We start from the raw sequence: 72,089 nt of genomic DNA, 5'->3' as shown, positions 1-72,089 counted from the left end.
GTTCCACAGGGAGCTGGTGATACTTACTATATTTTTAACTATATTTATACAAAATATATATAATTATATAAGTAGTAATATTATTATAAAAGGGGGGTTTTACCGTTTAATGACCGGTTTGTCGATTCTATATTTTAAGCGTAAAGATAAATGACGATAATTAAAGTGCGAATAATAATGACAATAAATAAAATGACAGTAAATAAAATTGCGAGTAATAAAATGACAGTAAATAAAGATACGATGAGAAATATAATAAAAGAATTATGCTTATTTAAACTTCCGTAATCATGATGTTTGACGTTTTGATTTTAATTAATTGTTACTCGGGTTAATTGTCCTTTGTCATGGTTTATTTGATACCTATCTGGTTTTTATCCATAATAGTCCATCGGTCATAAATATAAAGTGCGAGTGTCCTCGTCAAATTACCCTTATACCCGAAGTCAAATATTCCAACTAATTAAGGATTTAAACTGTGACGCAGTTATCACTTCTGTCAACAATTACACCAGTTATCACTGTATGTAATCTACCCCTGTTTTGATTAGATATGAATATTAATTTACCCACTTGATCAGTTTGAATAATCAATTACCCAACCCGAATAATTAATTAAATGATTATAATAGATTCCATATGAACGTCACTAAATAGGACAACCATAATCATTATTAATTATTAGGATAATTAATTTGAAGATAGGTTCGACAGACTCCAATGAGTTGTCACTCAATTAGACAATACCCCCCATCTATTAATAGTCAATAGTCCAATTTCCACAAGTGTCGGTCTTTTGCCCAAACCTTAATTATGGTACAAAGCCCAATTACCCAATTTTAGTAATTAGCCCAACATCATGATTACTTCGTTTTAAATAAGCATAATAATAACTTAGCTACGAGACATTAATATAAAAAGGTTGAACATAACTTACAATGATTAAAAATAGCGTAGCGTTACACGGACAGAATTTCGACTTACACACTCAAACGATCTCTATCATAAATCTTATTATTATCATAATTTAAAATTAAAATTAAGATTATTGTTATATCTTATTAAGTTAACATTATGATAGAGATATAGAATATAGATATTGATAATTGATATTGATAAATAAGAAAAAGATAGAAAAAGGTGTGTTTTTACATTACGATTACAAAGCCTTTTATAGGCGAATTTAGAAATTGAATTTTCACTTATGACCCCTGAACTATGCTCAATTAACAACTTTTTATTATTTAATATTATTCTTATTATGAATTATTTAAATATTATATTTTATTCTTGTGCATAGTTGACTCGTAATTTTTACACCGTTGCGTCGAGCGTTGAGAGTTGACTCTGGTCCCGGTTCCGGATTTTCGAACGTCCTTGCGTACAATTTTATATTTTGTACTTTACGTTTTGTAACTTGTACTCTTGTCATTTTTAGACGTTCCTCATCAATAATTTGAACCTTTTTGATTGTATCTTGTACTTTTGAGCTTTTTGGACCTTTGTGTCTTCAATTCGTCGTTTTCGCCTTTTGTCTTCGCACTTATTTAAAATAAATGAATATTACTTGAAAATGGAACAATTGCAACTAAAATCTTGTCTTTCTTGGGGGATTTTGCTATGAAATATATGTTCCTTTTTAGCCTTATCAATATCCCCACACTTGAGCGTTGCTTGTCCTCAAGCAATACAGTCTTGAAATAATATAATACATCACACGAATCACTTCTTTATTCTTCACACTTTGTACATCAGTGATTTTGATAGAGCGGTATAAACAATGATAGTAACGATATGGTTAAAGGTGGGTGTGTCATCCACAGTTGCCTTGGGTTTAGGACAACGACACTTGCAATCAAATAGCCGATTTACTTTCGGTTTCCAAAGCAAAGTGCACATTTGAAAGGCGATTTACAGTCCCACATGACTATAAAAATTTAGATCCTTTAAGGAAATTGGATCTTTATGAAAACATTTGATCTTTTGAAAATTCAAGCTAGATTTTACCCTAGACAAGTTTTCTGATTTGATCCATCATCGGTGTTGCAAAATATATTTGTGGATCAATATTTTGGCTAAAACTTTTAGGTTCGTGTAATCCACTGCTATCCCGGTATCGGAAAGTACACATCCAGTTTACTTGTTCCGTATATTATCTTTCGGTAAACTACCGTCCGGTTGTAAAGGAAAGCGATGAACAAGAAACTGTTAAGGCAATGTCCCGTGACATGCAGATGATTATGGTCTTTTAACGTGTCGGATGCTAGAACTATCCTTGGTAGGAGCGATAGTAAAGATCATCCTATGATTTTTCGGTCTGGCACAAGGTCCTGTCTCCGACCATGCTATGCAACCACCGTTCTTACGGTTGACACCCGATTTGGTTCAGGTGACCTAATGAATTCCAGGTGAATTCCTAGGATTTTACGTTCAATGGTAATGAACGCATTGAAAATGGGTTTTCAGAAAACAAATCGGTTTGTATTTTTGATCAAAATATTTTCTCGTTCAAGCTCGAGTTTAGATATCATTGAATTCCATGAGTTTGAATTCTCAATCTTTAAGGTCAATCTCAAGGATTGAGTAATATCAGTCTTAAAAGCTGATTTTTAATCTTTAAGGAGATTATCCTTTCTGGGGATCTGATTCATTAGTCTTATCAAGCTAATTTGCACGGTGCCTCCCCATTGTACGAGATAAATCCTTCTCATGGTTAGGATAAATCTGACCACTTGGCGACCCTGTTTGATGCTGAGGTCCGTGGATTTCCTGCTGATTTTAGAGATGACTTTTCTAGATTTTTCGTCAACCTACAGCTGGTCTGGACGACAACTTCTTGACCTAAATCAAGAAGCGCGTGTCTTTTTCAGAAGACTTTACTTCCTTTTAATGATGGAATTGATTCATCGTGTAGATCCATCTTTCTTTCAAATATATTACAGTAAACCGGGTAAAACTGATTAGTATCATCCAAAACAAAAGTACCTGCAATAATCTTGTACAAAGATATGTGATAGATAATTTTTAATTGAATAACTTGGTACATTCTCCCCACACTTAGTTTCTTTCTTTGCCTTTTTATTCTCCTTTATTCCATTTTAAATGAATTCAAGCATTTTAGGTTGTTTCTCAATTTATGTCCTTTCCGAGGTAACGATAATTTCGGCATTAACACCTAGTTTTATCGTTCATAAATATGTATAAACATGATTTTGAATTCATTTAGTTAAAAAATTTTAAAATTTTCATAATATTTAGCAATTAAACTAAGTGTAAACCCGAGAGAATTTATAACCCTTCCCCACACTTGAGATCATGCAATGCCCTCATTTGCATGAAATCAGACTATAATTATTAATTCATGAGGGTGATTAGTGTAGAAAAGTGATTAAAAATACCCAGTTTGTAATTACAAAGCTCGTCGAATGATAGATGGCGCGCCTCATCGTTCATTCCTTCATTTATTATATCACATTTGTTGTTTTGCATCTTGTCGTCAAAATCAGTACCTTTTGCTGAACTTAATGTTAGTCTTTGAAAGTGCGTTGTTTTACCCTGTTGTTTACATGATAAAATACGAACATATATACATATTTTTAAAGTTGGGTATATTACTCCACGTTCAAAAATTTATAAAATCAAATATATTTTTTTTTTTGGCATACTTTAAATCAATAAAATTAAAAATAATGATGAAAAAATTTTTCGCCCCGCCCTCGGGTAAAGTAATTTCGGCTCAACGGCCTAGTCTTCAACTCACGACGAATTTTAGAAATCATTTTTTTTCAACTTAATGAAATAAAGTAAATTTTTGTTTTTAAATTCACACAAAACTTAAAAAGAAAACATATTAATTTCATATAAAACCTAAAAAACAAAAAAAATTCAGAATGGGGGGAGAAAACTAGTTCTTTAGTGTCTGCTAGCGGAAAAGACCAATCGGATTCCATTCTCGGAACTACACGAGAACAGAACAACTAACTCTAGATAACATTTTCTTAGAACATTTGAATCTCCCCACATTTAGGTAGCTGTGGTGTCGAAATTGTGATTAACTTCATCGTCAATTTCTTTTGGTCCATAATCAACTTGCCTATCTGTGACTTTTTCTTTAAGCCAGTGCCCGGCTTCTTCCGTAATATCCCAAAATTCAACTAGTTTCGCCTTTTCTTTAGGCGACAGATTGGATACTAACCGGTTACATAACTTAAAGTTCCCCTTACTTCTAGCATCGATAGCCCGTTTAAAAAGTTTCTTCATTGAACTGTTAATAACGGGGTCATTTAATTTCGTATCAACAACGGGGTTCTTTATTATCAAGTCATCATTAGGTTTTACTTCATTTTCTCCACACTTAGGCGTTTTATTATGGCTAAGCACTACCGTTGGAGTTGGTAAAACAACATGGTTATTACCAATCGTTTTTACTGGTTCAACGGTTTTAGTTGGTGGAGATTTAGACTTTCGAATCATAAAGGTGATTGATTTGTTACCACTTTTAAGTGTCATTCTTCCATTTCCTACATCAAATAACGCCCCGGTGGATGCAAAGAATGGTCGACCTAAAATTAGAGGAATGTTTGGGTCCTCTTCTATGTCAATGACAATGAATTCGACTAGAAAGGTTAAATTGCCTACTTGAATGGGTAGGTTGTCAGCAATTCCAACTGGGTGCTTAATGGTTTGATCAAAGAGTCGAACACTCATATCCGTTGGACTTAACTTACCTACACCTAATCTCTTATATAAGGAAAGAGGCATAACACTTACACTTGCACCTAAATCTGCTAGTGCATCATACATGACACAATCACTAAGTAGACAAGGAACAATAAATTCACCCGGATCACCTACTCTTGGTGGAGGTTTTGGTGGAACTGTCTTCACCGGGTTTACTTCTACGATTTTTGTTTCTTGCACTTTCTTATACTTCTTCTTCTTCTTCTTTCCAATGGTATCACCAACTTTATTACCTATTACTTGCTCATACTCAACTCCTTTTCTTGGAAACGGGATGGGTGGTTTATATGGTGCCACCACTGGCTTTACATACTCTGGTGGTGGTGGTGTAACTTCATCATTATTACTCTCATCTAAAACCTTCCCATCTTCTGGTGCTGGTTTTTCAGAATTCGTTGAAACCATATTAACATTCTCATTCCGAGGATTTACTTCAGTATTACTCGGTAGCTTTCCTTGTTCCCTCTCACTCATCATGCTAGCAAGAGTACCTACGTGTTTTTCTAGATTCAAAATGGAAGCTTGTTGAGTTCTTAATGACTGATCAAATCTCTCGTTCGTTTGGGTTTGAGTTTCAATAAATTGTGTTTGAGATTCAACTAGCTTGAATACCACGTCTTCCATATTTGACTTTTTCTCTTCGGTTTGTTGTTGTGGTTTATATAAGCCAGGTCTTTGTTGATTGAAAGTGTTGTTTTGATTTGGTTGGTTATTCGGACCTTGTTGGTTATACCAGTTATTTTCGGGTCCTTTTGGATTGTAAAGAATGTTTTGATTTCGATTGAAGTTTAGCTTTGGCGGTTGATAATTATTTTGATAATTATTTCCAGGCCTTTGGTTCATATAGGAAACATTCTCTCGTTGTTCCAATGTTGGTTCAATGTGACAATCTTTCAATAAGTGTGGTCCACCGCATAGCTCACAACTGATTCGTATTGCGTGAATATCTTTATTCATCTTTTCCATTCGTCTTTCGAAAGCATCTATTTTTGCTGAAACGGAATCAAAGTCATGGCTAGAATCGGCTCTAGCCACTTTAGATGAACGAAAAATATCTTTTTCTTGGTGCCACTCATGCGAGTGGGAGGCTGTGTTATCAATAATTTTGTAAGCTTCAGTTGTGGTTTTCTTCATAATGGAACCACCAGCTGTTATGTCGATGTCTTTTCGTGTAGCAACGTTGACACCTTGGTAGAATATTTGTACTATTTGGTAAGTGTCTAAACCGTGTTGAGGACATCCTCTCAACATCCTTCCGAATCTTGTCCACGCCTCATATAATGTTTCATTTGGCTTTTGCGCGAACGTAACAATTTCTCCTTGAAGTCTCACGGCTTTAGATGCCGGAAAGAATTGTTTAAGAAATTTTTCAACTAAAACATCCCATGTGTCAATCGCCCCTTCAGGTAACGATTCTAACCAATCTTTGGCTTCTCCCTTTAAAGTCCAGGGAAACAACATGAGATAGATCTGCTCATCTTCCACTTCTCGGATTTTGAATAGTGTACAAATTCTTTTAAACGTACGAAGGTGTTCGTTAGGATCTTCATTCGGTGCACCACTGAATTGGCATTGGTTAGTTACCATGTGTAGAATTTGTCCTTTGATTTCATAATCTGGCGCATTAACTTCTGGCTTAATAATGGCGTGACCTTGGCCCGTGCGTTTAGCCCTCATTCGATCTTCCATACTTAGAGGTTCTAGATTTTCCATGATTGGATTTGTTGTATCCGAATCACTAGAGGATTCTGATTTAACGGTTTGGGGTTCAGGATCTTGGAATTGTCCTTGAATATCTTCCGGGTTCTTAGTTGTGAAATCGGGTTCAAAAGATGGATTATCGAAAATTTGAATTGGAGTACTTGGTCGACTAGATGACGATTCTAAAGAAAAATCAACGGCGGCGATATTTGTTAAACGATGTCTTGATCGAGTTACAGGTGGTGAACGTATGACCGGCGGTGAACGTCTTGCTCGGTGCATTCACTGAATATCCTATTAGTTTTTAAAAAGGAAAGAAAAATTATATAAGTTATCCAATCAATAGACTTTTCTGATTTTGCCCACGTTTCGAATAGCCAAAAGATGCAGCAGAGGGGCAGGATTCGTTTGGTCTCAATATAATTGAGTACTGTTTGGCTCCAATAACCCGGTCTACGTACAAATCCAACTATTACTACGAACCAGAAAATTTTGATGTCTATCAATTTAACCACTTAAAATAAATTTTCGTAATTTTAAGAAATTTAGAGAAGAAGTAGAAAAAAATATAAGTCCTAAAAACTAGAATGACGAGAAATAAGAGAGAAAAAGAGTGCGCGTCGAAAAGTGTCGAAAAATGAAAAAGACGAAGAGTGGTTTGTAAACACGCGGTTAATCCAACCTTATAACGATCACTATCTTAAAATTAAAGCTACAAATGGAGATCACTAATTGGAATTGTAATTGATACATAGGTAAACGCGTCGAAAAATAAAAATAAGAAGATAGCGCGAAAAATGGCGTCGCAAAATTTTAAAGCACCTAAAACTTAGTCTAAGGAATAAGCACTTAAGGGATTTTACGGCAAAGCCTAAAAATCTAAAAATGAAAATAACTATGGCAAAACTAAACTTAATACTAAAAGTTGCGACTATAATCTAAAAATCTAAAGGTAATAAAACTTAAAAAAAAATATTATTATTTATTATTTTTTTTAAAATTTTTTTTTTTTTAAAAAAAAACGATTTTTTTTTTTTTTACAATTTTTTTTTTTTTTAAAAACGAATTTATTTTTTTTTTTTTAAAAACGTTTTTTTTTACAATTTTTTTTTTTTTATAAAAAACGAATTTTTTTTTTTCTTTAAAAAAAACGTTTTTTTTTTACACAAATTTTTTTTTAACTCATTTACTATTCATGAATAGTAAATGAAAAGAAATTAATTAATTTACTATTCACATGAAAGCGACATTATAGAAATTATTAATTATAAGTTACATAATATACCCCTGAAGTATTTAATAAATACGACTTTTTTAAAATTTACGTATCAAATTTTGATTCTAAAATATTATTATATTATTATATTCTATTTCAATATTATTATATTATTATATTCTATTTCAATATTATTATATTATTATATTTTATTTTAATATTATTATAATTAAAAATATAGCGTTTTAGCGCTCCCCGGCAGCGGCGCCAAAAACTTGATGTGTGCAGCGGGGTGTACGAAATAGTATTATTTTTAATACAAAATACTACAAAATATGACACAAGTTTTATTAATTTACGGATGGGATATACCTAAACCTTGCTACAACACTATAGGCAGTGTACCTAATCGTAGAGTAGTGTAGCTTTTAGTAAGTCCGGTTCGTTCCACAGGGAGCTGGTGATACTTACTATATTTTTAACTATATTTATACAAAATATATATAATTATATAACTAGTAATATTATTATAAAAGGGGGGTTTTACCGTTTAATGACCGGTTTGTCGATTCTATATTTTAAGCGTAAAGATAAATGACGATAATTAAAGTGCGAATAATAATGACAATAAATAAAATGACAGTAAATAAAATTGCGAGTAATAAAATGACAGTAAATAAAGATACGATGAGAAATATAATAAAAGAATTATGCTTATTTAAACTTCCGTAATCATGATGTTTGACGTTTTGATTTTAATTAATTGTTACTCGGGTTAATTGTCCTTTGTCATGGTTTATTTGATACCTATCTGGTTTTTATCCATAATAGTCCATCGGTCATAAATATAAAGTGCGAGTGTCCTCGTCAAATTACCCTTATACCCGAAGTCAAATATTCCAACTAATTAAGGATTTAAACTGTGACGCAGTTATCACTTCTGTCAACAATTACACCAGTTATCACTGTATGTAATCTACCCCTGTTTTGATTAGATATGAATATTAATTTACCCACTTGATCAGTTTGAATAATCAATTACCCAACCCGAATAATTAATTAAATGATTATAATAGATTCCATATGAACGTCACTAAAAAGGACAACCATAATCATTATTAATTATTAGGATAATTAATTTGAAGATAGGTTCGACAGACTCCAATGAGTTGTCACTCAATTAGACAATGCCCCCCATCTATTAATAGTCAATAGTCCAATTTCCACAAGTGTCGGTCTTTTGCCCAAACCTTAATTATGGTACAAAGCCCAATTACCCAATTTTAGTAATTAGGCCAACATCATGATTACTTCGTTTTAAATAAGCATAATAATAACTTAGCTACGAGACATTAATATAAAAAGGTTGAACATAACTTACAATGATTAAAAATAGCGTAGCGTTACACGGACAGAATTTCGACTTACACACTCAAACGATCTCTATCATAAATCTTATTATTATCATAATTTAAAATTAAAATTAAGATTATTGTTATATCTTATTAAGTTAACATTATGATAGAGATATAGAATATAGATATTGATAATTGATATTGATAAATAAGAAAAAGATAGAAAAAGGTGTGTTTTTACATTACGATTACAAAGCCTTTTATAGGCGAATTTAGAAATTGAATTTTCACTTATGACCCCTGAACTATGCTCAATTAACAACTTTTTATTATTTAATATTATTCTTATTATGAATTATTTAAATATTATATTTTATTCTTGTGCATAGTTGACTCCTAATTTTTACACCGTTGCGTCGAGCGTTGAGAGTTGACTCTGGTCCCGGTTCCGGATTTTCGAACGTCCTTGCGTACAATTTTATATTTTGTACTTTGCGTTTTGTAACTTGTACTCTTGTCATTTTTAGACGTTCCTCATCAATAATTTGAACCTTTTTGATTGTATCTTGTACTTTTGAGCTTTTTGGACCTTTGTGTCTTCAATTCGTCGTTTTCGCCTTTTGTCTTCGCACTTATTTAAAATAAACGAATATTACTTGAAAATGGAACAATTGCAACTAAAATCTTGTCTTTCTTGGGGGATTTTGCTATGAAATATATGTTCCTTTTTAGCCTTATCATATATATATATATATATATATATATATATAAAGTTTTAAAATAAAAGTTGTTTCAAAATTTGATTAAAAAGATAATAGTTTTGATAAATATTTTTTTACCATTTCAATCTAAGTCTTTGTACTCTGTACATATAAATTGGAACAGAAAATAAATAATTTTTGAACCATATTTATCAGGTTTCAAACAGGTAATGAGTGAAATAATTAAATATGTTTAACCTAAAAAATTTGAGATTTTTAGGGACACTTTTATACGTCAACTGTTTAGCAATGGACTCGATATAGCCATTCGGGATAAACTGTCGGTAGAGTAATTACAAGAATTAAGGCTGCTTCACTATGTATGAATTAAATATCTAATTTCTGTTTCGTCCGTGATATATGAGTTGTATATATATAATATTATATATCTACCTTCTCTTTCCCATATATAATATAGAGATAAACATATATGTATATTAGAATGAAAACATTCTCAGCTTCTTTTGCTTCCTATCAAACCAAAACTATCACCACCATCACAACCATAAACTACCACCCTAATTCACCTAAGTTTCTAGTTATGTTTGAAGTAAAACCCATTTGTTTAGCTGCTATTACCATCAAACAAAACACTTATGATTCTTCTTCCTACTACTCGACACCATAAAACTCATTTAATCCTCGATGCTACTGCTGCCATAATTATGTTTTCTTCTTGTTTCAACCAAAACCAAAACACCAAACCAATCGAACCATGTTATCGTTGTTACTTGATCGTGTCTGTTTAATATTCAAACTGAACATCCCTTAATCAATACTACAACTAATCGACAACCACCACCTTTAAAGATCATATAAAACCACCACCAATCATCACCTCACCGCTGCTACTTTCCTGTTTTCTTGCTACTACCATCCCCTTGTCATGGTAATCTGTTCGGTTTCAATCGAAAAACAACAAACCATCACCTTTAGCCATAAAGACCTCTCGTGAATGGCTACTACTCGAAGACCACTGACCAGACCCATCGTGTACCTACTATTATATTTCTTTCCTTTCTCTGTTCGATCTATCAGCTTGAAACAATAACAGCTGCTGCTGCTTAATCATGTTTATATTACAACTTCGAAACTCATTTAAAAGAAGATAAATAGTACTGCGTTATTTTATCTTTTCCTGCTACTCCTTTTCTTACTAATCACATGATTATACATGAATGATAACGAGGGGCCGGGCTGTATTAATTATATTAGCATACAGCTAAACTTCGATCATGTATGTGGGTCATAGAACCTAGCTTATGGCCGACCATTTGAAACTATTAAAGGGACGTGGCTATATTTATATTGTGGTGAGGTCATACGGAGACTAGCACACACACGTATTTTTTTGGATAATTAAAGAGTAGTTAAGATTGGTGAAAGACTTGGGCTCATGAAAAGGTTAATGGATCGTACTTTCTATTTTTGCTAATGGGCCGTGACCCAGCTTCCCCTTTGGGCTATCACGATGGCTAATATGGACGATGATAATTGATGATGAGATGATAAACGGTAATGAAGGTGAGATGATATAAATGAAGATGGTTACGGTTTGATATATATTGATGATAACGAACGATGTTGATGTAGATGATGAGGACGATCACAGATGATAATAGAAAATGATGATGAAGAGATGATGATGTTAGATGATAGATAATGATGTTATATGATGATGGTAGAAATCGTATATGATCATAATTATGATTATTATTATTGATAGCAATGATGAGATAACATGATGATATATGGTGATGATGGTATGATAATTGAAATGATGATGATCATGCATGAGTTTTGATTTATAATGAAGAAGATGAAGAATAACATAAACGTATTAAAAATAAATGGGTTACTTATATTTCACAAAAACTGTGATGGTTGAATAGTTAGGAGGGTGTTAGGTTTAACCGAGAGGTCTTGGGTTCGAGCCCGGGCTAGGGCACTTTCTTTTTAAAAGCTCATTTAACCATTTGAAAGGTAGTCTTATTTATTGTTATTATTATTATTATTATTATTATTATTATTATTATTATTATTATTATTATTATTATTATTATTATTATTATTATTATTATTATTATTATTATTATTATCATCATTATTACTAACATTAAAATAATTATTTTCAACATTATTCGTCTAAAGTATACATAAAATAAATATAACTAAACTATCAATGAAACATATAACTTACTAAGGTAACAATTAATAATAATAATAAATAAATTGTTCAATTACAATTTTGTGTATTAATATATATATTTGATATAGGTTCGTGAATCCAAGACCAACCCTATATTTGTTTGATGTCGTCATTTGTATTTTTACTACAAAATACAGTGTGGTGAGTTTCATTTGCTCCCTTTTTAATTGCTTTTGCAATATATATTTTTGGGCTGAGAATACATGCGCTACTTTTATAAATGTTTACGAAATAGACACAAGTACTTAAAATACATTCTACGTTGAGTTGTACCACTGTCATATTTCCCTGTAGCTTGGTAACTACTATTTACATGGGTATTGTAAACGCGAATCCTGTTGATAGATCTATCGGGCCTGATAACCCCAACCGGACTGGACGACCAGTATTCAACGGTTGCACAGTACTTCGTTTTGTAGGCTACACTTGGTACAGTGTAGTGAGATTTCATAATAAAGGGAATATGCGACGTTGATTAATAGTTAAGTATGGTTACCAAGTGCTCAACCACTTAGAATGCTTTACATACACTTGCGAGTGTATTATGTTTATGATTATGAAATCTTGTGGTCTATTAATATATTGAAATGATTGTTATGATAAACCTATCAACTCACCAACCTTTTGGTTGACACTTTTAAGCATGTTTATTCTCAGGTACGAATTGAGTCTTCTGCTGTGCATTTGCTCAATTGAAAGATATTATTTGGAGTCATTCATGGCATATTTAGGTCAGTACCTCGCAATGGGACCAGATGTTGATGCCTTCGTTTAGTAAGATTTAGGACGGGGTTTGACAGTTGTTGTTGGTGGTGGTAATGGTACTATTGGTGTTGATGATAGTGGTACTGTTGATGTCGGTGATGCTACTGGTGCTTGTGGTATTGAGGTTTGCGATGTGGATGTTGTTGGTGGTACTGGTGTTGTTGATGGTGCTTGTAATCTTTGCACCATATTTTTCAAAGCCACTACTCAAGCGCGAAGCTCGTTGACTTCTTCTATTACACCGGGGTGATTGTCGGTTCGGACGAGCGGATGAATAAGATCTAGAATTTGAGATAGTATATAATCATGATGAGATACTCTGGAAATGAGAGAGAAAATGGTGTCTCGAACAGGTTCGCCGGTAAGTGCTTCAGGTTCATTGCCAATAGGGCAATGTGGGGGATGAAAGGGGTCACCTTCTTCTTGTCTCCAATGATTAAGTAGATTACGAACCCATCTCCAATTCATCCAGAATAGATGATGACTAATTGGTTGATCCATTCCAGTTACACTGCTTTCGGAGCTCGAGTGAAAATCCATATCGGAATCCGAGGGACTTGAACTAGTGGCGAAATCCATTTCGTACGATTGAATAATTGATTTTTCGATATGAAATGATTCCCGGCTATCGGATGGTATTCTAATTACATAGAATATCTATATATATATAGAACAAAAGATCTCGTAGATTACGGAGGTATTTATGGAATATGTCAGGCAAAGTTTACAATAACAGATACGCTAAGATATGAGTTAGCAGATACGCTAAGATATGAATTTTGTCCATACACTATTCATGCAATCAATGCAGTAAGATGTGTCCTAGACTAAGAATGATAAGCATGTAATTTCTAACAAGAAATGATAAGAAAAAAAATAAATACAGTCATAGTCCAGACTCACTAATGCATCCTAACAATTACCAGTTAAACACACTAATGCAAATTCTGGTTCCCTATGACCCCAAGCTCTGATACCAACTGTGATGACCCGTCCAAATCCACTTGGACAAATACATCATTCATCGATTTCATAGTGAGGTACTGACCTCTACAAGATACGTTTTGTAAACATTGCATTCTTTTGAAAAGGCACACAATAAATGAATATCAAATTCCAAGGTTTTCGACATCTAATGATTTCTACATATAGAAAATCACCGTAAATAATAGTTTACCATAATACATCCGTTGACAATGCAGTCAAAATAAGATACATGGTGATGATTTTGTGAATGCAAAGTTTTCTCGAATAAAGCATGTATGACTCCATGTACATAGCTTGTATAACGTATAAGCAGACAGCGAAAGACTTCTAGGAACCTGAGAATAAACATGTTTAAAAGTGTCAACACAAAGGTTGCTGAGTTCATAGTTTTAGTGTTGCGCATATTCTGTATATAAAGGTGGATCACAAGATTTCAGTTGTTTCATCCGAAACGTTTATCAAAATATTCTACAAGATTGAGCACCCTGGTAACTAAACTTTAACGTATATATAATAAGTACCCCTGTTTTAACATACATACAACCAACATGTACAATACACGCAAACCAATGTGTACTAAACTCAAATAGCATACGTCTGTTTTATAGTTCAGGCTAGGGTTTCTATACCTGGAACAGACGGGGATGTCAAGCCCTATGGATCCATATATAACTACTCGCACCCACCAGTTCTTATAACCGACAGTCACTAGTTACCAAAGTTAAGGGATTTTTGGTTCAAACTCGGTGTAGAATTTAGTATGTACTTGTATCCATTGCGTTTAAAATAAAGTGCATGTATTCTCAGCCCAAAAATATAGATTGCAAAAGCAATTAAAAAGGGAGCAAATGAAACTCATCTTAGCAGCACATAAGGTCATTCATCGAAATGTGACCGAAACTCAGAATGCAAAATAACCGTAGATCTCAACCTAGAGAACATATGTTGGTCAATACATGTCTAACAAGCTAGGTCTGGTCATAGTGTATCACAATCCTAATGCTCGAGACCGACATGCAAAAGTTAACAAAAGTCATCTTAAAAGTCAACCTGACCCAATATAATCTTTAAATCTATACATGTTTATTAACATAGTATAAGTCTTGATAATTGAACGAATTTATAGTTTATCAAACTCAAAATATTATTTATTTCAGGAGCTATATTATATTTGAATTATCATGGCAATCGAAAATATTTTATTATTTCACATAGTTTTCCAATACTTGTAAAATCAGATTATAGTGTTTATAAAGCTTTAAACATAATAAGACAGTCAACTTTGACAATTTTTCAACAAGACGAGACGTGCCTTATATAGAAATTCATTTACTCGATTAGTAATATTTGAAAATCCAATTTATCAATCTTATAAACAAGTTGTTTAAATATCAATTGCAGATTTAAAAACAATTTCAATTAATGTTAATCATAATTCAGTTGACCATAACTTTTAATCCGTTCCTCGAAAACACACGATTTCTAAATGAAAAGTTATTAATTTTTTGACAGCTTTCCAACGACATGCATATCATATACCTTATATCAATAACATATGTATCAAATTCGTGATTCATCATAAACTATCTAATGACAAAATTAAAGCATACAAGCGTGCATAAACATATATACTCGAGCACTAGACATGGATACACTATTAATATATAAAAGATAAGATATAAATGCTTATGTATCAATATTGTGATTCAATATTGCAGAGAAGTACGTAGATGTAACGGAGATGATACACTAGTTTGACTCACGAGCAATACCCTCTAACCATACCCATAACTTCCATAGCTATAACCCATAATTTCCTTAGCTCTATCCCGCTCGCAAAACCCGTTTTAAATAACTCGCTCATGACCTCGTCGTAGTATTTTATGTATAATACTAATACTACTAATAATAATATTAAGATTAATAATAATATTAATCTTAATAATAATAATAATAATAATAATAATAATAATAATAATAATAATAATAATAATAATAATAATAATAATAATAATAGTAATAATAATAATAATAATAATAGTAATAATAATAATAATAATAATAATAATAATAATAATAATAATAATAATAAATAATAATAATAATAATATAAATGATGGTAATAATACGAAGTGAAAGAATGAGTGAAACAAATCAGAAAACGAGTTCCATTTATAGACCTCTTGCCACCAGCCATCCCATGCGATCGCATGGGTCTGAGGAACAATGGTCATGCGATCGCATGGCCTGAAGATCCATCTCACAAACCTTTGTTTGCTAGATCGTCGACATATTATTTAATTATATATATAATATATATAATTTATATTAATTATATATATTATATTATATTCTCGTGTATATGTGACTTGTAATTTTAGTTCCGATGACTTGTACGTTGTCGCTTGACGTAAGCTCCGATTTCGGTTTCTAGAACGTTATCTAGTACGCTTAGAAAACTAGTACTTTACGTTTCGCGACGTGTATCTTTACCAATAATTAGACTTAAATCATCAATACACTATATCACTCGAAGTATAACTTGAACGTTCGAGTGTTTTGATCATTTGCTTCTTTAATACATTGTCTCGTTATTTATTAAAATATATTTAATAATATATTAAGTTTTTATAACAAATCATTTTAAATCTAAGTTTATATTATCAAACATATATATTAACATTCAGGAATGTATAATCGGTACGTTTGAAAATAGATCAATCGAATATTATGAATTTCAATTTTCCACTAACTTTTGTCCAATTTTCGTTATTTGACACTTTATTCCTACTTGTAGAACACTTTACTATTTATTCCGAATATTGTTAAAAGAAACGATTTCTCAAATCAACATGGACCTCACAACAGAGACCTATAACAATATCATAATGTATCTGATAATTCAATCATTTGATATAATCTTTTAATTCCTTCGATAAATATGTTAAACATATATTGAAACAAATACATTCATGTAAAGTGTTATACATCTAATACTTTGTTAACGTTTTCAATTACTATAACTATATATTGTATATACATATCTATATGCACATAAATGTTCGTGAATCGTCGAGCACAGTAAAAAGGGTAATTGATTACATGAATATAATTTCAAAACTTTTTGAGACTCAATATTACAGACTTTGCTTATCGTGTCGGAAACATATAAAGATTAAGTTTAAATTTGGTCAGAAATTTCCGGGTCGTCACAACATACTTGCAATAGTAATAGACAGAGAATGAGTTTATGTGCACTTATATTGTTGCAAGTCATATAAAATAGACAGCTGCAATCGTAAATATATACCTCTGTCACTGTATGAATCGTTCATTCACAACAACATAAACTATCAGAAGCAATAACCGAGATAAAGAGTTATTGATTACTTCAAGAAGAAACAATTATTGACCCACAAAATCATCAGTAGCAATCATCGATGCAAAGAGGTACGAACACCCCCAAATCGAAGTTTCAATCGAAGAATGTAGCGACCTGACAAAATTGTCATTGCCGGCGCCGTTAAGTGAGGTCCCGTTTCGTGGTCATAGTCCCTAAATGAGACGCGTTTGACCAAAATTATGTCGCATTCATTTGAAACGTACAAGACTTACAAAATTTATTTTACCAAACGATTCGACAGCAAGTTTAAGTTTACAAAAGTTATAAAGTATAAATGAATTAACTTGTGACATAATATAAGTTAAAAATCACAGTTGCTATAAATAGCGTAAGTATGTATGCTTTAAGTTTGAATCCAAAAGTGCTATCGCTAGCGTATACATGTATGCTTGACTCCAAGCAAGTAATCAAAGTGTGCCAAAGCATGTATCAAGTAGCCAAATATGAACTTGAGAAACATATAGAAAACTGTCAACAAAAAACGTTGGTGAAATCATAGGTGTATTTGTAAACGTTGTTTTTGAACCACAAGAGATATAGTTGATTTTCCAAATCGTTTGCATTCCAAAAGAACGTTCGCGAGTACCCAATTATCAAGGCTTAACTTTCCATCCATAGAACCCCATCACAATAGTGTTAGAACATACACTGTTTCTCGAAAATATATTTCATCCGTGTAACGGTAGCGAACCGTCTGAATGAGGGTTTGTCAAACCCATATGGCCATACAACATAAGTTCTCGCTTACACCCGGCAAGTGTAACTAATGATAATCGAATTGAGGATTTTTGTTCAAACTCGTTGTGGAATGTTTGTTTCTTCGTACTTGTGTTCAAAGCATAAAAGTAAGTAGTACAAGATATAACAAAGTATATGTTTCTCAGCCCACGATTTAAAAGAATAAAAGTTGTTGAAAAGGTGGGACTATGATCTCACCTCGAGTGCATGAGTATAAAGGTACTTCACAAAGTAAACGTGTGCATGAAAGTTGCTTAGCCTCAACCTAAACAAGTAAGTTGTATCAATTATCGGTTACGACACAAGGTCGGGCAAAAGGTGTTCAATTAGTCCTATGGCTCGTTACGACTCGATTATATAGCATGTGAATCACGTTGTCAAGTTTCATGCAAGAATCAAGTATAAAATAAGATTAGGACGATTTGCATAAGTGTTTTGTTAAGTCTGACTAAAAGTCAAACTTGGTCAAAGTCAACGAAAAAGTCAACAGGACCGGGTCTGGTATCCGACAATTTTTTTGAGGTTTTTAATCATATATAAGCATGTTGGCCAAGTTTCATGTTGATCGGGGGTGCGTAGTATAGTTAGAATTAAACGAAAATGGCCATTTTTGGACAGCCGGGGCCCGGAGCGGCGCTCCAGGACCTTGAGCGGTGCTCAGATGGTCTGTTCAGCAAGTCTGGCAGTTTTGAACACTTAAACGAATCCAACTTCAAACAACCATAATTATGAACCGTAAACATTCAAAACACGTATCTTATATCGTTGGAAAGGTAATTTGATGAGGAATAAAACTAAACATATTTCATCAATTAAATCCATCATTAACAATAATGAAAACCTCAATAAATGATCATTATTTAAAGTTTCAAGCTCAAAAATGCAAACGGTGATTCGGGAATCCAATTTACGCATACGATACGCCGTTTCGAAGGTAATTAAACATACATTGCAACTAAACACTTACTAACAACATGTCATAGCATTCAATGCATCAAAAATCCATTTTAAAGGTAATCAAACCCTAACCAAGAATCATGAATTCATCAATTTTGTTAATGAAGTTTTCTAAATCAACCTACATACCAAAACGAAGCTAATGATGCTAGTAACAAATTTAATACATGAACTTTAACATTTAAACAACATTTAATCATCCAAAATTCAAGATTAAGCACACCCATTTTTCATATTCAAGCTAGTTACTCAAAACAACAAATCGAGCAAACCCAACACATATTCATGTTAGACTTGAGCCATAGACACTAATTAACACCATTTCAAGTCAAAAACACTAAGAACATGAAATCTAGAGTTTTAGAAATGTTACCCAAACGAGATGAAATTGGTACCAAAATGTAGAGGATGAAGAGAGGATCACGATTATGAAATTTGTTTTGTTGCAAGCTTCCTAGATCGAATTTAGATGATGATTTAGTGATATTGGAGTTTGAGATCAAAAAGTGGAAGTAGAGAAAATGGGGAGGTGGAAGATGGAGTGAATGAGTGGATGAGATGGTGGGTTGACTAGTTGACCTAGTCAACTAGTTTGCCACTAGCCAACTTTGGTCCCTCAAGTTTCAAAACGGGTGCGTGAATTAACCGAACGAATATTTTAAAAACGCAAGAGTAGACAAGAGATGTTAAATCAAATAACGGAAATATTAAGAACGTTAGTTAATGAAAGATACGAAATTAGATAACGAAAGATATTATCTAAAAAAAAAGACGGTGTTAAAAATAAATTTAATGGAAAATGCGGGATGTTACATTACCCACACCTTAAAAGAAATTTTGTCCCGAAATTTAGTTGGAAGTAGTAGTTGTTGTTTCTTCTTCGAAACCTTTGCGTTGCAAATTCTACGAATAAGTGAAGGTACTCCCTTGGGCATTTCAACGAACTTTGACAGTCGGGGTTTTACGTTGTTTCAGAGTTTGGTTTCACGATTCATAGTTTCAACCGGTTCTCCTAGGAAGTGAAGTTTATCATCGATAGTAAGCTCGTCGAAGAGGATAACAAGTTCTTGTTTCGCAAGACACTTCTTCAAGTTTGATACACGGAATGTAGGATGAATGGAGCTCAATTGAGTCGGAAGATCGAAACGGTAAGCAACGGGTACAATACGCCCCAAAATTTTAAAAGGATCAAAATATCGCGGATTTAGCTTTCTACGTTTCCCGAAACGGATTACACCTTTCTAAGGTGCGACTTCTAACGTTATGCGGCCACCCGCTTGGAATTTGAGAGGTTTACGTCTAACATCGGCATAGCTCCTTTGGTGACTACGGGCCGTCTTGAGCCTTTCTTGGATTTGAATGATCTTAACGGCTACCTCATGAATGAGTTCGAGTTCGGTAGTTTGCATGTCACCTACTTCGGTTCAACAATTTAGAAAACGTCAATTACGGCTATATGAGTTCTCGAAAGGTGTGGCGTTAATACTCGAATGAAAATTATTGTAGTACTAGAATTCGGCAAAAGGCAAATACTTTTCTCAAGTAAATTTGAAGTTGATAACACAAATTCGTATTACGGTTTCCAAGGTTTGAATCGTATGTTTACTCGGCCCGTCGGGTTGTGGTTGATGTGCGGTACTCATGTCTAAACGTGGTCCCGAGGCTTTTTGTAAGGCACTCCAAAAATCTAGAAGTGAAACGAGAATCTTGATTCGAGACGAGGTACATTTCTTTAAGATATATTTGAATAAGTTTTTGTTTCTCAAGAATTTCGCGCCGCGAAAGATTTATCGGTTTCCGGAAACGTTCGTTAGGACTATTCCCCCTCGTGACGAATACTAGTATAACGTGAAGAGTCTCTCTCTCCATTGAGAATTTAGATAAAAGATTTCCTTAAACGGAAGTACGAGTGTAATGCGAGAGAAGTTTCCGCCTCGATGTGAGAATACCAAATATTTTGTAGTTCGTCGGTAAAACTGTGCGAAGACGAGATAGCATACACGTGTAACATATGTTTGAAGTTGAAAGAATTTGTCATTCATTCGGAAGCATAAATATGGTTCGACAATAATCGAAGATGTATCTCTGGTATGGTTGTTATCAGTATTCTCGGAGTTTTCAGATGCCCAACAAGAAAAATGAAGTCATGTACATGGCACATGGTGGTGATTAGGTTGATCGAGTCCAATCACCATCACGTGTCATTAGAACTTTGGTATGACTTACCGTAATATAACCACGTTGATCGAGTGTCGTTATATTACGCTAACTCATACCTCCATTCCCACATCACTCCATAGATTCATGTTCGTGTAATCGTGAAGATTTAAAATGAAAAAGTATAGTGACATCACTAACGTGACTCGTATCTAATCAAAAGAATTAGTGCAACTCTGAATAAGCGTTTTCCGAGGGAAATGTATAAATGATGGTTCACATCATTGCGGTTCAAGTCAAACAATAATGTCTTTAGGTACGAAAGGAGTAATGAATCATGATAACGAGTAGTATGCAACCGTAGTGATAAATAGTGATGACGATACTCATCTAAAGTAGTGGTGGTAACTTTACAACACTTGTGGATAGTAAGCCGGGACGGTGACGAATAACAACTGAGGAGACAGAGTTCCCGAACTAGGGTGACTAATGAAGTCGTCGTCATCCTTACGCGTATGAATCTTGAATTTACGTGTGTTACCAGAAAGGGGTAGAATACGGATTCGTATGATGAAAGTTTGGTACCATTAAGAAGTTCACCTAAGAAAGGTTTAAGTATAATGCACAAGTAGTCAAGTAAGTGCTATCTATAGCAAATGCAAGTCAGGATGCAATGATTAACTATCCGGTTGTAGTCTAGATTCACTAATGCGTCCTAACAACTCTGTCAGGCACACTAATGCATATCCTAGTTCCCTACAACCAACGCTCGGATACCATTTGTAGCTACCCGACAAAATTGTCATTGCCGGCGCCGTTAACTTAGGTCCCGTTACGTGGTCATAGTCCCTAAATGAGACGCGTTTGACCAAAATTATGTCGCATTCATTTGAAATGTACAAGACTTACAAAGTTTATTTTACCAAACGGTTCGACAACAAGTTTAAGTTTACAAAAGTTATAAAGTATAAATGAAATAACTTACGACATAATATAAGTTAAAAATCACAGTTGCTATAAATAGCGTAAGTATGTATGCTTTAAGTTTGAATCCAAAAGTGCTATCGCTAGCGTATGCATGTATGCTTGACTCCAAGCAAGTAATCAAAGTGTGCGGAAGCATGTATCAAGTAGCCAAATATGAACTTGAGAAACATATAGAAAACTATCAACGAAAAACGTTGGTGAAATCATAGGTGTAATTGTAAACGTTGTTTTTGAACCACAAGATTTAATATAGTTGATTTTCCAAATCGTTTGCATTCCAAAAGTACGTTCGCGAGCACCCAATTATCAAGGCTTAAATTTCCATCCATAGAACCCCATCACAATAGTGTTAGAACATACACTGTTTCTCGAAAATATATTTCATCCATGTAACGGTAGCGAACCGTCCGAATGAGGGTTTGTCAAACCCACATGGCCATACAACATAAGTTCTCGCTTACACCCGGCAAGTGTAACTAATGATAATCGAATTGAGGATTTTTGTTCAAATTCGCTGTGGAATGTTTGTTTCTTCGTACTTGTGTTCAAAGCATAAAAGTAAGTAGTACAAGATATAACAAAGTATATGTTTCACATCCCACGATTTAAAAGAATAAAAGTTGTTAAAAAGGTGGGATTATGATCTCACCTCGAGTGCATGAGTATAAAGGTACTTCACAAAGTAAACGTGTGCATGAAAGTTGCTTAGCCTCGACCTAAACAAGTAAGTTGTATCAATTACCGGTTACGACACAAGGTCGGGTGAAATGTGTTCAATTAGTCCTATGGCTCGTTACGACTCGATTATATAGCATGTGAATCACGTTGTCAAGTTTCATGCAAGAATCAAGTATAAAATAAGATTAGGACTATTGCATAAGTGTTTTGTTAAGTCTGACTAAAAGTTAAACTTGGTCAAAGTCAACGGGGTCGGGTCGGGTATCCGACAATTTTTCTGAGGTTTTTAATCATATATAAGCATGTTGGTCAAGTTTCATGTTGATCGGGGGTGCGTAGCATAGTTAGAATTAAATGAAAACGGGCATTTTTGGACAGCCGGGGCCTGGAGCGGCGCTCCAGGACCTTGAGCGGCGCTCAGATGGTCTGTTCAAGAAGTCTGGCAGTTTTGAACACTTAAACGAATCCAACTTCAAACAATCATAACTTATGAACCGTAAAAATTCAAAACACGTATCTTATATCGTTGGAAAGGTAATTTGACGAGGAATACAACTAAACATATTTCAACAATCAAATCCATCATTAACAACAATGAAAACCTCAATAAATGATCATTATTTAAAGTTTCAAGCTCAAAAATGCAAACGGTGATTCGGGAATCCAATTTACGCATACGATACGCCGTTTCGAAGGTAATTAAACATACATTGCAACTAAATACTTACTAATAACATGTCATAGCATTCAATGCATCAAAAATCCATTTTAAAGTTCATCAAACCCTAACCAAGAATCATGAATTCATCAATTTTGTTAATGAAGTTTTCTAAATCAACCTACATACTAAAACGAAGCTAATGATGCTAGTAACACATTTAATACATGAACTTTAACATTTAAACAACATTTAATCATCCAAAATTCAAGATTAAGCACACCCATTTTTCATATTCAAGCTAGTTACTCAAAACAATAAATCGAGCAAACCCAACACATATTCATGTTAGACTTGAGCCATAGACACTAATTAACACCATTTCAAGTCAAAAACACTAAGAACATGAAATCTAGAGTTTTAGAAATGTTACCCAAACGAGATGAAATTGGTACCAAAATGTAGAGGATGAAGAGAGGATCACGAATATGAAATTTGTTTTGTTGCAAGCTTCCTAGATCGAATTTAGATGATGATTTAGTGATATTAGAGTTTGAGATCAAAAAGTGGAAGTAGAGAAAATGGGGAGGTGGAAGATGGAGTGAATGAGTGGATGAGATGGTGGGTCGACTAGTTGACCTAGTCAACTAGTTTGCCCACTAGCCAACTTTGGTCCCTCAAGTTTCAAAACGGGTGCGTGAATTAACCGAACGAATATTTTAAAAACACTAGAGTAGACGAGAGATGTTAAATCAAATAACGAAAATATTAAGAACGTTAGTTAACGAAAGATACGAATTTAGATAACGAAAGATATTATCTAAAAAAAGACGGTGTTAAAAATAAATTTAACGAAAAAACGCGGGATGTTACAAAGAAGCCCTAACATCAGAAGGAAAAAAGGTTTAAAACAAACAATTATATACCTAAATCGTCCTTTAATCGCTTTAGAGGACCAAGTTATCAACAGAAAACCCTTAAATCGTTGCTCACCAACATTAGGATGAACCGATGAAGCCGGCGGTGGTGATTTACGTTTTCTCATCAATAATTGGTTGGATGATGGCGATGGCGCTTTAGGTTTGTCTCATCAACCATCGCCTCAATGATGGTGATGGTGCCTTAGGGTGTTGGTTGAGGGAATTTGCTGAGAAAGTCCCAGACTGCTCAAGCAGGTGGAGATGAAAATAGATTAGTGGGAATACTGTTATACTGTTATATTGTAGACGATTTAGCCAATAGGCTTGTCTTATTTTTACGTGAATTAGTATGTGTATAAATAAATAAATTAATAGTTTAATAATAGTATTAACACTAATAAAATAATTAGAATGGACACTAAGAATGAACACTAAACGGCACATCATGTTTTTTTCTTCTCATTCACTTTTAGTGTCTTCAAATGACACTGGAAATTGACACCAAACAACACCCTGTTCCGTAATACAAGCAGTGAAAACCATCATTTAGTCGCCAATATTTTCACGTGGATAGGCATAATTACATGAAAGCAGAGTTTTGTGAAAATCTCGTGCGACCGGTCAAGTTAGTTTGTCAGAGGTAGAACCACTTGCTTTTTTCTATGTACAATATATATATATATATATATATATATATATTGGTATTGTTCAACGAAAGACATGTATATAATGATTACTTATGTATTAGTGAAAAGAAAGTGAAATGGATTTTGGTGATGTGAAGGAAAAAGTTCATTTTGTAAGAGGTGGATGATATGGAGTTGGTCTAATGGTGTACACAAATAATCCAATACGATCATTCGGGGTGAACAATAATTAGGAATTAGATGCAAGCGAATTTCTCGCCAATGGCTAGGTAGCCTTTAGACTCGAGCAACGAGCTCGGTGAAAACTCAACCCGTATTCCATGTGAGTCAGTTGACTTCGATAAGACCAAAACGTCCAAGAGAGGAATGTGTCTATGAGGGCACCAACACATGTTACTACATACGTGATTTTTGACGGTGCTAGGGCAGGGACAGAATTACAAAAAAGTAAAAAAAAATAAGGGAATTATTATGATTTCTAGTTGTATGTAACAACTTTAATGGTCTAACCTTTACAATAAGGATTACTTTAAGAATCGAAGAACAAAAATATGAGATGAAAAGTAATTCTTTCTATTAGAAATAAGTTCAAATGCTTACATACATGGCTTATTTGTAGTACAAGAATTACTATGCAAAGTGCTATTCATTTTGACACATATCATTAGTCTAATATCAGTAAGCACAAAAGAATTGTAACCACAATGAGATGTAACAAAATTGAGCATCCACATACATTAGTTGTACATACTTGTAAACTTGGATATTATTACAGAAATTACATATTTTGTAAACAATTATTTACAAAAAATATGAAAATATTTTTTAGCATCAAGAGAATTGCACGTATTGAGATTTTAAAAAGAATCAATATGATACAAATTATAATCTATATGTAATTCCTTAAAATAATCGATTAAAGGTCAACCACGAGTCCACGAAGAATCGAAGTTAAGCTTTAAGTTTCTAACAATCAATATTTATTCATGCACCATATGACATACTTTCGTAATAGACCATTTTTAAAAAAAAAAATAATAATAATAAATAAAAATAAAAAAATAAAAAAAAAATTAAAAATACACTCCCTCTGTCCCATATTAATAGTCGAGTATTCCATTTTAGGATGTCTCAAATTAATAGTTCACCTTCATTAATAGAATAGGATAAAAAGTTTAAGTTCTATTATGCCCTTAATATATGTGGATCGGTTTAAAAGAGAAAGAAAATGTAAGGGTAAAACTGGAAAGTAAACAGAAAATACAAAATATACAGTACTTTCAAGGTTGGAGAACTCGGATCTCGGGGAGATCTCGTTTGGACATTTTTAGGGAGATCTCGACATCTCGGAAAAATCTCGGGGAGATCTCGGACGTTGGCTTATGTTGACTTTTTAGTGTTTTTAGTATAAATTTATATATATAAATAAATATATGTATATTTATATACGTTATTACGAGATTTTACAAGAAAACCCGAGAAATGAGTGAGAAAATCCGAGAAATTACGAGAAAATTCGAGAAATTAGCAAAAAATCGAGAAATCATGGCTTTGACCAAGTTTGACTCCATTGACCGGGAAATCTCGGGAGATGGACTTCTCGTCTCGGCTGCCTTCTAAAAACGAGATCTCGGAGAGAAATAAGTAGATTTACAACACTGAGTATTTTTATGACATTTTCTTAAACTGTGTATTTTTATCTGTAGATTATTAATATGGGACCAAGGGAGTACCATTTAGAAGCCCATCAATGTAAAAGCTTCTTCAAGTAAATATTACTCCGTATAAGCCCTGAATAAGCTAAAATATCAAACACAAGCTTCAACTACAAGTAATAAACTAAATTAGTCCTATATAAAGCACTACTTGGTTAAAACTTTTTATCACTTATCAATTAGTCATTTACTTGACTTTGTCACTCAATGGCTTTCCTTATATACATGATCTTTCTTTTTACATTGCCCAGTTTGCTATACCTTCTAATTATCATTCACATATCTAGAAACAAGAATAATATCATCCCTACAAATTGGCCAATTTTTGGAATGGTACCAAAAGCCATTGCAAATTCTCATAGAATCCATGACTATATCACTGGTATTCTAGAGTACAGTGGTGGTACATTCTTGTTCAAAAGCTGTCTGATAATGAAGGTGAATAGACTTTGTACAACAAATCCATTAGATGTCCATCACATTTTGAGCAAAAACTTTAATAATTATCCGAGAGGCGATGTGTTTCAAAACATCTTTGATGTCCTTGGAGACGGATTTACGAACACAGATGGAGACATATGGGATTTTCACCACAAAACCATCAAGTCTCTTTTGAAATCGACTTGTTTTCAAAGCCAGTTAGAGTATACTGTTTGGAACAAAGTCGAAGAAGGGTTAAGGCCTATACTTGAATATGTGTCAAAACAAGAAGTAGAGATTGATTTGCAAGATGTGTTTCAAAGGTTCTCTTTTGATACCATATGCAAATTGCTCTTTGACAACGATCCTAAAAGCTTGTCGCTCGGTTTTCCAAATGTTCCATCCGAGAAAGCTTTGTCGGATTTGGAAGAAGCGATCTTGTTCAGATACATATTACCTTCAAGTTTTTGGAAATTTCAACAACTACTTGGAATAGGGAATGAGAAGAAGTTAAGTGACGCAGTGAAAACGGTTGATGAGTTCATATACAAGTACTTAGCCAAAAAACAAGATGAAATTACTAAATTTAGTAATAATCTTCAAGAAGAAAAGTTCAAATTATCAGCATCTCTAATGAAAGAGTACAAAGACCATGGTGGGACTTCAGGGGATCCTATCAAGTTTTTAAGGGACACCTTACTGAACCTAATCGTTGCAGGACGAGATACAACAAGTAGCTCGCTTTCTTGGCTCTTTTATCTTCTTGACAAAAACCCGAAAGTAGAAGACAAGATCCATGAAGAAATTCACACACAACTAAAAACAAATAAGGATGATAACTTAAAAGATTTTCATGCCATAGAACTAGGAAAACTAGTTTATCTTCACGGTGCGTTATTGGAAGCCTTAAGGCTTTTTCCACCTGTCCCATTCCAAGTCAAGACGCCATCACAACCAGATGTTCTTCCAAGTGGGCAAAAAGTTGACCAAAACACGATGATCGTACTATCTTTCTATAGCATGGGAAGGATGAAATCGATATGGGGAATAGATTGCATGGATTTTAAGCCCGAAAGGTGGATCTCAACGGATGGAAGGATCATACATGAACCATCTTACAAGTTTACGGCGTTTAATGCTGGACCAAGAACTTGTTTAGGTAAGCAAATGAGTTTCACTCAAATGAAGATAGTGGCAGCAACAATCATATACCAATATCATGTTGATGTTGTTGAAGGGCACCTTGTGTTTCCTAGTGATTCCATTTTACTCAAGATGAAGAATGGATTGAAAGTAAGATTAACTAAAAGAAGTAAAATAAGAATGTGAGTTGTACGTATTGTTGTTACAAATAAAATGTGTTATGTAGGAGTGGACTCCATAACCAGATGGAGAGTAATTATTGTTGTTACAAAACAAATTTGGTTTAATTTGTACTCTCGCATTCTTACACAATGTTGATATCCATCTTCTTTATGGTTTAATAAGTCACTATAATTTACGAGTATTATTTATGGGATAGAAGTGGTGATCAAATATATGGATAAGTTAGAAACAGGTTATTACTTAAATTAAACAATGGAAGTCCTTCAAAATCTAAAAGAAAGCCGCATATACCTTCATGAGCTATTCCTTTTGTCAGTGAAATATCAATATTAAAATATCAATAGTCTCAATAGACCAATAGAATTTATTGGCTCAAGTCTTAGTTTGATTGGCTTGTTTTAGAGCCAAATCTCTTACTGTTTTCCGTCTCATATCTACTGTCCATATTCCTTTTCTAGATGTCCTAAATTAATTGTTCACTTATATAAATGGAAAAAAATAATGTGACAAATTTCTTTTGTGTCCCTACTTTATACATGTAAGACAAAAAAATATGTAAAAAGTAAGGGCTAAAACTGAAAAGTTAACAGAAAAATACATGTGTCGGGTACTTTTTCTTAAACTGTATGTTTTTTGTCTGAGGTCAATAGATTTGGGACGGATGGAGTAGTAGTTTTTTCTTTTTCCGAAAAAAGAACTCATTTATATAGTTATAGTTTTTTTTTTTTTTTTTTTTTTTTTTTTTTTTTTGAAAAAGAAAAAAATTACTAGAGTTTATAGTTTATACATTGGATATGTTGTGGGCCAAATAATAAGTTGTATCCGGATGTAGATGGTGCAACGGAGTCGGGCAAGCCCCTTAAGTGTGACCTAGGCGAATGACAAGTTGATTCTAGTTATAAAAGAAAACTAGTCACTTGTAATTCAACTTTTTAGTTGGCGGTGATAGACAAAATAAATTATTTTATTAAATATTCATAGGATATGTTATTGATTAAATTGATATTGTATAATTTGAACTATATGTGAGACAAAAAAAGTATACTACATTACCAATCTATGTATAGTCAGTGATACATTATTATCATTGATAAATTAAACACATACAAATTTAAAAATAGTTTTCCTTTTATTCTGTTCAATTTTAAACGAAAAATAATAAGAAAAAGGTAGTCTCTAAATATTAAGTATCTATAATTTCCTCTTCATTCTTTTTCTTCCTAAATAACTCGAGAATACAAGTTTTTGTTTCTACTTTTGTGTCTAAAAAACATTAGAATATGGAGCAATATACATAGTTAAGGGTCTAAAATTATATTGAAAAGAATATGAGGGACCAAACTTGAACTCCACTGCTGAGTTTAAGAGTCACACAAAGTGACACCGGTACGCTTGTCATCGTGGTCTATCTTCTATATCTATTCTATATCAACACCAATACAAAAGCAAATTCCGTTTTTAAGATTGATTGTGTTTCAGAGTGACTATTTTAATGGCAACAATAAAGGGAAAAATCGTGTGTGTAACAGGTGCAGGTGGTTTTGTAGGCTCTTGGTTGGTTAAGCTTTTGCTTTCTAAAAACTACATTGTTCATGGCACCGTTAGAAACCCTTGTAACTAACTACTCTTCCCCTTACTACTACTACTACTACTACTACTACTACTAGTTCTTTAATAGAAATTGTTGCTTTAATTTAGTTGGTGTTAAGCGTTTATAATTGTCTATGTTATAGTTTTGGGTAATCAATCAATCTAAAAAATGTGTAAGAGTATGCTTGATATTGTTGATTCTTAGGTGTTTAACTGCTTGTAAAATAAGCATTGACTAGCCTACTAGTTTTTAAATGTTTGTTCCCTATAAAAAAACAAATAAATAAGGAGTACTATATCTGTTGATGTTTGAATTTTGATTATTTGCTCCAAAAGGCAATCACAAACACACCTAACTAACATGTGGGCTGGTCTGACAAATAAACTTACACCCTTTTATTAAGTGTACTTGGTGAACTATTTTCTAGGCTTAAATTTTAAGTTTATGTTGGTCCAATTCAGTAGCGGAACATGAACCCGGTCTGATATGGGCCAAACTAGTAAAAGGGGTAAATACTAAAAAAAACAAAAAAATTGAAGTAAAAATTTGTTTTTTTTTTTTTTTTGGTAATTTTTTTTTAAATCGAGTTGGGGCGGATACCCCTTTGGTTGCATTGTGTTCCGCCTCTGGTCGAATTTGTTGCTTAATATGTTAATTTATTTATTGACAGCGGATGAGAAATATGCCCATTTGATGAGATTAGAGAAAGCATCTGAAAACTTGAAGTTATTCAAGGCTGATCTTCTGGACTATGAGTCAATTTGTGCAGCCATTGTGGGGTGTGATGGTATGTTTCATACTGCTAGTCCAGTTCCATCTAGTTCTGTACCAAATCCTGAGGTAAGTTTCATACTTTCACTCAAATGTTCACTGTATTTTGTACTTTGACTATTTGTGCAGCCATTGTGGGTTGTGTAAGTTTCATACTTACACAACCTGTTTATAAAGGAAGATGTTAAATTGTCTTAAATATGTAGTCCAGAAAATTGAGGTACAACAGAGAGTGAAAGACATGGAAAACATAGCGTAAAAGTTAAAGGATAGAATATGTTTACAACATGTGTCAATCATCAAGTGAATTGGCCCAACTAGATTGATTTTGTGTTATGATATCTTTTTCATTAATTTTGATGGAAAATAATATATTTTAAAAGAAAACAAGACACATACAAAGCTGAAGAAGGGAATGATACATATGAAGATCTTGGTCAATTCGATCAACATAAAGCTGAGCGGGTTAAAAATGGCCCAAATATAAGTTATATGATTATTATTGTAATTGTAATATTGTCACAATTAATGTACGGAGTATTATAAATGGCAGTGTTGCAGAACTCGGGATTACTCTGTGAGTACTCGGTTTTTGAAAATCGGGAAGTTCTCGGCGAGACTCAGTCAAACTCGGTCTAAACTGGTCAAATTCAGCCAAAACTCGGAATTTTCTTGGAAAATCGGTCAAAAATCGGCCAAAACTCGGGATTACTCGGAAATCGATCAAAAATCAGTCAAAGTCAAACTTGGACAACATCTGAGTACTCTCCGAGTTGCCGATTACTCCCTGAAAGTTTCTGAACGAGTACTCCCCGAGTAGCGACTTCTGCAACGTTGATAAATGGAAAAAAGTTATTAGTGATCGAACCAGCCTCGTCCATTTTGGTATCTGTAAGTTTGACTAATAACTACCGAAGTTTTATAAATACTTTTGTTGCAGGTAGAATTGATTGAGCCAGCCGTTAACGGTACGCTCAATGTCCTTAAGGCATGTTGTGAAGTAAATGTGAAGAAAGTTGTGTACGTGTCCTCTGTAGCCGCGGTTATGATGATGCCTAACAAACCCGTTGATCAAGTAATGGACGAGACTTTTTGGTCCGATCAAGAATTCTGCAAATCAAATAATGTAATCAGTTTAACTGTTCCTTAACATAACCTTATGATTATTGTCCCCAAGCCAATCTTCCTTCGTGATAGCGTTATCTGGTTCAATAAATTGCAATACAGGATTGGTATTGTCTTTCGAAGACACAAGCAGAGAGCCAAGCATGGGAATTTTCAAAAAGAAACGGTATCGATTTTCTGTCCGTATGCCCAACTCTAGTTATCGGGCCCATGCTGCAGAAAACAATGAATGCTAGTAGCTTGGTTCTTATTAGGCTCCTTAAAGGTCTGTACTTTTATATTACCATTACCGTCCTTCTTAATATTTCGTAATTGTGTTTGTATTAACTTTACCGATTCGGAATTTTGCAAATGCAAATTGATTTCGAGTTATAAGTAGTATTTTTTTTATTTCATTTTTGTGTGTCTACAGAAGGATATGAAGAACTGGAGAACAGAGTGGGGTTATTTGTAGATGTACGTGATCTGGCCGATGCGCTGCTTTTGGTATATTATCCTGACTACAAGTATCCAAATAGGTGCGTTTCTTTCTATATTACTCTTTCTATTCTGTTAATATTTCATCCACTATTTTCGACATCTCCCAAGTAACAAGTGCCTTAATCGTCATTAGAAATAAAGGGCAAATTGCATATACAAGGTTTACACTTTAAACCCCATTTCAAGTTTGTGGTTCCTTACTTTCAAAATCAACATTTCAGAATCTACACTTCGATTTTGCTGCATTCTAGGTTTTATATATGCATTTGTTAATTTGGTCCATCTGTATTTTTAATGGGAAGTGATATTTTCATCACGAATATGTATTAGTGGGTTGTAATGTACAACTCATTAATACATATGTATGGTGAATCTATTAAAAAGTGTGGTGGATTTATCATTACCCTATTTTTATACAATAATGTTTGTGTGGACCCGATCTTAAAAGAATGAACCTCAGAAATCAAATTAAATAGTGTACCGTGTCAATGGAATTTGTGCTTAAAATTTTGTTATTTGATTTTGGGTCTACTAGCCATTTGGAACAGGTTTTAGTTATTTCACAAAGTAGATGAACACTTTCCTTAAGTTGTACCAAGTTCAACCGATTAAATTACAAAACTTAAAAATAGTTTAACAACCACGTTATAGGTATTGTCATATTATATATATACAAGAAAAAGAGTAACGATATATAGGTCTAAAATAATAACCTGGAAATATGTCTAATATTTTAGATGAACCACTTGTTTATATTACTAAGAGAAAATTGTGCGGTTGGTCCCTGTGGTTTACATAAAATGGAGTGTTTGGTCCCTGAACTTCATTTTCGGGGTTGTTGGTCCCTGTGGTTTTCAAAACACGTGTGGTTGGTCCCTGTTAGGGACCAACCACCCCGAAAACGAAAGTTCAAAACAGGTGTATTTGGTCCATGTCAGGGACCAATCACGCGTGTTTTGAAAACCACAGGGACCAACAACCTCGAAAATGAAGTTCAGGGACCAAACAACCCATTTCGTGTAAACCACAGGGACCATCCGCGCAATTTTCTCTATTACTAATAAACAGTTAGGTTAATAGGTTCTATCTTTATTATTTGCAACAGTTAATAATTTGGGCAAAGGAATGTTAATCTTATAGTAAATATTTGAGCTCGTGTTCGTTTTTAGGCCCCACTAACTCTATTTTACTTGAATGGACTGGTAGATTTATTGAGCCAAAAGGATTATATACAGTTACATCTGAGAAACTACAGAAGCTGGGGTGGCGTTACAGACCACTTGAAGAAACGCTTGTTGACTCAGTTGAGAATTACGATCAAAACGGTCTTCTGGGTACAAAATAGGCAAGTCTGAACATGGATTTTCACATATTCAGCATGTAATAAAATGAAGTGTTGCTTTTTGCCTAAACTATCTGTTTGCCGCCTGGCAGAATAAGTTGTGAGCCGTATATATTGTTACTAGTGAAATAACCTTAGAACTACGAGATTGTTTAAATGAAACTTGTTTTAGGTATTGATATTTTTACGTATTAAGTGAACGTAAATGTTAAAGTCATTTAGTTTAATGACCCGTGGAACCACGGATTCCGACTAAGAAACTTGTCAGTATTTTTACAAACATATTAATGTACTTAACTTGGTCAGAATAAATGAACTACGTACATTTATTCTCCCACCATCATATTTCAATTTTCATCACAATTATTATTTTCCTTGTCATAAAAGCCTACATTACAACATTTTATTGAAATATGTATTTTGCATACATATATAACGTAATTAATCTTGTAAAAAAACCTATATTTCAATAATAATATTATAATAATTATAATTATTATAATAATAAATAATAATAAAGTTTGCTTAAAAATTTGAGTATTTATATTTTTAGTAATAATTATTAGTAATAACACATGCATCTTGAATTTTTTTAAAAAAAAAAATTAAGATACAATTATTATATAATGGTTGTACAATATGTTTCAAAGTTTGTACATGTGTTTATGGGGTATTGTGTAAAAAATTGTACACTTTGTTTTAAAGTTTGTACATATGGTCATGAGGTGTTACATCACAAGGTTGTATATAATTTTTCAAATATTGTACATATGATTATAGAGATGTTTACATAATGCTTCAAATATTATAAATATGGTCATGGAGGTGTTTTATCCTAAGATTGTACATAATGCTCCATATATTATACATTTAACATATTAATATTTTTATTAAATACAATTAATTAATTTAATAACATCATCATGGGGATTATAATTTTTTTGTTTATTTTTAAATTTTTTTTAAGCTAGGATAATGATTATTTATAACATTATTATTATAGAGATTTATTAGATAGTATATATTGTTATGTTTATTATAACTATAAATATATAATATAATTGTTTGTTCAGTATTTTGTTGGTTGTAAAGGAATCAAGTCGAAGCTCGCAGGTTCAAGTCTTGCTAGCTTTCACTTTTTTTTTTTTTTTGTAAGCGAGGAAACTCTCCTATGAACGAACACATTAGCTCCCCATAGAAGGTAAAACCTCGGGTAATCAAGCCTCCCGAGCGCGAGACCTGGTACCGGGTGAATTGCGTCTTTTCTTACAACTAATTATTTTATATTTTTAAATTTAAGGGTTAAATCATTTATTTTTTCTTTTAGTTTACAACTATTACTATTATTTTGTTTTTAATTTTTTTTTATCTTAAAGAAAATAGCTCATATATTAAGATATGGAACACCAAATTACAAATCAAAGGCACATGATATACTGATATACCCTGCCCAAAAAAAAAAAAAACAAACAAACAAACAAATACTCAAAATGCCACCTAACTACAGCAGCAACAACTAAAAAACATCAAAGTGTTATAATTCAGTAGGCTTATAACTACCTTTAGTGGTTTGATTCTTGATGTTATAATTCAGTAGGCTTATAACTACCTTTAGTGGTTTGATTCTTGATGTTATAATTCATTAGGCTTATAACTACCTTTAGTGATTTGATTCTTGATTTAGAATACTAATAATGAAGTGTAAGAACAAAGATGATAATGGAGAGAAAGAAAGAAACACTTTGTAAGTGTGAGAAATGGTGCAAGTTTAATGCTTGCATTCATGAGTATTTATAGCCTAAAATCTCAATATAAAAATACATACTTTGTGTACCAAAATTGACTATATGTATACACCAAAATTGACTATCCATATCTATATTATTATTATTATTATAACACTCCCCCTTGGATAGCAATTTTATTTTGTTGAAGATCAACTATAAATTACTGCCTCGTTAAAAACCTTGCTAAAGAAAACCCAGTGGGAAAAACTTTAGCTAAGGGAAAAAGAGTGCAGCATGGAGTTGACTCCCCCTCAAGTAGACATCGCTTCGGTTGTTACATCTTTTGAACATGTCTCATGCCAATGTTATGAACGTGTGTTCTGAAAATAGCAGTTGGAAGTGCTTTCGTGAAAAGATCAGCAGAGTTTTTGCTGGATTGAACATATCTCATTTCAATCTCGTTGTCCTTAATGAGATTTTGAGTGTATGAGAAGAATCTAGGTGGTATGTGTTTTGTTCGGTCACTTTTGATATACCCTTCTTTCATCTGTGCTATGCAAGCTGCATTATCTTCATAGATAGTTGTTGGACTTTTATCGCGTTCTAGTCCACAAGAATCAGTAATGAGTTGTGTCATTGATCTCAACCAACAACATTCTCGAGTAGCTTCATGTAATGCAATCACTTCGGCATGATTTGACGATGTAGCAACAAGTGTTTGTTTTTGAGAACGCCATGATATTGCAGTACCTCCATTTAGGAATACATATCCAGTTTGAGATTTAGCTTTATGTGGATCAGATAAATAACCTGCATCTGCATAACCAACCAAATCTTGTTTTGATTCGTTAGAATAAAATAATCCTAAATCAGTAGTTCCTCGAAGGTATCGAAATATGTGTTTGATCCCATTCCAGTGTCTTTTGGTAGGAGCAGAGCTGAACCTTGCCAACAAATTAACTGCAAAAGAAATGTCAGGTCTTGTACAATTTGTAAGATACATAAGAGCTCCAATTGCACTAAGATATGGTACTTCTGGTCCAAGAATGTCTTCTTGATCTTCACATGGACGAAATGGATCAGCTTCAACATTGAGTGATCTAACAACCATAGGAGTACTTAATGGTTTTGCCTTGTCCATATTGAAACGTTTCAAAATCTTTTCAGTATATGTTGTTTGATGTACAAGTAAACCATTAGGCATATGCTCAATTTGTAAACCAAGGCAATACTTGGTTTTTCCGAGATCTTTTATTTCAAATTCTTTCTTTAGAAGTTGAATGGCTTCATGGATCTCTTTATTTGTACCTATGATGTTAAGATCATCAACATAAACAGCTATGATCACATATCCGGATGTTGTTTTCTTAATGAAAACACAAGGGCAAGTAAGATTATTTGTATACCCTTTGCTTATCAAGTAATCACTTAATCGGTTATACCACATACGTCCCGATTGTTTTAACCCATATAAAGATCTTTGTAATTTAATCGAATACATTTCTTTGGGTTTTGCATTTGATGCTTCTGGTACCTTAAATCCTTCAGGTATCTTCATATATATATCACTATCAAGTGATCCATATAGATAAGCAGTCACAACATCCATGAGATGCATTTCTAAATTTTTAGAAACTGCCAGACTGATTAAGTACCTAAAAGTAATTGCATCCATAACAGGAGAATAAGTTTCTTCATAATCAATTCCCGGTCTTTGAGAAAAACCTTGAGCTACAAGTCTAGCTTTATACCTTGTAACTTCATTTTTCTCATTTCTTTTTCGGACAAAAATCCATCTGTATCCTACAGGTTTCACATCTTTAGGAGTGAGAATGATGGATCCGAAAACTTTTCTTTTATTGAGTGATTCTAATTCAGCTCGTATTGCTTCTTTCCATTGAGCCCAATCATGTCTATTTTGACATTCAACCATAGATGTTGGTTCTGGATCATCATCATTATTCATGATGTCATATGCAACATTAAATGAAAATTTCTCATCAAGATTTTTCATTTCATTTCGGTTCCATAATATTTTTGAATATGCATAATTGATTGCAATTTCTGTATTGACATCATCAATCTCCTCTGCAGTAGGAGTACTGATTTGTGGTTCTTCTTGAACACTTTCTTTTACTTCATTATCAGCTGATTTTCTTTTTCGAGGATTTTTATCCTTTGAACCGATTGGTCTTCCACGTTTCTGACGTGGCAAAGATTCATGAGTGACGTTATTGCCAGCTTTTGGAATTTCAATTCGAGCTGGAGTATTTACTGCTGGTATATATGATTTTGTCACCGTTTTTGTATCTGTAAATGCATCAGGCAATTGATTTGCAAGTTCTTGTATATGCATTATCTTTTGAACTTCTGTCTCGCATTCTTTTGTGCGAGGATCAAGATACTTTAATTGAGGTTCACACCATGAAACATCATTTTCTTTATTTTTCATTTCTCCCCCTAATCTAGGGAACAATGTTTCATTAAAATGACAATCAGCAAAACGTGCTGTAAAAACGTCACCTGTCATAGGTTCAATATACCTTAATATTGAAGATGTTTCATATCCAACATATATTCCCAACCTCCTTTGAGGACCCATTTTTGTACGTTGTGGTGTCGCAATTGGAACATACACTGCACAACCAAATGTTCTAAGATGGGAAATATTTGGCTCTTGACCAAAAGCAAGTTGTAGGGGGGAATATTTATGACTTGCACTTGGTCTGATGCGAATCAATGCAGCAGCATGTAAAATTGCATGACCCCATATAGATACAGGGAGTTTTGTTCTCATTATCAATGGTCTAGCGATTAACTGTAAACGTTTAATCAATGACTCGGCTAAACCATTTTGTGTATGCACATGAGCAACAGAATGTTCAACAACAATTCCTATAGACATGCAATAGTCATTAAATGCTTGAGATGTAAATTCACCAGCATTATCAAGTCTCACCCTTTTAATGGTGTAATCAGGAAAATGAGCTCTCAATTTAATAATTTGGGCAAGAAATTTTGCAAATGCCACATTACGGCTTGATAACAGACAAACATGAGACCATCTGCTAGATGCGTCTATTAGAACCATGAAATATCTAAATGGTCCACATGGTGGATGAATTGGTCCACATATATCACCTTGAATTCTTTCAAGAAACATTGGTGATTCTTTCTCAACCTTAAGTGGTGAGGGTCTAGTTATCAATTTTCCAAGAGAGCAAGATGTACATGGAACCATTGTATCATGATGGATTTTTCTATCCTTTAGTGGATGTCCATGAGTACATTCAATAATCCTTTTCATCATTGTTGATCCTGGATGGCCTAATTTGTTATGCCATAAACTGAATACACCAGGATCAATATATTTTTCGTTAACTACCATATGTATTTCTGGTACATTTATATGTGTATAATGTAATCCAGAACTAAGTCTTGGCAGTTTTTCAACCACATGACTCTTGTCAGTGATACTTAAATATTTCTCATTTTCTGTTGTCACTGACTGATAATCATACCTGTTAAGGTATATGTCGGAGAAACTCAATAAATTTCTGCTTGACTTGGGAGAAAATAAGGCATCATTTATTAAAAATTTTGTACCATTTGGTAGTATGAAATTTGCCTTTCCTATCCCTTTTATCAAGTTAGCAGGTCCTGATATTGTATGTATAGTTCCTTCCGTTGGTTTTAGATCAATAAAATATTTCTCGGATTTAAGTATAGTGTGTGTAGTTCCACTGTCTGCTATACAGAGATCTCCACCACTTGATTGATGTTGTATTCCAGCAAAATTCATATTGAACTTCATATATAAGAAATAAATAGTGAGTACATTAATATTACACAATATTTTAAACGCAAATAGATAGTACTGAAACATTTAGCAAACATAATGACAAAGACAGACGATATTAAATCGTTTATTTTTCAAAAGACACACAACTTAAACATTCAAGAAATCTTCATATAAATCAGATGGTTTCTCAGTGACTGTTGGATCAATATTATCCACAAAATTTACTTCCTTTTCTTTACCTTTCAGCGAATCCTGATACATCTTAACAAGATGTTTAGATGTTCGGCAAGTATTAGCCCAGTGGCCCATTCTACCACATCTGTAGCAAGATTCTTCAGAATTTTTAGAAGAATTTTCTTCAACATCTTGTTTAATGGGCTTGTTTTGTGGTTGATATTTATATTTTCGTGGATTACTATTTCTTTGACCACCACGGCCACGACCACGACCACGTCCACGCCCATTACCATTACCATAAGGATGGTTTCTACCATAGTTATGGCTTTTGGCATGATGATGGTGATGGTTATTATAACCACGACCTTGCCCGCGTCCTTGTCCCTGTTTATAATTATTTGCAGTATTTGCTTCAGGGATTGCAAGTGTACCAGTAGGACGGGATTGCTGATTTTTCATTAATAGCTCATCATTTTGCTCTGCAACTAAGAGATATGAATTAAGTTCAGGATATGTTTTGAACTTTAGCATTCTCAAATTTCTTTGCACTGTGATGTTTGCAGCATTCATTGTGGAGAAAGTTTTCTCCATCATGTCTGCATCACTAATTTCATGTCCACAGAATTTAAGTTGTGAACATGTATTATACAGAGCTGAGCTGTATTCATTTACTTTCTTAAAGTCTTGGAACCTTAATGTTCTCCATTGTTCCATTGCAGCTGGAAGTAAAATTTCTCTTTGATTATTGAATCTGCTTTTGAGACCTTCCCATAAAACATGGGGATCTTCTACAGTCACATAATTATTTTGTAAGCATTCATCAATATGTTGATGAATAAAGCAACATGCCGTAGCTTGTTCTTTTTCAGAACAAGTGTTGTTTTCATTTATGGTTTCAAGAATGCCCATTGATTTAAGATGCATTTTTACTTTTATAACCCATGGCATGTAGTTGTTTCCAGTTGATTCTAAAGGAGTAAATTTAAGCTTTTCCAGATTCGACATTTTCTATTATCAAAAATTAAAACAAACATCATGATAAATTAGAGTCAATTTATATTCATAAGTATATAAACATTAAACATAAATTTAATATAACATAAATGATAAGTAGGTGACAGTGTCGACCATGTGTAAGCAATCATAAATAAATGTTATATAACAAAAATATAAATATTAGTAAACATAAATGAAAATTTGGCGACAGTGTCGACCATATATTTTTTCAGGTGGTATAACCGACCTATATCATTCTGGTGGTATAACCGACCATATATCATTTTGGTGGTATAACCGACCATATATCATTTTGGTGGCAGAGCCAACCATATTTAGTATTAAGATTATCGTGCTGATAACGTGTTATAATTCAGTAGGCTTATAACTACCTTTAGTGGTTTGATTCTTGATGTTATAATTCAGTAGGCTTATAACTACCTTTAGTGGTTTGATTCTTGATTTAGAATACTAATAATGAAGTGTAAGAACAAAGATGATAATGGAGAGAAAGAAAGAAACACTTTGTAAGTGTGAGAAATGGTGCAAGTTTAATGCTTGCATTCATGAGTATTTATAGCCTAAAATCTCAATATAAAAATACATACTTTGTGTACCAAAATTGACTATATGTATACACCAAAATTGACTATCCATATCTATATTATTATTATTATTATAACACAAAGAACACATTGACAAATACAATCGACTGATTATAAGATGTCGCATCAAACCTCAAACTAATATAATGCAATTTCATGTTAGACCATCTACGTTTGATTATCTCTTAATTTAATTGAATGGTTCATAATGATAAATCATTCAGTATTTATCGCGTTTGTTTCTGACAACATTCACTGTTAAATTATTCAGAGTTGAAATACTATCGCACCTTTAAGCACATAAATTCTGTGTAATATCATCTTTAAATTATATCACGAATACATATTAAATAATTATATATTTTTTATTTAAGTAAAAGATTAATAAAGTAATTTATTTATTTATTTATTTATTTATTTTTTTATCCTATATACTAGAACTCATGGAAGAATTCGTAGTTTTAGTTCAACTTGATTGTCGTTTTGAGTTTACGTCCACACTATAAAGCTAATTTGTAAGATTTTCCTGTAAAATTCGTGATTTCTTACAAAATAGATCAAAACTTTTTTTTTTTAACTCGCATTCAAAACGAAGTCCCGGCGCGAAGCGAACGCTTCACAACTAGTTAGTATCTAAATATTCCGACTGTATCATTTTCTCTTCATTCTTTCTCTTCCTAAATAAATCGGGAATACAACGTTGTTTTTGTTTCTACTTTTGTGTCTAAAAAAACATGAGAATATGGAGTAATATACATAATTAAGGGTCTAAAATAAAGTTGAAAAGAACACGAGGGACTAAACTTGAATTCCACCGCTGAGTTTAAGAGTCACACAAAGTGACACCAGTACGCTTGGTACCGTGGTCTATATCAACACCAATACAAAGTAAATTCCGTTTTTAAGTTTGATTGTGTTTAAGAGTGACTATTTCTCATGGCAACAATCAAGGGAAAAATCGTGTGTGTAACAGGTGCAGGTGGTTTTGTAGGATCTTGGTTAGTCAAGCATTTGCTCTCTAAAAGCTACACTGTTCATGGCACCGTTAGAAACCCTTGTAATTACTCTTCCCATTATTATTATTATTATTATTATTATGAAATGGAAATTATATTAACTTAAAAGTTTTAAAACTTACAAAAAATTAGTGGGAAGCCTAGAGACAATCTGGGCCCCCACACCTCTAGCAATAGCAAAACCTATCCTAGTAAAAATATGAGCAGCAGCACCGGCACCAATATCTTGCGCCATCGAAATCTTCTGAACCCGCTTTAGCAAAGAAACAGCCTCCTTCTCTAATTCCCCAAGCGAAGAAAATGAGAAAGGAATGAAACCATAACCAATCGCCTGACAGCTAGATTCGTACTTGACCCGCTTCCGACGAGCCGCATCAACCACAGCACGTCCAGGGACGAAGTTAGAAAGCCCAGACTGTGTCAAAGGAGAAGACCCTGTCAGGTCAACACAAACATCACGACCACGATCCCAGGAATAAAGTAACACATCTGCAGGTCTGAGGGCCCTGTCGTTCCCTCCAGACAACCCAATGTCAACCTCCTTTCTCGCTGAAATCCCAGATCGATAACAAACATCAACAAGGGAATCCCGAACAACATTATGTCGATGCTTAATACCCACCATACCAGCACAAGACACCGCGTGATCCCCGAAAGTATCCCCATGAAAAACCCGTGAACAGGCAGAGCATGCCGTCGAGACAGAGAACAAAGGAACACCCAACCGGTAACACAACACACATCGGTAAGTCTTTGCGTTCATCGTCTGACCCAACCCCAAAATAGGGACTGCCCTTAGCCAAGCAGAGGTGTGATCCCCCTGTTGTGATTTCCACAATGCCGATTGTCGTGGAGATAAGGAAAAAGTGGATTCTGCAGAAGCGGTAACCTTTGTGAAATAAACATCTGCCAATTTCTTCATGAGTATTGGGGCAGCGACCTCACTCTGATTACCCAAAAAATCAAACCCAACCGTTTGATTAAACAGACCCAAAGCATCTTCGAAAGCACGACCAAGACCAACAATACCAGCAAGACGTAGGAGCTTGGTCTGCAACCCAGCAGACTGTAATCGAGATGCAAGGAAAGCATAATGACGAACATCTCCCGCAGAATAAACACCAAGCCCTCCAAATGCAAATGGCAAGGTGGCAAGCCGCCACTGCCAATCACCAAACCCAGGCCCTGAAGCAGTAACAATACGCTCCAAGGAAGATCGAAGGGCTCCATCGAAAGCGCGTTGAGCCGCCTCAAATATACTAGGAGGACAAGTACGCAAGGAAAAGTAGAGTTTAGAAACTCCAGTACATGCCCTAAGCAACAACAACTCACACTGAGGATCACCAAGCTTAGCAACCTTATCCATAAGCGCAATGGACTTGGTCACCCTTTGCATCACAAGATCACCAATAAACCCAGGATCGGAACTAGCGGGTGCCCCAAGCAACTTAACACCATTTAAAGGTCGAGCAATATTAGGAGGAAAGACACCTACGAGCCTGCTGCGAGGGTCCTCCGTAGGCCAGAAAATTTCAGTTTTTTCAACGTTGAGATGTAGCCCAAAACGAGGCCCGTCCTCCATAATCAAATCCAAAACCTTCCCCACCACCAAAGTGTCCCCAATAATAGTGCCATCATCCAAATACCACGCCTGAAGACATACCTCAAAATTATCTCTGATTTTAGAAACCAAGGGTTGTAAGACCAAAGCAAAAAGTAGCGGACCAAGGGGATCACCCTGTTGCACCCCCTGAGAAGACCATAAGGTGTGGTCCCCATAATACAATCTGGCTGGATTAGAGTAGCAAAATTCAACCCACTGAGAAATGCTCGGACAAAGGCGACGAACTTCACATAACATGACCGTACGATCAACTAGATTGAATGCATTCTGAAAATCAACTAATAACATCGAAAGGCCAACATCAGAACCACGATCCTCAATCAACCGATTCACAGCATGAAGAATGGCCTCACCACCTGAAGAAACACCAACACCAAATTGAAGACCATCGAAGTAACTTCCCAATGACTGGCCAACCATAGCAGCGCCAACCTTCGAAACAAGACGTCGCCAAACAGTACCCACAGCTATAGGACGAATACCACCACCGGGCTTGACAAGTGGTGTGAGGGGAGCACTAGCTATATACTCTCCTAATTCCATAGGGCACCTTCCAGCTAGAAAGAGATTAACCACCCCGGTAATTGAGTCAACCAACTCATCTGAGACTGCCACAGCAGCACCACTCAAGCAATCCATAAGGTGTTGAGCACGCAAACCATCCCTACCACATGATGTGCCACGAGGAAAACTTTTAATCTGACCCAAAACAACAGCAGAAGTCGTAACGAGATGAATGTGATCAACCGGCATATCAGGCAATGATGGAGCTATAGAGGAAGGGTGCTTAGACTGTAAATCCGCAAGTGTGGCATCATTATAAGGAGCAACGCCTGATGAAGAAAGAACACGAGCTGCAGCGGTGTAATGGCCATCGCAAATCTTCCTACGACACTGTTTGATATTACGCTGTTCCAAATCAAGGCCCTCATCATCAACCACTGACAAAATAGGAGAATCCTCTGCCAAAGACTCTCCCACAAGCTGTAAACTACCACCCGCTGTCCCCCAAGAGCGAATAGCACTGGAAATATTCTCTTCCTGATGCCGACGCTTTATCGAAGACCGAGACTCACGACTACTCCGTGGCCGAAAGGTTTTAAGGGTACAAAGGGGTAACACCAACAAAGAGACCCAAGTAGAAATGTCATCAGGCTTAGAGATCACCTTATCAAGAGCACCTTTCAAAACCCGAGAAAACCCCAAACGACACTTGGGAGGGATAGACTTAACCGTGCGAAACCCCTTAGAGAACAAACGATCAAGGAGAGCCACGTCAAAACCATCGTTATGATCTCGCACCGAACCATCCACAAGACTAAGTCGAGCAGGAGAAGAGGGAGCTTGTGGCTTGGTGAAATTATGAAGCACAAAACGAACAACACCATCGTTATTATTATTATTACTAGTTCTTCTTTTAAAGAAATTGTTTCTTTAATTTAGTGGGTGTTAAGCGTTTATAATTGTCTATGTTATAGTATTAGGCTATCAATCAATTTAAAGTTTGTAGATATAAGATATCATATTCCTATTAGAAAAAATGTGTAAGAGTATGCTTGATATTGTTGATTATTGTAGTAGGTGTTTAACTGCTTGTAAAAATAAGGCTAGTGATATTTCCAAATCAATTTTTGATAGATCAACATGATTGTAACAGTATACCCCTTAAATGATAGTTTAGACAATTTTAATGCTAATATTTATATGAGGGTATTTTGGGAACATTACACCAATTTGACTAGGCTACTAGTTTTTAAATGTCTGTTCCTTACAAAATAACAATTATTCCGTAAATAAGGAGTACTATATATGTTGATGTTTGAATTTAATTATTTGCTCTAGAAGGCAATCACAAACACACCTAACTAACATGTGGGCTGGTCTGAAAATAATGTAATAAACTTGCACCCTTGTATATTGTGTACTTGATGATCTTTTTTTCTAGGCTTAAATTTTTTGTTTATGCGGGTCGAATATGAATGATAAAATTTATTTTTTTTGTTGTAATTTAGTTGTAAAACGAGCTGGGGCGATACCCCCTTTGGTGGCACTGTGTTCCGCCTCTGGTCGAATTTGTTGCTTAATATGTTGATTTTATATTGACAGCGGATGAGAAATATGCTCATTTAAAGAGACTAGACAAAGCATCAGAAAACTTGAAGTTATTCAAGGCTGATCTTCTCGACTACGAGTCAATTTGTGCAGCCATTGTGGGATGTGATGGTGTGTTTCATACTGCCAGTCCTGTTCCATCTAGTTCTGTACCAAATCCCGAGGTAAGTTTCACACTTTCACTCAAATGTTCACTATATTTTGTATTTTGACTATTAATGGCAATTTAACCCGTTTACAAAGGAAGATGTTTTATTTTTTTAAATAAGTAGACCTGTAAATAGTGACGGAGCTTGAACTTGTACATTTGGGGGCCGGGATCACTATAACTAGAGGTTGAACTTCTTCATTGTGGAGCAAGATCACTATAATAGTTAATTAAGTTATTTCAAAAATTGTATGAATATGAATTTTATTTAGTTGATACAAATGTCCGGACTGTCGTAACTCAAAGGGCTACAAATTTTATCTTTGTTGTGGGGGCCAAAGCCCCTTCCTACCCTCACTAAGCTTCGTATTGAGGTATAACAGAGAGTGAAAAACATGGCAAACGCAGCGAAAAAGATAAGAGAACATGATCAAAATATGTGTCAACCATTAAGTGAATTAGGCCAATTAGATTGGTTTTATCGACCTACATATCGTTACTCATATATTAATGATTGGTCATTTTTGTGTTATGCTATCTTTTTCATTATTTTTTGCTGAAAAAATATATATTCTAAAACAAACAAGACCCACACAATGCTGAAGAATGGAATGATACGTATGAAGATCTTGGTCAATTCGATTAACATAAAGCTGAACGAGTTGAAAATGGCCCAGATGCTATTTTAAAGTATATGATGATGATTACTATTGTAATTTTGCTATCTATAAGTTTGAGTACTTTCTTTTCATTGCAGGTAGAATTGATTGAGCCAGCCGTTAACGGTACACTAAATGTCCTTAAGGCTTGTTGTGAAGTAAATGTGAAGAAGGTTGTGTTCGTGTCCTCTGTAGCTGCTGTTATGATGATACCTAACAAACCCGTTGATCAACCAATGGACGAGACTTTTTGGTCAGATCAAGAATTCTGCAGATCAAATAATGTAATCATTTCAACTGTTCCTTAACGTAGCCTTATGAATTAGTCGGCCAAAGGTTGAACTTCACGTTTAGAAAATAAAATAATAATATAATAATAATATTAAAAGAACGTAAACTTATGATGCCAACTCTTGTTTGTATCATAAGTGACATATTTCTAAATTTTCACCTTTCATTACAAACAAATCATGATCAAAAAAGTACTTCACTTTGCAATAATGAATGACTCTGGATACACGTGGCGCGTACTGCGTACTATGTCATTTTTGCCATTAACTTCCTAAACTATTTCGGTCATTGCAAGCTAGAAGTGGCAAAATATGATTGCAGGTTAAAAGGGGTCACTTTTTTGGTTGTTTATAAACAAGTAGCATGTCAAATATTTCTACAGTTATTATATTATTTCAGTTTTATTCTAGTTTAAGGTTACTATATTTTTGAATACTACAGTTTGGGCAACATTTGACCCTTGTCCCTTTTAAGCAAGACATTCAACATAAACCAAATTGAGCCATTCATAAGTTATGATAAAAATTGCTATACAGGATTGGTATTGTCTTTCGAAGACACAAGCAGAGAGCCAAGCATGGGAATTTTCAAAAAGAAACGGTATCGATTTTCTGTCCGTATGCCCAACTCTAGTTATCGGGCCAATACTGCAGAGCACAATGAATGCTAGTAGCTTGGTTCTTATTAAGCTCCTTAAAGGTCGGTATTTTTATATTACTAATGCGCTATATTCTCTTCTGTGTGTGTTTGTCTACATCCTTTTTAATATCTTGTGATTGTGTTTGTATTAACTTTATCGATTTGACATTTTGTAAATGTTCGAGTTATAAGTGGTATCTTTTTATTTCATTTTTGCGTGTCTACAGAAGGATATGAAGAACTGGAGAACAGACTGAGGCTACTTGTAGATGTACGTGATCTGGCCGAAGCGCTGATTTTGGTATATGAAAAACCCGAGGCCAATGGAAGATACATATGCACATCGCACCCGATTCGGGCTAAGGAATTGGTAGAAATATTGAAGAAATATTATCCTGACTACAAGTATCCAAAAAAGTGGGTTTGTTTCTATATTACTCTTTCTATTCTGGGAATATTTCGTTGACTTCCTATTTTAGACATTTTCCGAGTAAAAAAATGTTATAATCGTGAATAGAAATAAAGGGCGAAATTGCATATATTTAGGCGAAACACTTGTTTATATTTACAAACAGTTAGGATCTTTTTGTTTATTAGTAAGAATCAATCTTTTTGGTAAACAAATGTTGATCTGATTGAAAAGATTTGAGTTTGTGTTTGTTTTTAGTCCACACTAACTCTATTTTACTTCAATGGGACTGGTAGATTTATTGAGCCAAAAGGATTATATTCAGTTACATCCGAGAAACTACAGAAGCTGGGGTGGCGTTATAGACCACTTGAAGAAACGCTTGTTGACTCGGTCGAGAATTATGCCCAAAACGGTCTTCTGGGTTCGAAATAGATAAGTCTGCACTTGGTTTCATATACTCAACATGTAATAAGATGAACTATCGTGCTTTTGGGCTAAACTATTTGTTTGTCACCTAGCAGAATGAATAAGTTGTGAACCGTATATATTGTTATTGTTATGTTTATTATAAATATATATAATGGTTTGTTCAGTATTTTGCTGGCTATAAAGGAATCAAGTTGAAGCATTTTGAAAATATGAGGGTTGGATCATCTATTTTTCTTTTAGTTTACAAATTACAACTATTACTATTATTTTCTTTTTTGATTTTTTTTTCTTAAAGAAAATAGCTCATATATTAAGATATGGAACATCAAATTACAAATCAATGGCACAGGATATAGTGATATACCCTACCCCAAAACAACAAACGAACAAATACCCAAAATGCCACCTAACCTCAACAGCAACAACTAATAACATCAAAGAATACCTTGACAAATACACTCGACTGATTATAAGTTGTCGCATCAAATGTCAAACTAATATAATGCAAATTTCATGTTAGACCATATATGTTTGATTATCCCTTAATTGAATGGTTCAGAATGCTGAACCATTCAGTATTCATCGCGTTTGTCTATAATATCTGAATGACATTGGTGTTGACTCGTTCAACATTCACTACTAGACCATTCAAAGTTGAAATAATATCTTACCATTAAGCACATAATGGTAAGATATGTTGTGATCAATTGTAAGCGTAGTTATGTTGTTGTAACCGTACTTATGTTTTCAATAAAATGTGATAATAATGAAACCGGCTATCAATAATCAATAATAATAATAATAATAATAATAATAATAATAATAATAATAATAATAATAATAATAATAATAATAATAATCTATCTATATCTATATCTATATCTATATCTATACTCTATACTATATATAATAACAAACATAAAAATAGGTCATTTTATATAATAACAATTAATCCTAGCCTTCTATCTCTAATTAACGCTTAATCTTGACCATTAAAATTTTTATATTATGATTATGACCTCATAATCTTTAAATTAGCAATATTGAGACTAAAATAGGCTTAAACATTAGAAAAAAAAGACGGGATGAAAGATAGAAAACAGGGATTCTTCAAAATTCAATTTAGTGTTCACAAATTCACTTTCATTCACCACATAAAAGGAAAACCTAGCTTTCTTCTAAAATGCTCGCCACTAATCATGATTTTACCCACAAGGTTGATGATCTCGCGATTTACAGGTATGTGATTTTGGCATCTCATTATTGAAATTAGGGTTTTTTGAGGAACAAAAACTATGAACAAGATTCTCAAGTCTACATATGAGAAATCATGGATTTGCGACTAAGAGGTATACGATTTCGAAAGTGTAATGACCCGCACTTTTTCGATCGTTCTATACTTATAAGATTAATATTTACATAAATTAAACCTTACCAACATGATAAGCAATCCAAATTGTTGAGACTTATGTTTTTGAAATGAGTTTTACACAACGTTTGACCGTCTAGTTTGACCGATGATATCACGAACTATATAACATATGATAATTATACGTTTGTGTATATATATATGTATATATACATATTTAACATGATCTAAGGATGTTTTAATATCTCATTTTGTATTAATAACAATAAGTTATAAGTATATTTTGAAACTACTAACTTAAGTTTTCAAAACGATAACCATACGTAACGTTATTTGACATAAATACTTATAACATATAATGTTTATACATATATCGTATATGTAATGTATTTAATCACTTTTAAAGACTTAAATACATAAAACAATATAAGTATATTCACAAAAGATAGCTATATTTGAATTCTCATTCCATTTTTCACAAGATTTTCTATACGTATATCTAGAGTATATGTACTCGTATCATACCTAACCTCTATACGTATTTACTATTGGTATATACACATCAAATCACCACCAACCAGCCCTTGTTCAATGCCTTATGTATAAGGTAACTACTTTTGTTATCTAGTATGACAATTTCACATGATTAAAAGATTTTTTCACAAAATTACAAACTTATACACCTTTTACACCACCATTTATACTCCATTCCATTTTCATTTTACTACACATTTCTTTAACCAAAAACACACTCTTAAGAAACTCCATAACCATTCAGCTAGTATCCATGAAGATCTAGCCATAAAAACATCACTTAAACACCATAAGAAAAACCTTACAAAAACACTTCAAGAATCCTTTCAAGAACACAAGTTTACTTCCAATCTTTCATCCAACTCCATCACTCTTTTGGTTCTAGATTTTTTACTTCTCTTTTACAGCAATCTTGTCCAAGTAACTTGAGGTAGTAACTTTGTTCATAACCTTATTCGATTCATATATATATAGCTATCTTATTTTGTGGTATAAAATTTTAACAACAAGAACATAGTTTGAATGTTTTCAAACTTGTTTGCAAACTAAATAGATCCTTCTAACTTAACTTTTAAAATACTTCAAGACCTGTAATATAACATAAATATATGCTAATTTAACAAGGTATAACTTGGTTTTTCAAAGAACACCTTAAAAACTGTTTTTACGACGTCGGAGTGCAACCGGGGGCTGTTTGGGGTTGGATAATTAAAAACCATCTTGAACTTTGAATTGGAGGTTTATATTCTGGAAAAATGATATTTCTTATGAATATGTTAACACATAAAAATTTCATGATTTAATTCAAAGTATAAGTGTTTTTAGAAAAATGGTCATTAAATGATATTTTTGTAACAAAAATGATTAACTTCATAAGTTTCACCAAAGTTTGACCTTTGACCTGTGATTTCGAATACAAACTAAAGTATTTACAGTTCATATTCTTAAAGAGGGACTCGATCCAAGGAAGTGGCAAGTTGAACCAACGAAAACGGAGTTGTAACGAAGAAACTATGACCAAAACAAAATCGGATATCCAAGACTTATTTAGTCACGAAAATAATTGGAGAAAAATTAAATAAATCACATCTTTTTAAAATAACATGATATTTTATATATATGTACTCATAATTTAATTTTATATGGTTCAGGATCACCCGTAAACAATACGAGAAGATTAATCATAAGATCCCATGATTGTACGCAACACGTCATTTGACAACACCGGTACTTTATGTACGCAACACGTCATTTGACAACACCGGTACCGTGGGTCAAGATTAATCTCGACCAATACATATTCGATGGGGGTTTTATTTATTTCATTGGGGGTTTATTAAACACCTAAAAATGAACTATTAAAATTGAATTACTAACATCGAGCTGCTAACTACGGACTAAGGAATTATTAAAAGTATTAAAAGTATAACAAGTATATATATGTGACGATTTTTTAAAAAGAAAAGGTATTGATATATTATATATGGATAGGTTCGTGATATCAATCGGAGACCAAGTCGAAATTACATATCTTCAAGACAAAAGTGAGTATATAGTCCCACTTTTAAACTCTAAGTATTTCGGGATGAGAATACATGTATTTTATGTTTTACGTTATGGACACAAGTAACTGAAAAATATATTCTACGTTGAGTTGTACCACTGGCATACTTCCCTGTAGCTTGGTAACTATTATTTACAGCGTTATTGTAAACGCGAATCCTGTTGATAGATCTATCGGGCCTGACAACCCCAACCGGACTGGACGACCAGTATTCAACGGTTGCACAGTACTTCGTTTCGTAACTACACTTGGTACGGTGTAGTAAGATTTCATAATAAAGGGAATATGCGACGTGATTAAATGTTAAGTATAGTTACCAAGTGCTCAACCACTTAGAATATTTTTATTAAAATGTTTATATATGAAATCTTGTGGTCTATATATATATTGCTGCCGGCATTAAACCTATATCTCACCAACTTTATGTTGACGTTTTAAGCATGTTCATTCTCAGGTGATAATTAGAAGCTTCCGCTGCAACATGTTGAATTTAAACAAGATCTTGAGTATGCATATTTGTGTCAAAAATAAAACTGCATATCGGAGGATTTGTAATGTAAAATATGCTAGAAATCGTATTGTTATCATCACATGTAAAGTTTGTAAGTCTAAGATTATCGCTAAACGATAATCATCTTTATATTGTCTAAAGCTTGTATTATCATAAGAGTTATGGTTTGTAATGTAAAATAAATGCAGTTGTTCTTTTAAAAATGTCGCATATAGAGGTCAATACCTCGCAATGAAATCATACGTTATCTAACACGTTCTTATGGTTAAGGACGGGTTATGACATGTGGTATCAGAGCGGTGGTCTTAGCGAACCAGGTTTGCATTAGTGTGTCTAACTGATAAGTCGTTAGGATACATTAGTAAGTTTGGACTTTGACCGGGTCTGATTTAAAAACCATTGCTTATCATTGTTGGTTAAAATTTATATGTAAATATTATGTAGTACTAATGGGTTAGTTGTTGTGTGATAGATGTCGGGCTCAAAACTTGTTATCACATTCTCGACTCCGAACCAGAATCTTCAGATGGTGTTCCAGTCATTAACCTATCCGATGACGAAAATAATATCTTTGGGGAAGACTCACAAATTCCGGATGAACCGACTATAGAGAACCCGGAAAGTGAACCCGAGGAGGAAAGTGAACCCGAGGAGGAAAGTGAACCCGAGGAGGAAAGTGAACCCGAGGAAGAAATACAGGAAATTACAAAAGACAAGTTCGAACTAGGAAAGAAACGAAAGGCTAATGAATTAGAAAATTCAAATCCCGAGTTTAGTAAGGATGATGTGGCACCAACTCCACTAGACACTACCACCCCTATTCCCGTTATTCCTATTCGTTCTATCCCGGCATCCAGTTCTTCAGCCCCACAGCCAAAATATAGGCATACAGCTAGGATAAGCGTTAGGCCATTCCTTGAACCTAAACGTCCTAGAAAATAGACCAAACGATGCGCTGCCGTATTAAACCATGGGATCATATGATGTTTTGTATAATATTATTAGTGTGGTTTGCTTAATGTTCGATGTAAGATAAGTATATGTAAAATAGTGAAGTATGAAATGCAATAATTTTCCATGGTTAAGTATTATTTAGATTGTAGTAATTGGTTCTGTACTAAGCTATTAAGTATGAACATTAACGGGTAGGTACTACCCTAGATATAATTATAAAATGCTAATAAGAAGAAAAGGCTTTTATAATAATACCTGGTTCATATTGTTAACAAGCTATAATGTACTATAAATACACACTACATCTATAATATTCCATGTGAATAATTATTTTCTTTCATTAGGAAATGGCGCGATTGAATCGAATGACGGAACAAGAAGTCGAGGAATTCATCAACCAGCGAGTGAACGACAGAATGTTATGGGTCGAAGCTGCAAGAGCTGCTGCAGTTAACCCAAATCCTCGTGTAGGATGTACCTACAAGACTTTTCAAGCTTGCAAGCCCTCATCATTCAGTGGAACGGAAGGACCGATCGGTTTAACCCGGTGGATAGAAAAGATGGAGACTGTGTTTAAAATCAGTGGTTGTGTTGAAAAGGACATGACCAAGTATGCATCGTGCACTTTACAAGATAGTGCACTCACGTGGTGGAAAAATTTTGTGAAGGCTGTAGGAGGAGATGTAGCTTATGATACTCCATGGGAAGAATTCAAAACAATGTTAATCAACGAATATTGTCCAAGGAACGAGGTTAGGAAGTTGGAAGATGAATTACGAAGTCTGAAGGTTATTGGTACTGAAATCACCAACTACAATCAGCGATTCATGGAATTAGTTTTGCTATGTCCTGAATTGGTCCCAACCGAAGAACGGAAGATTGAAATGTACAAAGATGGTTTGCCCAAAAAGGTCAAGGCAAATGTTACAGCATCGAAACCTAAGACAATTCATGAAGCTATAACCATGGCAAACGAGCTAATGGATCAGGTCATCATGGATAAGAAAGTATCCAATACTGATGTGAAGGTATCAGGTAACAAAAGAAAGTGGAATGGAAATTATGATCGAGGTAACCAACAACAATCTTTTAAGAAACAAGAAATCACGCAAGGTGCGGGTAGTGGTTTAAGCTTTGGTTACAAAGGACAAAATCCTTTATGTAACCGATGCCACAAACATCACTCTGGCTACTGTAATGTGGTATGCAACAAATGTAATCGAAAGGGTCATCTTGCTGAAGATTGTAGGGCCCTCGTTACAAATACAAATGGTACCAAGACTCCTGCCACCAATGCAAATAGAACTGCTTTGGCTACCATTACTTGTTATGGGTGTGGAAAACAAGGTCACTATAAGAGCCAGTGTCCGAATCCAGAGAAGAATAATGGATCTGCACGTGGAAGAGCATTTGTTATTAATGCTAGAGAGGCGTGTGAAGACCCGGAGCTTGTTACGGGTACGTTTACCATTAATAACTTATCCGCATCTATTATATTTGATACTGGTGCCGATAGAAGTTACGTGAGTAGAGGTTTTTACGCTAAATTGAATTGTTCATCATTACCTCTAGATGCTAAGTACATGATTGAGTTAGCTAATGGTAAACTAATTAAAGCCGATAAAATTTGCCGTGATTGTAAAATAAATTTAGCCGGAGAAACATTTAAAATTGACTTAATACCCGTAGAATTAGGAAGTTTTGATGTAATAGTCGGCATGGACTGGATGTCCAAAGTAGGAGCTGAAGTTGTGTGTGCCAAGAAGGCAATTCGCATTCCTTGTAAGGATAAAATGCCGGTGATGATTTATGGAGAGAAGGGTAACTCAAAGCTAAAACTCATTAGCTGTTTGAAAGCCAAGAAGTGTTTAGAAAAGGGATGTTATGCTATTCTAGCACATGTTAATAAAGTCGAAAAGAAAGAAAAAGAGAAGTGCATCAACGACGTGCCTGTGGCAAGAGATTTTCCTGAAGTTTTTCCGGAAGAGTTGCCGGGACTACCTCCATTTAGATCTGTAGAATTTCAAATAGATTTAGTACCAGGAGCTGCACCAGTTGCCCGTGCTCCATATAGACTTGCACCGTCCGAGTTAAAAGAACTTCAGAGTCAGTTAAAAGAATTACTGGATCGTGGATTCATACGACCAAGTACTTCACCGTGGGGAGCTCCGATTCTATTTGTTAAAAAGAAAGATGGATCTTTTAGGATGTGTATAGATTATCGTGAATTAAATAAGTTAACTATCAAAAATCGGTATCCACTACCGAGAATTGACGACTTATTTGATCAACTCCATGGATCATGTGTGTACTCGAAAATTGACCTAAGATCGGGCTATCATCAATTACGCGTCAAAGAAGAAGATATACCGAAAACTGCTTTTCGGACACGTTATGGTCATTACGAATTTTTGGTCATGCCGTTTGGGTTGACAAATGCGCCAGCTGTATTCATGGACCTCATGAATCGAGTTTGTAGTCCATATTTAGATAAGTTTGTTATTGTTTTCATTGATGACATTCTTATCTATTCCAAGAGTGAGCAAGAGCATGAGCAGCATTTAAGGTTGATATTAGAGTTGTTGAGAAAAGAACAGCTATACGCTAAATTTTCTAAGTGTGCTTTCTGGTTGAAAGAAGTGCAATTTCTTGGTCACGTTGTTAGTAGCAAAGGAATTCAGGTTGATCCAGCTAAAATTGAGGCCATTGAAAAATGGGAGACTCCTAAAACACCAATGCAGATACGCCAATTTTTGGGTTTAGCCGGTTATTATAGAAGGTTTATTCAAGATTTTTCCCGAATAGCTAAGCCGTTGACAGCATTAACGCAAAAAGGGAAGAAATACGAATGGACCTCGGAGCAGGAGAACGCATTTCAATTACTGAAGAAGAAGTTAACTACGGCGCCTATTTTATCGTTACCTGAAGGGAACGATGATTTTGAAATATATTGTGACGCTTCGCGACAAGGTTTTGGTTGTGTTCTTATGCAACGAAAGAAAGTTATTGCATACGCATCTCGACAATTGAAGATTCACGAGCGGAATTATACGACGCATGATCTAGAACTGGGAGCAGTCGTGTTTGCGTTAAAGATATGGAGACACTACTTATATGGGGTTAGATGCACTGTGTTTACTGATCATAAAAGTCTTCAACATATTTTCGATCAGAAACAGCTGAACATGAGGCAACGTAGGTGGGTCGAGCTGATAAACGACTACGATTGTGAGATTCGCTATCATCCCGGGAAAGCGAATGTAGTGGCTGACGCATTAAGCAGAAAGGAACGAGAACCAATTCGAGTACGAGCGATGAACATAAAAATTCGCATGAATCTCAACTCACAAATCAAAGAAGTTCAACGAGAAGCACTTACTAAAGAAAACATAAGAAATGAAATAATGAAGAAGTATGAGAAGCAACTCGTTATACGGGAAGATGGAATTCGATATTTTGCAAATCGTATTTGGGTACCGAAGTTGGGTGGATTAAGGAAGTTGATATTGAACGAGGCACATAAGACAAGATACTCGATACATCCTGGAGTTGGAAAGATGTACCAAGATCTTAAGACACGTTATTGGTGGCCTAATTTAAAGACAGACGTTGCAACATATGTTGGGGAATGTTTAACTTGTTCCAAAGTCAAAGCTGAACACCAAAAGCCGTCAGGGTTACTTCAACAACCAGAAATCCCAGAATGGAAATGGGATGGTATTACCATGGATTTCATCACGAAGTTACCAAAGACTGCCTGGGGATACGACACCATTTGGGTGATTGTTGATCGTCTCACCAAGTCTGCACATTTCTTGCCTATAAAGGAAACGGATAGAATGGAGAAACTATTACGATTGTATATAAAGGAAATTGTTTCAAGGCATGGAATACCTATTTCCATTATATCCGATCGTGATAGTAGATTTACCTCAAAGTTCTGGCAATCACTACAGGAGGCCCTAGGAACTCGTTTGGATATGAGCACCGCATATCATCCGCAAACTGACGGGCAGAGTGAAAGAACAATTCAGACTCTTGAAGACATGCTCAGGGCATGTGTGATCGATTTTGGAAACGGATGGGATAAGTATTTACCGTTAGCAGAATTCTCGTATAATAATAGTTATCATGCGAGCATTAAAGCTGCGCCATTTGAAGCACTGTATGGGAGGAAGTGTAGATCTCCTATCTGTTGGAATGAAGTAGGAGATCGACAATTAACTGGTCCCGAGATCATACATGAAACTACTGAAAAGATAGTACAAATTAAGGAGAGATTGAAAACAGCCCGTAGTCGCCAAAAGAGCTACGCTGATGTTCGAAGGAAACCATTAGAGTTTCAGATCGGTGACATGGTTATGTTAAAGGTATCACCATGGAAAGGTGTAATACGTTTTGGCAAAAGGGGTAAACTGAACCCAAGGTACGTAGGCCCGTTCAAGATCATCGAACGCATTGGACCGGTAGCTTATCGACTCGAGTTACCGCAACAACTCGCCGGAGTACATAATACCTTTCACGTCTCAAACCTTAAGAAGTGTCTTGCAAAGGAAGATTTCACCATTCCTCTTGAAGAAATCCATGTCGACGAGAAACTACAATTCGTCGAAGAACCAATCGAAATCATGGACCGTGAAGTTAAACAGCTCAAGCAGAGCAACATACCGATCGTTAAGGTTCGTTGGAATGCTCGAAGGGGTCCCGAGTTTACTTGGGAACGAGAGGATCAGATGAAACAAAAGTATCCACACTTGTTTCTCGATGACGCAAAATAGGTACAATTTTAAAATTTCGGGACGAAATTTATTTAACGGGTAGGTACTGTAATGACCCGCACTTTTTCGATCGTTCTATACTTATAAGATTAATATTTACATAAATTAAACCTTACCAACATGATAAGCAATCCAAATTGTTGAGACTTATGTTTTTGAAATGAGTTTTACACAACGTTTGACCGTCTAGTTTGACCGATGATATCACGAACTATATAACATATGATAATTATACGTTTGTGTATATATATGTATATATACATATTTAACATGATCTAAGGATGTTTTAATATCTCATTTTGTATTAATAACAATAAGTTATAAGTATATTTTGAAACTACTAACTTAAGTTTTCAAAACGATAACCATACGTAACGTTATTTGACATAAATACTTATAACATATAATGTTTATACATATATCGTATATGTAATGTATTTAATCACTTTTAAAGACTTAAATACATAAAACAATATAAGTATATTCACAAAAGATAGCTATATTTGAATTCTCATTCCATTTTTCACAAGATTTTCTATACGTATATCTAGAGTATATGTACTCGTATCATACCTAACCTCTATACGTATTTACTATTGGTATATACACATCAAATCACCACCAACCAGCCCTTGTTCAATGCCTTATGTATAAGGTAACTACTTTTGTTATCTAGTATGACAATTTCACATGATTAAAAGATTTTTTCACAAAATTACAAACTTATACACCTTTTACACCACCATTTATACTCCATTCCATTTTCATTTTACTACACATTTCTTTAACCAAAAACACACTCTTAAGAAACTCCATAACCATTCAGCTAGTATCCATGAAGATCTAGCCATAAAAACATCACTTAAACACCATAAGAAAAACCTTACAAAAACACTTCAAGAATCCTTTCAAGAACACAAGTTTACTTCCAATCTTTCATCCAACTCCATCACTCTTTTGGTTCTAGATTTTTTACTTCTCTTTTACAGCAATCTTGTCCAAGTAACTTGAGGTAGTAACTTTGTTCATAACCTTATTCGATTCATATATATATAGCTATCTTATTTTGTGGTATAAAATTTTAACAACAAGAACATAGTTTGAATGTTTTCAAACTTGTTTGCAAACTAAATAGATCCTTCTAACTTAACTTTTAAAATACTTCAAGACCTGTAATATAACATAAATATATGCTAATTTAACAAGGTATAACTTGGTTTTTTCAAAGAACACCTTAAAAACTGTTTTTACGACGTCGGAGTGCAACCGGGGGCTGTTTGGGGTTGGATAATTAAAAACCATCTTGAACTTTGAATTGGAGGTTTATATTCTGGAAAAATGATATTTCTTATGAATATGTTAACACATAAAAATTTCATGATTTAATTCAAAGTATAAGTGTTTTTAGAAAAATGGTCATTAAATGATATTTTTGTAACAAAAATGATTAACTTCATAAGTTTCACCAAAGTTTGACCTTTGACCTGTGATTTCGAATACAAACTAAGGTATTTACAGTTCATATTCTTAAAGAGGGACTCGATCCAAGGAAGTGGCAAGTTGAACCAACGAAAACGGAGTTGTAACGAAGAAACTATGACCAAAACAAAATCGGATATCCAAGACTTGTTTAGTCACGAAAATAATTGGAGAAAAATTAAATAAATCACATCTTTTTAAAATAACATGATATTTTATATATATGTACTCATAATTTAATTTTATATGGTTCAGGATCACCCGTAAACAATACGAGAAGATTAATCATAAGATCCCATGATTGTACGCAACACGTCATTTGACAACACCGGTACTTTATGTACGCAACACGTCATTTGACAACACCGGTACCGTGGGTCAAGATTAATCTCGACCAATACATATTCGATGGGGGTTTTATTTATTTCATTGGGGGTTTATTAAACACCTAAAAATGAACCATTAAAATTGAATTACTAACATCGAGCTGCTAACTACGGACTAAGGAATTATTAAAAGTATTAAAAGTATAACAAGTATATATATGTGACGATTTTTTAAAAAGAAAAGGTATTGATATATTATATATGGATAGGTTCGTGATATCAATCGGAGACCAAGTCGAAATTACATATCTTCAAGACAAAAGTGAGTATATAGTCCCACTTTTAAACTCTAAGTATTTCGGGATGAGAATACATGTATTTTATGTTTTACGTTATGGACACAAGTAACTGAAAAATATATTCTACGTTGAGTTGTACCACTGGCATACTTCCCTGTAGCTTGGTAACTATTATTTACAGCGGTATTGTAAACGCGAATCCTGTTGATAGATCTATCGGGCCTGACAACCCCAACCGGACTGGACGACCAGTATTCAACGGTTGCACAGTACTTCGTTTCGTAACTACACTTGGTACGGTGTAGTAAGATTTCATAATAAAGGGAATATGCGACGTGATTAAATGTTAAGTATGGTTACCAAGTGCTCAACCACTTAGAATATTTTTATTAAAATGTTTATATATGAAATCTTGTGGTCTATATATATATTGCTGCCGGCATTAAACCTATATCTCACCAACTTTATGTTGACGTTTTAAGCATGTTCATTCCCAGGTGATAATTAGAAGCTTCCGCTGCAACATGTTGAATTTAAACAAGATCTTGAGTATGCATATTTGTGTCAAAAATAAAACTGCATATCGGAGGATTTGTAATGTAAAATATGCTAGAAATCGTATTGTTATCATCACATGTAAAGTTTGTAAGTCTAAGATTATCGCTAAACGATAATCATCTTTATATTGTCTAAAGCTTGTATTATCATAAGAGTTATGGTTTATAATGTAAAATAAATGCAGTTGTTCTTTTAAAAATGTCGTATATAGAGGTCAATACCTCGCAATAAAATCATACGTTATCTAACACGTTCTAGTTCTTATGGTTATGGTTAAGGACCGGTTATGATAGAAAGGGTACGTAATTTGTCATCTTCTTTTTCAAATTAGGGTTCTTTCTTAGATCTCTGATTATTATACAATTTAGGGTTTTGTAAAGCAAAGTACCAAGCTGAATTCGGCCCCATTTGTCAGCAGCTCCTCTACCTGCTCTGTAGGTTAATGTGATTATTTTGACATGCAAAATAATTTATGTTTCATGTATCTTTGATTGTGTTATATGCACTTTTTCTTCTTTAAATGCCTTAGGACGCTGATTATTGTTCATCGTCCGTTTCTTTGAAGATATTTTCATTTTGTTTAAATCCTAGTTAAAGTAACATATACGCAAATAGATACATAGTGGTTCTCCATCTTGATATTGTATCTTATCTATATAGTTGGAGATAACAATTTTGTTCTACAGAAAATATGTTGCAGCTTTATGCTTGACTACATATAGTCGAAGATGAAGATTATATGGAGTTTTGCAGAATCTTAATAGCAATCAAGGTTTTTTTTTCATTGATTTGTTCGATAACGATTTGATCTTTTATTTGCAATGATTGTGTTTTATTTCTAACACTTCCTAGGTCCATCAAATGATAGCCCTTCAAGCTCTGCATTTAAAAGGTCTGCATATACTTCTTAAATCTATCAATGTGACCTACAAGCTTTGCATTTGACGTTTGCATATACTTCTTTAATGTATCAATGTGACCTACAAGCTTTGCATTTACTAGAGTTGAAGAGATGTTTGGTTGGATTGTAGGTTGAAACATGTCAACTTTTGTTATGGGTTGAATTTTGTTGACCCGAAAGCACTTCAGGTGTCGATATTTGGATTTGTATAACAATTGTTCCCTTATGATTAATGGTTTAATGTCGATCTTTATACGTCACAAATGTATAGTAAGATTTGATGTTTTATGATATATCATCCATCTCATGGATTTAGCTACTATATTCAAATGCTTTAGTGAAAACATATGTTTATGTTCGACCTTTTGAGAAAATTACCATCAGAATACAAATTATCAATGTTTTAATAATTTCAACAAAGATGTGTTTCATATAGTGCATATATCAGACTAAACAACTATATTGATGATAATACGTATACAAGACTACACTCGATAATCTAATATCCGAAGTTAATACTTTATGTAATTAAATATCATGAACAAGTTAAGACATGTTCTTTATGGTTTAAAGTGTTTCTTTGAGCTACTATTGATAAAAAAATAGGCCCCTAAAAATTATTGTGTTTTACGTTTGTAGAAGGCTTTGAAGATGAGAATTGTCGTTATCCATCTTTGTCCGTGATATTTTTCTGTATATGTGGTTTAGTATTTTTATTTACGTTATATATTTGTTTAGAACTTCAGGTTTATGACAAATACTTCACTAGCAACTTTTTATCAGATTCTGGATTATGCACTCTCGAAATGAGAATGGTTGTCATGATAAATATGTTGCAATGATTGATCTCAGAATAGGTAACCATCTTATTTGTTTTTGCTTTTGGTAGATTTTGTATGTATCAAGCTCTCATCTTCTTTTTCATTATATATATTTATATTTATCATGTGTTGCATAAGTTGTTATATATTTTCTACGATAGGGTTCCTCGTCTCCATCGACGGTATTGAAATTGAACATGTAATCGTCAATTCGCCGCCTCATTTCCAGTTTTATTCCAAGGTTTGTTTTTTGTTAATTTATCAACTATTACTATGTTTATTTGTGTTGTAATAATAATGCATGTTTTTTTATTTATTTCCATTTATGATTCTGAATGTTAGTTACATGCTTTTCTTTCGCTAGGTTGATTGTAGTAATAAATGTTAGTTACATTTAAAAGACATGAAACCAAGCTTCACAAGAGGTATGTTTAATCCTAAATGTGTCAAACCATTTTGTTAAATTAAGATGACGAAAAAAGACGAATTCGTCCAAATGGGTATGTTTTGTTATAAATGGGTCAAAAGGGTCAAATGGATATGTTTTATTGATTAAAAGTCAAATGGGTATGTTATATTGAAATCACGCTTGACAACATGTATGTTTTATTATAAATGGGTCTAACCACTATTGTTAAATTATAATGATAAAAAAAGTCAAACGGGTCAAATGGTTGTAGGGTTTTAGGCTTGAATCTGAGGTGGAATTTAGGGTTTTTAGAGAGGGTTGACTTTTTGAGTCAAAGGGTCTTATGGGATGGTGACTGGTGTGACAAGTGTTCTTTATGGTTTATGTGTGAGTGGCAACAGAAATTTTCCGAAATGCTGCTTATTTCTGTAAATGTTGACCAAAGTGGACCAAAAGTCAAATATGCAGGATTTTTAAGTGAAGCAGGTCTTGTGATGCTGGATTCTATTTGGATTTAGTTATGATGGTTGGTATTGTTAAGAGTATGCTTTGCTGTCGTTATGTGTTATATCCACATGTTGTTATGCATATTGAAATGATCATTTTGTATTTTCAAAGGAAATGGTTCTGTTTGTGCAGTTGTTTGAAGGGTTTGTTATGGTATTTTGGTTGAAGGCATTGGTGCAGCAGTGGTTGATGATTATGGTGGGAATGGTCGTTTTGATATGGTTTTTGGTGATGGTATGGCTTGGGTTTTTGAGATGTGGATTTTGGTGTGGAAACTGATCTTGTTTACTGCTCAAAATGATGATTTTGTGGCAGTAATTTTTGGGTGAGCGGGTCACTTGAAATGGGTATTAAGTTTCCATGGCACCAAAGTAAGTTCTTTCAAGTGATGTTATTTCACCTAAATAAAAAAATAAACAAATTATATGGGGTTACTCAGTTGTAAGTACCAGTAAATCATTATCATTATCATTATACTACATTAGATTAGATACCAAAATGGTAATAGAATAGATCAGATGATTTTAATATATTTAACATCGGCATTCCGCATTCATACTGTTACATCTTTCAACGTTATTATCTAAATCAAACATGTGATCTATTTATTTCAATGAATGTTCTAATGCTATTTATTTTAATTTCTTGCAGATAGATACATTACGCGTTATTACCTTTAAAGAGATTTAGAGTATACTCACAATAAAACAAACAACTTTCGCTATGTATACAATTCATCGACATGTTTAGAGATTACAATAATGGAGTAATCTGTGTGAAGAAGTTTCACGAGTTCAATTTTTTTTTTTTTTTCAAGTATTATGTGGGGTGGTCAGTATTTGGTTTGAAACCGTGGAACCCGAAAACCAAACCGAAACCAAACCGGAAAAAAACCAAATCGAATTTGAAAAACGGTTTTCGGATCAAGTCAAACCGAAACCGAATTTGAATTCGGTTTTCGGTTTTAAAAATTCTGAATTCGGTTTAACCGAAAACCGAATTCAAAACCGAATTCAAAATTTTTAAATATTTAATTTGTATATTTATGTTTTAATGTCATTATAATTTAGAATCCAATCAATAAAATATGTTCTCACTCATATGACGATTTGGTAGTTCACATTATAATTATATTACTCAAATTATTATGTTCTTCTTTGTAATAACATAAACAGTACACGTCATAAATATTAATAAATCATCGAGTTCTTTATAATTTAATAGTACATCATTGTATTAGGATATAAATAACTAAGACATCAGTAACGCCACAATTAAATCACCATCGTCCTCAGTTTTTTCATAATATTCGGTTTTAACCGAAAACCAAACCGAATCCGAATTCGAATTCGGTTTTCGGTTCGGTTCGGTTTTAACTTTGAATTCGGTTTTCGGTTCGGTTTTGCCCAAAAAAAAAATTCAAAACCGAATACACCGAAACGAATAAACCGAACAAACCGAAAACCGAACCGATGAACACCCCTATATTATGATTTTCAACTTTGTGTTATTTGTTTTATATGATTTTCAACTTTGTGTTATTCGTCCCTAAAAAAATCCTGCGAATCCGCGGGTCTTAAACTAGTAATAATAATAATAATAATAATAATAATAATAATAAAAATAAGAATAACAATAACAATAACAATAACAATAACAATAACAATAACAACTAAGTTTATGCATTATAGTTTCACCATAACTATCATAAATCCTACCGAACTCAAGTGCGTCTTCAAAAACGCCAAATAAAACATACAACTCAATTTTTTCAGAAAGTGTACATGCTTTCTCAACTAATGTATACCACTCTTCTTCAAAGAACAATGGTTCAGGTTGAGCTATACCTTGTTTGTAATAATATATGTCCATTGAATCTGAATTTTCCGGTAAATTTTCTCGAAGAAATTCATTCAACTTTTGCATATTAAAGCCACGAACATCAACATTATCAAATGTAGTCTTCTCGCATCCTGAGAATTTTGTCTCATCTTCAAAATCGCAGCCGTAGTATACGTCAATTGAAATGTACTTCGGTTCCATGTTTAACATGTGTTTATGCAACTGTCATAATGCACTTTTATAACCATAACATAACATAAACCGGCTATCATAATGCCGGTTTCAGTCTTACCATTCATTATTTTTCAGCTTTTACTGTTCTTTGACAGCTTTTTCTGAAACTGGCTATCATAATGCCGGTTTCAGTCTTACCATTCATTATTTTTCAGCTTTTACTGTTCTTTGACGGCTTTTTCTGAAACCGGCTATCATAATACCGGTTTTATCAATCCCTACTAGTCTATATAAACACACTGTTGGTTGAGAATCCAATTATAATATTCAAAAGTTAATCACTTTGTTTTGATGATGACACAAAAGAGATAAGTGCTTAATCACATGTAAGACGACATGAGTTCATAAGCCTACACTATCTCTAGCAAAAGTGTAACGACCCTACTTTTTTCGTTATCTTTTACCGTTTATTATTTAACGCCCGTTAATTGTTATCCATGCCACGTCATTTCTATGACCTATATTATTATTTTAGTAATAATATATTAATTATTATGTGTTATGTGAAAATTTGTGTTCATAATTTAAATCGTACGTTTATACGAATCGTGGATTTCTATCCGGCGAATCTTTTCAGTTTTCAAACCAACGGTCGAGCTTTTGGGATTTTTAAGTCCTAATTATTTTAAATATGATATTTTAAAGTCATATATTTATATATAGTGTTTATATATATTTTTCGTCGCGTATTTGTTATGTCTCCGAATTTTCAATCGCGTAGTCGTGTTTTCGCGTTTCGGGCTTCGATCGGGCGTTCGGACCACAAGCATTTTATAAAATAACAAAAGTGGGCCAATGTGGCCCACCCCCATGTAAAACTCGGCCGAACCCCATGTAGGGGGGAGGATACTTTGATTTTTTTTTCATTTTGCAATTCATTTCATTTATCACATTCATTTCTAAATAACCTACTTCTCATATTTTCTGTCCTCTCCTCTTCTTTTTTTCTTTGGCCGCCGATTATCATCAACATCATCATCACCATCCATCAAAATAAAGCTTGGATCATTGTATCGTTTACACAACCGCGTTCCTCTCATCATTCTCTACGCAACCATATGTCTTGATTCTCGATTAGGGTATAAACCCTAACCCTAGATTTTTAATTTTTCATATATTTTACTGATTTTGTATGTTATATTAGTTGTATGATGATTATATGTTATTGTATTGTTGATAGTATGCGTAGAAATGCTCGTTAATTCATGTTTTCGGTTTGATTGTTTTGGGACAGCAGCTTGTTTGATCATTTCTGTAAACATAACTGATATAAAAGTGAAATTAAAGTGTCTAGATGAGTGTCCGGATTCATGTTATTTCGATTCCCGGAGCTCTAGATATGATTAAAATGGTGTTTAATTGAAATTAAAATGTGAAAACGAATTGGTACAGGTATGGTCCGACTTTGTGACCATTTTTGGAGTCTATAGGGTGTACTAGTGTGTTAGTATTGATGGTGGGATGAACTTTCATGTTCGGGTCATCAAAATCCGAGCCACGGATCACCCATGATGACTAAAACATGTTTTTGAATGGATTAAAGCTCCAAGTTGATTAATGGCTGTAGGTCACAACTTGGTGGCTATTCTTGGGGTGTTCTTGAGCACATTAATGTGTCGGGTAGGTTGGTTAGGCAAAGATATATATAAGACTCGCCGAAAACTGATTTCCGGGGCTCAAGTTATGACCCGATGAACTTTTAACTAAAACGTATGGTAATTAAATAAGACTTATGACACAAATAATGATTTTCATTATTAATAAATTACTTATGATATAAAAAGTAATTATTTTAATTTAAAACTTATGATATACATGAAATGTCCCGTTCTTATTGATTAAAAACGTTCCATATTAATTGATTTCGTTGCGAGGTTTTGACATCTATATGAGACGTTTTTCAAAGACTGCATTCATTTTTAAAACAAACCATAACCTTTATTTCATAAATAAAGGTTTAAAAAGCTTTACGTAGATTATCAAATAATGATAATCTAAAATATCCTGTTTACACACGACCATTACATAATGGTTTACAATACAAATATGTTACATCGAAATCAGTTTCTTGAATGCAGTTTTTACACAATATCATACAAACATGGACTCCAAATCTTGTCCTTATTTTAGTATGCAACAGCGGAAGCTCTTAATATTCACCTGAGAATAAACATGCTTTAAACGTCAACAAAAATGTTAGTGAGTTATAGGTTTAACCTATATATATCAAATCGTAACAATAGACCACAAGATTTCATATTTCAATACACATCCCATACATAGAGATAAAAATCATTCATATGGTGAACACCTGGTAACCGACATTAACAAGATGCATATATAAGAATATCCCCATCATTCCGGGACACCCTTCGGATATGATATAAATTTCGAAGTACTAAAGCATCCGGTACTTTGAATGGGGTTTGTTAGGCCCAATAGATCTATCTTTAGGATTCGCGTCAATTAGGGTGTCTGTTCCCTAATTCTTAGATTACCAGACTTAATAAAAAGGAGCATATTCGATTTTGATAATTCAACCATAGAATGTAGTTTCACGTACTTGTGTCTATTTTGTAAATCATTTATAAAACCTGCATGTATTCTCATCCCAAAAATATTAGATTTTAAAAGTGGGACTATAACTCACTTTCACAGATTTTTACTTCGTCGAGAAGTAAGACTTGGCCACTGTTGATTCACGAACCTATAACAATATATACATATATATTAAAGTATGTTCAAAATATATTTACAACACTTTTAATATATTTTGATGTTTTAAGTTTATTAAGTCAGCTGTCCTCGTTAGTAACCTACAACTAGTTGTCCACAGTTAGATGTACAGAAATAAATCGATAAATATTATCTTGAATCAATCCACGACCCAGTGTCTACGTATCTCAGTATTGATCACAACTCAAACTATATATATTTTGGAATCAACCTCAACCCTGTATAGCTAACTCCAACATTCACATATAGAGTGTCTATGGTTGTTCCGAAATATATATAGATGTGTCGACATGATAGGTAGAAACATTGTATACGTGTCTATGGTATCTCAATATTACATAATATACAATACAAGTTGATTAAGTTATGGTTGGAATAGATTTGTTACCAATTTTCACGTAGCTAAAATGAGAAAAATTATCCAATCTTGTTTTACCCATAACTTCTTCATTTTAAATCCGTTTTGAGTGAATCAAATTGCTATGGTTTCATATTGAACTCTATTTTATGAATCTAAACAGAAAAAGTATAGGTTTATAGTCGGAAAAATAAGTTACAAGTCGTTTTTGTAAAGGTAGTCATTTCAGTCGAAAGAACGACGTCTAGATGACCATTTTAGAAAACATACTTCCACTTTGAGTTTAACCATAATTTTTGGATATAGTTTCATGTTCATAATAAAAATCATTTTCTCAGAATAACAACTTTTAAATCAAAGTTTATCATAGTTTTTAATTAACTAACCCAAAACAGCCCGCGGTGTTACTACGGCGGCGTAAATCCGGTTTTACGGTGTTTTTCGTGTTTCCAGGTTTTAAATCATTAAGTTAGCATATCATATAGATATAGAACATGTGTTTAGTTAATTTTAAAAGTCAAGTTAGAAGGATTAACTTTTGTTTGCGAACAAGTTTAGAATTAACTAAACTATGTTCTAGTGATTACGAGTTTAAACCTTCGAATAAGATAGTTTTATATATATGAATCGAATGATGTTATGAACATCATTACTACCTCAAGTTTAGTAGGTAAAACTACTGGAAGTGACAAGAAATGATCTAGCTTCAAAGGATCTTGGATGGCTTGAAAGTTCTTGAAGTAGGATCATGACACAAAAACAAGTTCAAGTAAGATTTTTACTCGAATTAAGATAGTTTATAGTTATAGAAATTGAATCAAAGTTTGAATATGAATATTACCTTGAATAAGAAAGATAACCTTCTGTATATAACAAAGGTTTCTTGATCTTAGATGATTACTTGGAATGGATTAGAAAGCTTGGAAGTAAATTAGTAAACTTGAAGGGATTTTTGAAGTGTTCTTGAAGTGTTCTTCCTATGATGATTATAGCTTGATTCTTGAAGTGATTTTTGATGAAGATGATGATTAACTACTGGAAAAATACGTCCATAATAGTGTGTGTGTGTTGAGAGAGAATTAGAAAGAGAGTTGGAAGTGAAATGGAGTGAATGATGAGTGGTAATTGGTGAGTGGTGAGTGGAGTTAAAAGGAGCTCTAGTTAGTTGACTAGCTCATGGTAGAAGTTAAAATTGATTAGTCATACATGACATAATCAAGAGTGGAATCCCATGCTAGTTCCTATTGGTATATACCCATAGTAAGTACGTTTTGAAGCTGTGTATAATACGGGTAAGAATACGACTAGAATTCTTGATGAAAGAAAAGAATGGGAAAGTAACTGTAACCATTTTCGTTAAGTATGAGTGTTTTGATATATGTCTTGAAGTCTTCCAAAAGTATTTTAATACATCTAAATACACTACATGTATATACATTTTAACTGAGTCGTTAAGTCATCGTTAGTCGTTACATGTAAGTGTTGTTTTGAAACCTTTAAGTTAACGATCTCAATTAACGTTGTTAACCCATTGTTTATTATATCTAATGAGATGTTAAATTATTATATTATCATGATATTATGATATATTAATATATCTTAATATGATATATATACATTAAATGTCGTTACAACGATAATCGTTACATATATGTCTCGTTTCGAAATCCTTAAGTTAGTAGTCTTGTTTATATGTATATAACTCATTGTTAATATACTTATGGAGATACTTAATTATCATAATCTCATGTTAACCATATGTATATCCATATATATATCGTCATGTCGTTTTTACAAGTTTTAACGTTCGTGAATCGCCGGTCAACTTGGGTGGTCAATTGTCTATATGAAACATATTTCAATTAATCAAGTCTTAACAAGTTTGATTGCTTAACATGTTGGAAACATTTAATCATGTAAATATCAATCTCAATTAATATATACAAACATGGAAAAGTTCGGGTCACTACAATACATATTTATTATATCATTTATTAATTACATTTTGATTAAATAAACATTTAATTAAACTTATGATTAATAATACTTTTATTATTAATGAGAAATACGTATGATAAGTATTAAACTTATATTATGAGATTATTATGATAAGACTTATAATAAGGATTAATTAATTATTTAACTATTATAAGGCTTAGTTATTACTTAATTATAATTTAATTATTAAATACTTATGATTTAATAATTATAATTAGAAACTTATGATATGATTAATAATTCATTATTAATTAATAATACTTATGATATGATTAAAAATTATTATTAATTAATAATACTTATATTATGATTAATATTTAATTAATTAATTAAATACTTATGTTATATTAATTATATCATTTAAACTTATGTCAACTTTAATAATTTATTTTCATTTAATTAAACTTATCATATGACATAATTATACATATTTGACTTTAAATAACATTATAACTTATATTATTAATATAACTTATACTTTTAAAATTAATATTGACTATGTTTGACCAAGGTTGACTTTTGAGTTGACTTTCGATTGACTTTGACTTTCAGTTGACTTTTATTGATTTTCTAAATAAGGAAACTTTCCTAACTTATATACTTTCCTAAAATAGAAACTTTCCAAATATAGAAACGTTCTAAAAATAGAAACTTTTCTAAAATAGAAACTTTCCTAAAATAGAAACTTTCCAAAAATAGAAACCTGCTAAAAATAGAAACTTTCTAAAAATAGAAAGTTCGTGTCCTTACACTGTTCTGATCAAACTGAAGCATGTTGAGTGTTGTTCTATGTTTGCTTGTAACAAGTGCAATAGCTATCATACTAAGACTTGACCTAAGTTAGTTATTTATATCGACCTACTTTATTTATAGGTCGGCGTTGTGATCATTCTTGATCACTTACTTCGTTCGCTGTTCGCATTTTTGTGTGGTTACTTCTTTTGCTTTAAGGTGAGTTATAGTCCTGTTTTTCATACTTTTTAAAGTATATTTTTGGGATGTGATTACATGCATTTTATTTTACGTTGAGACACAAGTGGCAATTAAAGTTAAATTATTCATTATGAGTTGAACACAAATATTCCCTAGTCTGGTAACTGTAATCACTGGTTTCTACTAGTGAACGCAAATCCTACGGATAGATCTATCGGGTTTGACAACCCCATTTCGAGCTAGTCGCGCTAGCAATTTATAATCGAAATGTTTAGTACTTCGTATTTAGTTGAAGATACACTTGTTCAGTGTATATTATTTATTATGTTTGGCAAGGGTAAATAAAGGGTTAAGTAGTTACCAGGTGGCTCATTGATAATGGAATAATGTTTTATGTTTTCGAACATTTTAAATCTTGTGGTCTAAAGCTTATACGTTTATTTAAACATATAATTCACTCAACATTTTTGTTGACAGTTTACTCGCATGTTTTCACTGGTACTTGAGTTTGTTTGATACTTCCGCTGTGTTAGAAGAGTCTGCATGCATTTGGGTAGATTTTGTTAAACATTTATGAAACTTTAAACTTGCATTCTTTTTTTGAATTATTAAACTTGTGGGTGTTTTGTTGACAATGTTTTAATGTCAACTTTGGTTATTAATATGTTGGGTTGTTTAAACTACGTATTTTG

At 33.5% G+C, this 72,089-nt stretch overlaps 3 protein-coding genes and 1 long non-coding RNA gene across 6 annotated transcripts; all 4 read left to right on the top strand.

The window, feature by feature from the left end:
* The first annotated feature begins 26,801 nt into the window (after nucleotides 1-26,801).
* Nucleotides 26,802-28,343, top strand: LOC139893774 (alkane hydroxylase MAH1-like). Its single transcript, XM_071876962.1, has one exon. The coding sequence runs from the start codon at nucleotides 26,802-26,804 to the stop codon at nucleotides 28,341-28,343; it is 1,542 nt and encodes a 513-aa protein (XP_071733063.1).
* Nucleotides 28,344-29,763: 1,420 nt separating this feature from the next.
* Nucleotides 29,764-33,792, top strand: LOC139893773 (cinnamoyl-CoA reductase 1-like). The gene is made up of 6 exons (XM_071876961.1): nucleotides 29,764-29,953; nucleotides 30,602-30,771; nucleotides 31,643-31,828; nucleotides 31,930-32,092; nucleotides 32,240-32,345; nucleotides 33,514-33,792. The coding sequence occupies exons 1-6, from the start codon at nucleotides 29,833-29,835 to the stop codon at nucleotides 33,650-33,652; spliced, it is 885 nt and encodes a 294-aa protein (XP_071733062.1). The 5' UTR covers nucleotides 29,764-29,832; the 3' UTR covers nucleotides 33,653-33,792.
* Nucleotides 33,793-41,831: 8,039 nt separating this feature from the next.
* On the top strand, nucleotides 41,832-48,478 carry LOC139893772 (cinnamoyl-CoA reductase 1-like). Its single transcript, XM_071876960.1, has 6 exons — nucleotides 41,832-42,013; nucleotides 45,703-45,872; nucleotides 46,614-46,799; nucleotides 47,343-47,505; nucleotides 47,673-47,862; nucleotides 48,151-48,478. The coding sequence occupies exons 1-6, from the start codon at nucleotides 41,893-41,895 to the stop codon at nucleotides 48,287-48,289; spliced, it is 969 nt and encodes a 322-aa protein (XP_071733061.1). The 5' UTR covers nucleotides 41,832-41,892; the 3' UTR covers nucleotides 48,290-48,478.
* An 887-nt stretch (nucleotides 48,479-49,365) lies between these two features.
* On the top strand, nucleotides 49,366-64,070 carry LOC139893771 (uncharacterized). 3 transcript variants are annotated; one of them, XR_011774698.1, is made up of 8 exons: nucleotides 49,366-49,635; nucleotides 61,027-61,092; nucleotides 61,345-61,430; nucleotides 61,511-61,550; nucleotides 62,306-62,416; nucleotides 62,542-62,621; nucleotides 63,429-63,667; nucleotides 63,948-64,070. It is a non-coding gene; the product is annotated as an uncharacterized lncRNA (long non-coding RNA). The 3 variants fall into 3 exon arrangements; XR_011774699.1 differs by lacking the exon at nucleotides 49,366-49,635 and having other exon boundaries at nucleotides 60,957-61,430; nucleotides 62,343-62,416; XR_011774697.1 differs by lacking the exon at nucleotides 49,366-49,635 and having other exon boundaries at nucleotides 60,957-61,430.
* The last annotated feature ends 8,019 nt before the right edge of the window (nucleotides 64,071-72,089 follow it).

The sequence above is a fragment of the Rutidosis leptorrhynchoides genome, chromosome 2 (assembly GCF_046630445.1).
Source record: "Rutidosis leptorrhynchoides isolate AG116_Rl617_1_P2 chromosome 2, CSIRO_AGI_Rlap_v1, whole genome shotgun sequence".
Lineage (NCBI taxonomy): Eukaryota > Viridiplantae > Streptophyta > Magnoliopsida > Asterales > Asteraceae > Rutidosis > Rutidosis leptorrhynchoides.
Note: the sequence above shows the minus strand (reverse complement) of the source record. Positions and strands in the feature narration are given on the sequence as shown.

Coding starts and splice junctions, on each gene's coding strand:
- LOC139893774 (XM_071876962.1), top strand. CDS start 26,802: ATGGCTTTCCTTATATACATGATCTTTCTTTTTACATTGCCCAGTTTG.
- LOC139893773 (XM_071876961.1), top strand. CDS start 29,833: ATGGCAACAATAAAGGGAAAAATCGTGTGTGTAACAGGTGCAGGTGGT. Junction 30,772..31,642: donor GTTCTGTACCAAATCCTGAG/GTAAGTTTCATA, acceptor CTTTTGTTGCAG/GTAGAATTGATTGAGCCAGC. Junction 32,093..32,239: donor TCTTATTAGGCTCCTTAAAG/GTCTGTACTTTT, acceptor GTGTGTCTACAG/AAGGATATGAAGAACTGGAG.
- LOC139893772 (XM_071876960.1), top strand. CDS start 41,893: ATGGCAACAATCAAGGGAAAAATCGTGTGTGTAACAGGTGCAGGTGGT. Junction 42,014..45,702: donor TGGCACCGTTAGAAACCCTT/GTAATTACTCTT, acceptor TTATATTGACAG/CGGATGAGAAATATGCTCAT. Junction 46,800..47,342: donor AATTCTGCAGATCAAATAAT/GTAATCATTTCA, acceptor ATTGCTATACAG/GATTGGTATTGTCTTTCGAA.